Raw genomic sequence first — 72,089 nt, 5'->3', positions numbered from 1 at the left:
TCTCTGAGCTGGAGTGGCCGGATAAAGTCCTTATTCCGGTGTTCTGGAAAGGACTGGCAGACCATGTGAAGGACGCCTTGGCCACCAGGGAGATTCCGGCCACACTGGAGGAGCTCATTACTATATCTACCCGCATCGACCTCCGTTTTAACGAGCGGTTAGAGCGGACCCAGTGTAGGCAGAGGTTTCGGCTGGCTCCCACCTTCGCCAGACCTCTAGAATCTTCCGTTCAGGCGTCCGACTCCCATGAGGCCATGGAGGTTTCTCGAGCGGGACCTAAATCTCGGACCGCTCGAGTACCCGTGGTTTGTAGAAATTGCCAACAACAAGGACATTATGCAAATAAATGTCCACGGCGGTCAGGTAAACGATCGCGTCTAGTAACCATTGGAGGAGGTCCACTAGACACAGCGGCGTTTTCCTCCAAGCTGTCCTTCAAAGGGACAATCATGTTAGGCTCATCCTCTCTAACAGTCGAGCTTTGTGTGGACTCTGGAGCAGAGGGGAATTTCATGTCCTCTGCGCCATGCAATACCTCTGGTGATGCTCGCCAAACCGGTGACTGTTAGGCCATGTGCACACGTTCAGTATTTTTCACGTTTTTTCGCTATTAAAATGTGATAAAAACGCGAAAAAAACGCTTACATATGCCTCCCATTATTTTCAGTGTATTCCGCATATCTTGTGCAAATGTTGCATTTTTTTCCGCGAAAAAATCGCATCGCGGAAAAAAAAGCAACATGTTCATTAAATTTGCCGAATTGCGGGGATTCCGCACACCTAGGAATGCATTGATCTGCTCACTTCCCGCACGGGGCTATGCCCACCATGCGGAAAGTAAGCGGATCATGTGCGGAGACTCTCCTCCACAGACTGGGCACCGTATAATTGGTAAAAAAAAAAAGAATTAAAATAAAAAATAGTCATATACTCACCTTCAATGGCCCCCGGAGTCTTCCCGCCTCTCAGCGGTGCACGCTGCCGCTTCCGTTCCTATAGATGGTGTGTGTGAAGGACCTGCGATGACGTCGCGGTCACGTGACCGCGACGTCATCGAAGGTCCTGCACACACCATCTATAGGAACGGACACCGCTGAGGAGATCGGCTGTCTGCAGAAGGTGAGTATAACCATTTTTTTTATTTTTTTATTATTTTTAACATTCTATCTTTTACTATTGATGCTGCATAGGCTGCATCTATAGTAAAAAGTTGGTCACACTTGTCAAACACTATGTTTGACAAGTGTGACCAACCTGTCAATCAGTTTTCCAAGCGATGCTACAGATCGCTTGGAAAACTTTAGCATTCTGCAAGCTAATTACGCTTGCAAAATGCTAAAATAAACGGGAAAAAAAAGCAAAAAGAAACATAAAGATTTCTTGCAGAAAATTTCCGTTTTTCTTCAGGAAATTTCTGCAAGAAATCCTGACGTGTGCACATACCGTTAAGGTACCTTCACACTAAGCGACGCTGCAGCGATATAGACAACGATGCCGATCGCTGCAGCGTCGCTGTTTGGTTGCTGGAAAGCTGTTACACAGACAGCTCTCCAGCGACCAACGATGCCGAGGTCCCCGGGTAACCAGGGTAAACATCGGGTTGCTAAGAGCAGGGCCGCGCTTAGTAACCCGATGTTTACCCTGGTTACCAGTGTAAAATGTAAAAAAACAAACAGTACATACTCACCTTCGCGTCCCCCGGCGTCCGCTTCCTGCACTGACTGCGCTCAGTCAGTGCAGGAAGTGGACGCCGGGGGACGTGAAGGTGAGTATGTACTGTTTGTTTTTTTACATTTTACACTGGTAACCAGGGTAAACATCGGGTTACTAAGCGCGGCCCTGCGCTTAGTAACCCGATATTTACCCTGGTTACCATTGTAAAACATGGCTGGTATCGTTGCTTTTGCTGTCAAACACAACGATACACGGCGATCTGACGACCAAATAAAGTTCTGAACTTTAACCAACGACCAGCGATATCACAGCAGGATCCTGATCGCTGCTGCCTGTCAAACTCAACGATATCGCTAGCCAGGACGCTGCAACGTCATGGATCGCTAGCGATATCGTTTAGTGTGAAGGTACCTTTAGAGTAGTGAATGGGTCGACACTTCTCTCACAAATCACACACCAGACTGTCCCTTTCATGTTATCTATGTCCCCTTCCCACCAGGAGATTATTTCCCTTCTTGTTCTTCCCGAGGGAATGGACGAGATTCTGCTGGGAATACCCTGGCTCCGTTTCCACTCCCCACATACTGAGTGGACCTCTGGGAGGATAATGGGTTGGAGTGATTCATTTAAGGGCAGATGTGTGAGGGAGTGTGTTCAGGTTTCCTCTACTGAGATACCCGCAGATCTCTCTTCCCTTCCCAAGTGCTATTGGTCCTATGCAGACGTCTTCTCCAAAATGGCTGCGGAGACCCTTCCGCCTCACCGTCCCTATGACTGTCCTATTGATCTCTTGCCTGGAGCAGAACCTCCTCGGGGACGGGTCTATCCCCTCTCTCTCCCGGAAATGGAGGCTATGTCCCAATACATCCAGGAGAATTTGGCAAGAGGGTTCATTAGGAAGTCAGTGTCACCTGCAGGGGCGGGGTTCTTCTTCGTGCAGAAGAAGAACGGAGAATTACGTCCTTGCATAGATTACAGGGGTCTTAACGCCATCACCATTAAGAATAAATACCCGTTGCCCCCTGATTTCTGAGCTCTTTGATAGGCTACGGGGAGCAAGGGTATTTACCAAATTAGATCTGCGGGGTGCTTATAACCTGATTCGCATCCGTGAGGGGGACGAATGGAAGACGGCGTTTAATACCAGGGATGAGCACTATGAGTATCTGGTGATGCCCTTCGGGCTTTGTAATGCCCCAGCCGTTTTCCAAGACTTTGTCAACGATATCTTCCAGGATATGCTCTCCACCTCGGTCGTAGTCTATCTGGATGATATTCTCATCTTCTCTCCAGATATTGACTCCCACCGGAGAGATGTTGACAGAGTCTTCGACCTCTTACGGGCAAACTCCCTCTATGCAAAGTTGGAGAAGTGTATGTTTGAGCAGGAGTCTTTACCTTTCCTGGGCTATATCATCTCCGCCCAGGGATTGGCTATGGATCCTGCCAAACTACAGGCTGTGATGGACTGGCAAGAACCCCATTCTCTTAAAGCGGTGCAGCGCTTTATGGGGTTCATAAATTACTATCGTCAGTTCATTCCCCACTTCTCAACTTTGGAAGCTCCCTTGGTAGCCCTCACCAAAAAGGGAGCAAATCCCAAATTGTGGTCTGAAGAGGTCTCCAAGGCTTTTTCTTCTATTAAGTCTCATTTTGCTAGCGCTCCCATCCTACATCGTCCCGATGTTGATAAGCCGTTTATAATGGAGGTGGATGCCTCATCCGTTGGTGCAGGAGCAGTCCTCTTCCAAAAGGATGCTCAAGGTTGGAAGCATCCTTGCTTCTTCTTCTCCAAGACCTTCACACCAGCGGAGAGGAATTATTCCATCGGGGACAGGGAGTTGCTAGCAATGAAGTTAGCCTTCTCGGAGTGGAGACATCTTTTGGAGGGGGCTCCCTTTCCCTTCCAGGTCTTCACGGACCACAAAAATTTGGTTTATTTACAAACAGCCCAGCGGCTAAATTCTCGTCAGGCCAGATGGTCCTTGTTCTTCTCCCGATTCCACTTCACCCTCCATTATCTCGCTGGGGAGAAGAACATTCGTGCTGACGCCCTCTCTCGCTCCGTTGTGTCATCTGAGTAGGAAGGGGAGCCTCGGCTTATTGTCCCTTCTGAGAGCTTGAGAACCGTAGCTCCGGTTTCGCTAGAGTCTGTGCCTCCGGGCAAGACTTTTGTACCCATTAATTTGCGACCGGAGGTTCTCTCTTGGGCTCATTCGTCCAGGGTGGGTGGACACTTTGGGACAAAGAGGACATCTGAGCTGCTGGCGAGGACGTACTGGTGGCCACATATGGTCCGTGACGTCGGAGATTATATTCGGGCTTGTGTCTCCTGTGCCAAAAATAAGTCTCCTCAACAACGGCCAGCTGGGTTACTCTATCCCTTGCCAGTGGCAGACAGGCCCTGGGAGATGGTTGGGATGGACTTTGTGGTGGGTTTGCCCAAGTCTCGTGGCTGTACCATCATTTGGGTTATCACCGATCCTTTTTCTAAAATGGTGCATTTGGTGCCGCTTCCACGGCTACCTTCTGCACGGACCCTTGGCAGCGTTGTTCATAAAACACATCTTCCGCCTACACGGTATGCCGGACAAAATTGTCAGTGACCGGTGTCCCCAGTTTGCGTCTCGGTTCTGGAGAGAGCTTTGTCGTCTTCTCAGCATTGAGTTGAATCTCTCTTCCGCATATCATCCTGAGACGAATGGGTTGGTAGAGAGGGCCAACCAGACCTTGGTCACATATCTGCGACATTTTGTCTCAGCCAGGCAGGATGACTGGGCTTCCCTGCTACCATGGGCGGAGTTTGCGCTGAACAACGCCATAGCCGACTCCACTGGACAAACCCCATTCCTCCTTAACTATGGTCAGCATCCGCGGGTACCTGTGCCTATGCCCGTGTCTTCCGCTGACTCCAGGGTGGCAGATTGGGCTGTGGAGGCACGGGATATTTGGGACCGCACTCAGGATGCCATTCGGGCATCCAAGGAGAGAATGAGGTCCTCCGCCGATGCACATCGGCTCCCCGCTCCGACCTTCGCTCCTGGCGACTTGGTGTGGCTCTCCGCCCGTAACATCAGGCTGCAAGTTGAGTCCACTAAGTTTGCACCTCGCTACTTGGGCCCTTTCAAGGTCCTCGAACAGGTTAACCCTGTGGTCTACCGTTTAGCCCTTCCACCACGCCTGGGTATCACCGACACCTTTCATGTGTCCCTCTTGAAACCTGTATACATGTCTCGGTTTTCCGAGTCATCTGCCGGGACATCGGGTTCGTCTACGGACGATTACGAGGTGAACGCTATTTTGGGGTGCAAGGTGGTACATGGCAAAAAATTTTATTTGGTGGACTGGAGGGGTTATGGTCCTGAGGACAGGTCCTGGGAGCCTGCTGAGCACATTCAGGCTCCGCAGCTCATTGCTGCCTTCGAGCGTGGTGGGGCCCAGGGGGGGGGGCCCTGGGGGGGGTGATGTTAGGGGTCGAGTTCCCGCCTCTGCACAGGGGGAATCTTGGGCCATCTCCACTGCGGTCTCCCATTCTTCTCCTGCCGCAGTGGAGCCTGCTCAGCGGAGATGTCGGTCCCAGCGTCTCGCTCAGTCTGACTCTGTGCAAAGGGTTACTGCTGCTTTTCCAGCTTCTGCCATTGAAGCCAGTGCTGGGCAGCGGCGAGCAGACGCTTTTGGGACTAAGTCCTGCTTTTCTCCTTCTGAGCATTCCCAGGGTAAGATCTCTCATTGGAGATCGAGGGTCACATGCTTGGATACTGCAGCAAAGCCCATTGGTTCTCCAGGAAGGTCCTGAAGGTGCTCAGGCTCCGTGGCAGCCTCTCATTGGTCCTTCTAGGAAGGTCTTGTACTTGCTGCAGCTATATAAGGTTCGCATGGCCGCACGCTAGTATCAATGCATGTTATGAGTTTTGAGCCAATGTGGTCACGCTTGTGTGGATTCAGGGACCCGGCTGAAATAAGCCACCTAGAATACCAGCTCCTCCGGTGAGGAGATTGTATGTTTGCCTCCTTGACTTCGTGACCACAAGCTGCTATCTCCTCAGCAGTTACTGTGTATTCCTGTGGAGTTTAACAGGACACAGTCCTTTCTTTATAGCGACTCTGTGAAGTAACAGAGATAGCTTCTACCGCCATATAGTGCCGCCGTTTGCCAGCAGCAGGTTCTTCTCCTGCACGGTGGACCCTGGGCTGCGAACGCACCAAATAACATCTCTATATTTACGCGGTGCGTTCTGCCAGCCCTAACATGGTGTGCCTTTGAATGTGGTTTCTGATAGAGGGGTACAATTTGTGTCCAAATTTTGGAGGGCCTTTTGTAAAAAATTGGGTGTTTGACGTTCTCCTCTGCTTACCATCCTGAGACTAACGGTCAGACAGAGAGGACCAATCAATCTCTTGAACAGATTTTGAGGTGTCTTGCTACATCTCGGCAGGATGATTGGTGTTCTTCGTTGCCCCTGGCTGAGTTTGCATTTAACAATCGGATTAACCAGTCCACGAGCACCTCCCCATTCTTCTGTAACTACGGTTTTCACCCTCATTTAGGTGAATTTTCTAGGGTGGATTCAGGATGTCCAGGGGCTGATACGGCAGTGCAACGATTGGGGGAGGTTTGGAAAGAGGTCCAGAAGAACATCAGAGAGGCTCAGGGCAAACATAAACTTTTTGCGGATAAGCGACGGTCGGTGGGACCTATATTCCTGTAGGAGATAAAGTGTGGTTGTCTACCAGGAACATTCGTCTCAAGGTTCCTTCGGCTAAGCTAGGTCCCAGGTACATTGGTCCTTACGAGATCATTGAGGTGATCAATCCAATTGCCTTTCGCTTACGACTTCCTCCATCGCTTCGGATTCCCAATGTGTTCCATAAGTCCCTTCTTAAGTCATTTTTACCATCCTCTGCTGGGCCTCCATCCCCTCCGCCTCCTGTCTCTGTGGATGGTCAGACCGAGTATGAAGTGGAACAGATTGTAGATTCTCGCATGGTCCGTAGTTCTATTCAGTACTTGGTCTGCAGCGCCCCAGAGTCCTGGTCATTGCAGTAATGTCGCTCTGCCACTAAGGGGGGCGATGTTACGTCTGATTGCACTAAAGGAGTTCACCTGACCAGGTATCACGGTAACATATTACACTTCATACTCCGGCCACCAGGGGGAGCAAAGGGTTCTATGTATTAGGCCACTCCTCACACTCTGGTAAAACTGGGGGTTGGATAGGAAGTTAGACAGAAGCTGACTGGGTTTTGCCCAGGTAACATCTAGTGAGAGGAGAGCGTTACTTGGGAAGATTCAGGGGGGTCCCTGTCAGGGGTGGGATCCTGACAGAGGCCTAGCGAAAGGACAGATTTTTACGGAGCCGTGCCTGCACCTCATTGCGGCGGCATCTTAAGAAAGGACACGAAGCGAAGGATATTGTGGAGAAGTGAGAAACGAGATCACAGCACAAAGGTGATAGAACCAGTAGGAGTCGTGCCCTGAGATCGGCAACATCCTACTGAGGCGCGTATCCGGTAGCCGGAACGCCGAGAAAGTAACAGACTCTACGCATTACTTTGAACCAACGGCAGGGCAGTTAACTTTAGGTTGGCTGTCTCACCTTATTCATCTAATGAAGACAACGGAGGCAATTGTGGGATAGGGGCGTCTCTAGGGTCCCTATAAAATAACTCCAGGCCTACCCCGTCATACGGGTGCGTCCTATCCATATCATCTGGGGGACGGAGAGAGAAAGAACAGAAACATACATGACAGTTGTGAGGACTATCCCGTGGTGCTCAGCAGGGAAGTACTACAACACCCAGGCGCTAGTAGGTAGGCTACTGATTTCCACCTGCAAAGGGAACTCTGGATGTGCCTTCGGACCGGCCGGTCTCAGCCAGCCCAGTTAACAGTGCTCTGGATTGCGGATGCTGAAGCCTTCAGTAAAGCGGTAAAGAGACTGCAACCCTGTGTCCTCGTTATTTACTGCGACCTACACCGTCACCTACACCTTTAATTGGATGCCCCTTAGCAGGGCCACGGACCGGGTCAGGCCACCGTGACATCCCCAGAACCGAGAGAGAGAGACCCGGTACCGAGTACCCCGCTGCCCTGCGTTTGGGGGCACTCCAGGTCCATTGGAGGGGTTATGGTCCTGAGGATCGATCTTGGGTCCCGGCACGATCTGTCCATGCTAATCGACTGGTCCGGGCATTTCATGCACGTTATCCTGGAAAACCTGGGGGTCCGGTGGCCCCCTTGAGAGGAGGGTACTGTCATGATCTGTTCCGGAATTTAGTCCCCAATAGGCAGCATAGTTCCCAATAGGCAGGTAAATGTCCCCAATAGGCAGTGTAGGTCCCCAATAGGCAGGTAAATGTCCCCAATAGGCAGCATAGGTCCCCATTTAGCATGATAGACCGGACCCGGCGTTAAAAAAAAAAATACCAGTACTCACTATGTCCCCCACTGCTCTGAAGAGGCGCCTGCTCGACTCTGTCTTCTTCTAGCACAGGCAGTGTGACGTCGCAGGCGGCGTGATGACAATCACGTGGTCTCTACTGTATACGGAGGGCCGCGCATCACCTTTCGTCCCTGCCTCGTCATTCTGCCCGCGATTACAGGGCCCGCCGGCATTGAACTGTAATGACGTTCAATGTCGGCCGGTCCCAGGGGCCGGACAAATGTTCTCGGTGGGCCGCATGTGTCCCGTGGGCCGTAGATTGAGGACCCCTGGTCTAGGCCATTTGGCATTTACCCTATGATTTATACATATGCTGTGATTATCCTCACATGTATATTTCTGTCAATATACATATACTTACCTATTACATTTGTCTTATCTATGAGGTTGGTTGCTTAGGACTCCCTCTGCCTTGTTTTATACCCTTACCATTCAATTTTTGTATCTCTTATAGAAATATCTTTTTAATTTGATTTATCAATAAACTTTTTCATTTTACTTGGGTTTTTGCACTTCCTCTGTTTTTGGGTACTATAAGATCTGAGGTTAGAAGATCACTATGTATTGTGAATCGCAGATCTTCTATTTAGGGCTCATTTCCACATGCGAAGAAAACGGACGAGTGCAATCCGATAAAAAATCGGATTGCACTCGGACCAATGTTATTCAATAGGTGTCTTTTCATTTGCGTTTTTTTCTCAGCCAAAATCGGACTGAGAAAAAAATCGCAGCATGCTGCGATTTGCTGCGAGTCTCGGACGAGACTCGCCAATGCAAGTCAATGGGTGCGAGGAAAAAAAACGTACAGAATACGGACCATCCGTTTTCCATCCGTTTTTTACAGATACATTACCATTCTGTGGCATAGAACACTGTAAATGGTCCTGTAAATGACTGTATAAAAAAAGTTGCAGAGAAAAAAAACGGATTGCATACGGATGTCATACGGATGGTGCGATTAAAAATCGCATTGCACTCGCATAACACTCGCATGACAATCGCATGACAATCACATACGCTACATCCGTTTTTTCGGTCCAGATTACGGACCGTTTTTTCTCTTGCAAGTGAAAATGAGCCCTTAGCCTGTGTTTTTGTGTCCCATATTAAATGGATTTGGTTTCCTTTGGTGCTGAATAGGTTAGCAACCCTTTCTATGCTGGTCAGAAACATGCAGCTCCATTTCAGCTGCTTCTGTTCTGGTCATTCCCTCTCTAAAACCTGACAAGACCTTCTGTTCCTTGCCAGCGAAAGCTTTGCTTCCTAGCTCCTTGGAGATGCGGTGCTGAATTGGGGATCATTGTTGCTACTGGATATTGTTGTATGCTGTTTTTGGGTTTATGCTTTTCTCATTCTCGGAAATAGGGTAAACGATGATTCGTCTGAGAATATCACATGTTTCCACTGCTCGCGGGACCAATTCTGGAGATTTCTACACCACTCTAAACGCTTGGAAACATTTGTCATTGAGAGCATCGGTTTTCTAATTGCAGCTCTTCCGTGGAATCCAGATTTGTGCGGCTCCTGATTAACAGTATTCGTGGAAACTGGGTTCTGTAGGTCCGACGGTCTCTCTCAGTCAACTTTGACTTTCGGCCGGACCTGTGCTTTGCTGCGGACGTTTTTCCTTCTCTTTCAAACTCAGTCATTACTTTGGAGACAGTACCTCTTGACACTCCAAGCATTCGGGCACTTTCTGTTACACTAGTGCCTGCCATACGAGCACCAACAATTTGTCCTCTTTGAAAATCCGAGAGGTCTGCCATTGGTATCAGGTTTCATCAATGTTCTTACATTTCTGCAAAACAAACAGTTAATTTACATACACAAATAATCATCTACAAAACATTACCATATGTCATGGTTTGCATGTTTATCACATGTTCGAAGATTATGATGCCAAAACGTTAGGTGTTTCCATTATTTGGTCCAACCCCTGTATATATACAGCCCAGCAGAAGCCCCTCATATATATACAGTGCAGCAGGAGCCCCTCATGTATATACAGCCCAGCAGAAGCCTCTCATACATATACAGCCCAGCAGAAGCCTCTGACATATAGAGCCCAGCAGAAGCCTCTGACATATACAGCCCAGCAGAAGCCTCTCATATATATACAGTCAAGCAGAAGTCTCTCATACATATAGAGCCCAGCAGAAGCCTCTGACATATAGAGCCCAGCAGTAGCCTCTCATACATATACAGCCCAGTAAAAGCCTCTGACATATAGAGCCCAGCAGAAGCCTCTGACATATACAGCCCAGCAGAAGCCTCTCATACATATACAGCCCAGCAGAAGCCTCTCATACATATACAGCCCAGCAGAAGCCTCTCATACATATACAGCCCAGCAGAAGCCTCTCATACATATACAGCCCAGCAGAAGCCTCTCATACATATACAGCCCAGCAGAAGCCTCTCATACATATACAGCCCAGCAGAAGCCTTTGATATAGACAGCCCAAATTTCTACAATATACATAGATACATATGTACATATTTTAATCTTTAACGCCCTTTCAGGAATTCAAGGGCTGACAAAGTCAGATATACTGCGTGAATTGGATTTTAGTGACATCATTAGTGATTTTGCAGAACGAAAATCAAGGAAAGTGGCCGGATTGTAAAAAATGAATGATTTCACCTGAATTACTCTGCGTAAATGATTTTTGTAAATAAACTTGTGTTCGTTTCATTTCGTGTTTTTGCATTACATATTGCAGCACCTTGAAAAATGGGCCTCCCTCCAAAATGGGCCCCGGGCCACCCACCTCTTAAATCCGGCCCTGGTTGGTGGATGGATTTTTTTGTGTCTCTTGGCCTCATTTATGATGACCCTTACCGGATCTCCCTTGTAGAGTCTAAACTTCATAAGATCTAGCAGGGAGACCGACCGGCAGAGGAATTCAGAATTCCATAATTTGGCCACTGACACCCAATTGGAGGCCGCCATGGTTATTGCCATACATATTCATAGACACCTCAGGGATAGACCTGTAGTGACCCCACCCCCTGTGGTTCTTCCTAAAGTTGTTCTTGTGTCCTCTGAAGAACCTATGCAGTTAAGGGGGTTTCACCCCATTATGGGTCTCTGGCTGTTTCTATCAAAACGGAGGTTGCTTTCACTCTGGCAGAAAGGGTAAATTCATAGGCGTTTGTCTGTCTATACCAAAGCACCAAGAACTGTCAGAAAACTTCTGACCCAAGTTGTGTGGGGGATTACAACCTCAGTGTATATATCTCCTCCACAGGTGCGTCTCAGTTTATCCTACCTGCAGAAGTGGTTATAGGTACGGAAACTGAGTCAATTTCTCATCTTGATAGGGAAAAAAAAATTGTTTCCACTAAGATGGTGCCGGCTGCACAATAGCATCTACCGGTGATCCGATATATGCTACTGCACAGGCGCGACAGGCGCCATTTTCAGACTGATTTTTATTTTTTTTAAATTTATGTATACCATAAAAAAAATATAATTAAATACACATTTCGCACTGCATAAATAATATTCATTATGTAAACTAGTGGGCAGGTAGTTAGCACCACATGAAGACCCCCCCTACCCACACACAGGCCGCCCCGAAGCACGAACATATCATTAACGCAAAACTGAAAATAAAGATTAAACAACAACCACAAGATGGGTTTCATCAACCAAGGTATCATTTTAATCAGTATAATGTCGCCAAGCTGACACTGATCCTGCTGACAACTTCCCTTTAAATCCTACCTCTCAATGTGCCAAGTCAGGCCTTGTCTGAATCGGGAGTGAAAAGAAACCATTCATAGCTCACAATTAAAACTTTGTGGTCTGGGAAGGTTATGTAGATAAGGGGCTGTGCACTTGAGGGGCCACAACCTCCAATGTATAATACAAAAAATAGGGTCTATACATCTTTAGTATTAAAGGGAACCTGTCACCAGTTTTGGCCGATAAGTGATACGGCCATGAGAGAGAGAGAGAGAGAAAGAGAGAGGGAAAATATGCATGATTTCAATGGAAAATGCTTGGAAAACCGGATCTGCACGCCGGATTGATTGTTTCACATCTCCGTTTCACGTGTTTTTGGCCGGTTCCGTCACTGTGCGCTTTTTTCGCTGGACAAAAAAAGTTCCTCTGGACATATTCTCCGTCCGCCGGAAACGACTGTTTGGACGGATCCAGAAAAAAACGGATGAAACGTCTGCCCATCAGGCGCAATCTGGCGCTAATGCAAGCCTATGAGAAAAAAACGGATCCGGCGTAAAAAAACGGATCCGTTTTTTTCAAAACTTGCCGGATTGTGCCTGAAACAAAAAACCTCATGTGTGAAAGTAGCCTAAGCCATATTCATACGTCCCTGTATTACAGAGGTCTGAATGTGGCTTTACACTGACATAGCAGATCCATGTATCTAATCCTACCATGTGTGATACAGCCTGCAGAGCCTAATATCTAATCCCATCATGTGGGATAACTTGGCTTCCTTCTCTATTCCACACCAGACTACATTGACTAGTCTCTCATATTTTCTTAAAAAATACAGCACATATAAAACAGAGATTCAACTGTATATTTTGGATGCGTTTTTTTTCTTGCTAACGCATAATTATTTTTCGTTCAACCAACAATTTTTCCTTCCAAAAGTAGAAGTGAGAATGGTGGGCAAATGACAGTTTGGGAGGAGATTATATTTTCAGCGACTCCAACCCCTTTAAAAATTCAATAGAGTTTTATGGTTGATACTTTGAGGATTTAACCCCTTAACCCCTGGAGCTTTTTTCGGTTTTGCATTTTCGTTTTTCGCTCCTCTTTTTCTTAAAGCCATAACTTTTTTATTTTTCCATCAACATGGCCACGTGAGGGCTTGTTTTTTGCGCGCCGAGCTGGCGTTTTTAATGATACCATTTTGGTGCAGATGCGATCTTTTGATCGCCCATTATTGCACCCCAGGAGTCCGGGTACCACAGTGGTATGGGTGATGCCATGCCTGGAAGGGAGGAGGATCCCATTAACAGGTAACACATACATTCAACACTTTCTGACTCCAGGCCAGAAGGGGGAGCTCTAGACCCGGTTTCAGGGGAGCTTCCTATATATTCTGGCTGGGGGAGGAATTAGTTAGTCTGTAGTCAGTCTGTTAGTCTGTGGAGAGTGTGAGGGGAGAATGAGCAAAGGAGAAGTGAGGAGCTGGAGGGGAGCTGTGACTGGGCTTCCTCCACGCTGAAGTGCAGGAACCGGACACCAGGAGTCTGAGGCTGTGTGGGACTGTATGCCCCACAGCAGAAACCGGAGGGCAGGAGATTTCAAATCGCATGTTCTCAACTATACCCGAAGGCACAGCAGCATATAGAGCCTGGAGTCGCCACAAGTAGGGTAGGGACACCTGTAAAAAGGCTTGCGTTGCCTGCCATGCGGGTACTGTCCTACATATAGGACAGAGAGAGAGGACCTTGTGTGAAGTCTCAGGCAGCAAGGGATGCACACTACAGCGCAGTAAGGAAGGCTCCCAACCCCACCTGGTTATGGGAATTACAAATCGCTTCCAGGCTGCCCGGATTCCAAAAACCGCCTGTAATCGGGGTACCTGAACTACATCAGCAAAAGGTAATGAGACTGCAAACTTGTATCCTCCAATTCTTTCCGGCATTACACCATTTGTCATCTTTATCCACTACAACGGGAGCCCTGGGGACTAATCTTCACTTGTGGGATGCCATACCATCCCTGCTGCAGTACCATCATCAAAAGTGGACCCCTTTAGCAGCGTCGGTCATCCCTGACCGAATACCACAGGTGGCATCACGAACATTCTTTATTTTCTTAGAAACCATTCCCTTTAAAGACCTTCCCTTTAACTTGGACATCCAGGGTCATGGACCGGGTCCCTGCAACCGTGACCACCCCTTTTAAGGACCATCGGATCCAGCCCGAGTACCCCACGGCCCTAGCGGGCGTTCCACTGACATGTGCTGGGAAAGATGTGGACTCACCGCCGGAGCCCACATCAAAGGGTGGGTGTCCGACATCGGCGTAAATATATGCCTGATGTCAGAAAGGGGTTAATTATCATATGGAGAGGTACGATTAAAGAGGCAGATGCATTTGTCAGCTATTTGAATAATAATAATTTCAATTTAACTTTTACTCACCTGTTGTCCAATCATGAAATTATCTGTTTGGGTGTAATGTTAGTAGGACATTTACCAACACAATCTATCTCTATTTACCCATACAGAAAACCCACAGATACCAACTCTATTCTAGAAGCCCATTCATGCCATGCTAAACATGTTATCGATAATATTCCCCTCGGTGAATTAATACAAATAAAAAGAAATTGTTCTTCTCTGGCCATTTTTGATAAAGAATCAGACCTGGTAATGCACAAGGCTAAAGCTAGAGGCTATCCACATTGGTCTCTTCTCGAAGCCAAATCTTCGGTTGATAAAATTGGTAGAAATAAATTGATGGATCACAATGAGAAAATTAAAACTACCCCCCAAAAAGTAAAAAATAGAAAACCAATGCTCCTAATACATTTTCAACAAATTACAGTCCCCAATATAGTAAAATCGTCAATATAATCAGAAAATATGTGGACAATCTAAATCAAGATAAAAAACATGCCGATATCTTACAAAACTCAGAAATACGTTTTGTTGCAAAAAAAAAAGCCCCTACATTAGGGGGACCCTTTCACCTAGACTATTTAAAAATGAAAGTAAATGCAATCGCAAGACGTGGCTAACTTATAAAGGGTTCTTGAAATGTGGACACAACCCCTGTAAAACTTAGGCTGGGTTCACATTGCGTTAATAGCAGCCCGTTCAGCACATACGCTAACGGGCTGCTGTTAACGCAAGTGCCGACGTTCCATCGCGCTAGCGCAGATGGAGCATCTGCTAGCTCCATCTGCGCTAGCAGTGACTGACCCGGAAACGCTGCAGCCCGTGTCTCAGGTCCGTCACTCAATGACGGCACATCGCTAGCGCACGCCCATTGTGGGCGTGCGCTAGCGATGCGTCCAACATTGCATTCAATGGCGGCGTTAACGGACTACGTTACACCTCGTTATGCCGCTGTTATGTCACTGAACGCAATGTGAACCCAGCCTTACACTCACCTTAATAAAACAACCAGTTTCACCTCAAACACTACAGGTCAGGATTTCCTGATGAAAACTAACATCAACTGCAACACAGAATATGATAGAACTAGCTGTTTCCAGCCAGCTAACGCTCGGCGGTAATGTGGGGGGACTGAGCCTCGTGTGATAATGTGGGGGAACAGAGCCTCGTGTGGCAATGTGTGGGGACAGAGCCTCATGTGGTAATGTGTGAGGGTGGAGCCTCATGTGGTAATGTGTGAGGACGGAGCCTCATATGGTAATGTGTGGGGACAGAGCCTCGTGTGGTAATGTGTGAGGACGGAGCCTCGTGTGGTAATGTGTGGGGACAGAGCCTTGTGTGGTAATGTGGAGGGACGGAGCCTCGTGTGGTAATGTGTGGGGACGGAGCCTCGTGTGGTAATGTGGAGGGACGGAGCCTCGTGTGGTAATGTGTGGGGACGAAGCCTCGTATGGCAATGTGTGGGGACAGAGCCTTGTGTGGTAATGTGGAGGGACGGAGCCTCGTGTGGTAATGTGTGGGGACGGAGCCTCGTGTGGTAATGTGTGGGGACACAGCCTCGTGTGGTAATGTGTGAGGACAAAGCCTCGTGTGGTAATGTGAGGGGACGTAGCCTCGTGTGGTAATGTGGGGGGACGGAACCTCGTGTGGTAATGTGTGAGGACAAAGCCTCATGTAGTAATGTGTGAGGACAAAGCCTTGTGTGGTAATGTGTGGGGACAGAGCCTCGTGTGGTAATGTGGGGGGACGGAACCTCGTGTGGTAATGTGTGGGGACGGAGCCTCGTGTGGTAATGTGTGGGGACGGAGCCTCGTGTGGTAATGTGGGGGGCGGGATTATGTGTGGTAATGTGGTGGGGGGGATTATGTGTGGTGATGTGGTGGGGGGGCGGGATTATGTGTGCTGATGTGGTGGGGAGCGGGATTATGTGTGGTAATGTGGTGGGGGCGGGATTGTGTGTGGTGATGTGGTGGGGGGGCGGGATTGTGTGTGGTGATGTGGTGCGGATTGTGTGTGGTAATGTGGTGGGGGGCGGGATTGTGTGTGGTGATGTGGTGGGGAGCGGGATTATGTGTGGTGATGTGGTGGGGGCGGGATTGTGTGTGGTAATGGGGTGGGGGCGGGATTGTGTGTGGTAATGGGGTGGGGTCGGCGGGATTATGTGTGGTGATGTGGGGGGCAGAGCTACTGTGCAGGGAGCGGGATTAGCGAGTAATCACGATGCCTCTTATATATATAGATGCACCCTGTGCAAGCTGCAATATATAGGTTGTACTATAGGGCAAATGAAAAAACGCATCAGAAGGCAACGACTCTGCAATACAACGGCTCATAATATTTATGCGGTTCCAAACACTGTAAATATTTGCATGGAGGTAACACTAGTTCAATTGTAGTCACAGGGATTGAAAGAGTATTAAAGGGAACCTGTCAGCAGTTTTGGCCAATATAAGATATGACCACCGCCTTTCGGGACAGATATACAGCATTCTATAATGCTGTTGTTAAGCCCCAGGTCCGACCTGAAAGATAAGAAAAATAAGTTTTATTATACTCACCCAGGGGCGGTCCGATGGGTGTCGCAGGTCCGGGTCCCTGGTTCGGGGCCTCCCATCTTCTTGCGATGTTGCCCTCCTGCTTGCTTCACAGGCTCCTCGGCATCGGCGCTCCTGCGCAGGCGTACCTATATGCCCTATTGAGGGCAGAGCAAAGTACTGCAGTGCGCAGGTGCTGGGCTTCTCTGACCTTTCCCGGCGCCTGCGCACTGCAGTATTTTGCTCTGCCCTCAACAGGGCAAATAAGTAGATCTGCGCCGGAGCGTGATGCTGGAGAGCAATAAAGCAATAGGAGGGCGGCATTGGAAGAAGATGGAAGGCTCCGGACAAGGACCTGCGACACCCATCGGACCGGACCCCCCCTCCGGGTGAGTATAATAAAACATATTTTTCTTATCTTTCTGGTCAGAACGGGGGTTTATGTACAGCATTATAGAATGCTGTATATGTATCCCGAAAGGCGGTGGTCATATCTTATATTGGCCAAAACTGCTGACAGGTTCCCTTTAAGCCAACTACAAGAGGTGACTTGAGAAGAAAAATTCTAAATTGAAAGTCGTATTGGATATTTAAATTACAAATGAGAATACTGCAAAGACTCAACATACGACAAGATTTGATACTTCAATATAATTAATGTCCGTATTGTTTGTTCCATAATTTCTCCATGTTCATATTCTTTTTTATATGTTGATTTTTTTCTATGTGCAGACGGGACTGGGTCGCCCCCAGGCGCAGGGCAGCGGTACCGGGTCCCTCTGTCTCGGTTCTGGGGATGTCACGGTGGCCCGACCCGATCCGTGGCCCTGCTAAGGGGTGCCCAATTAAAGGTGATAGTTTGTCAAATGTTTGTGACGCCACCTGTGGTGTTCGGTCAGGATGACCGACGCTGCTAGGGGTCCGCTGGGGTGATGGAATGGCAGCTAGATGGTATACCTTCCCACAGGTGAAGTATGTCCCCAGGGCTTCCCAGATATGTAGGTAGTGATGGTGGACGTTGTAAGGCGCGATAAATAACAAGGACACAAAGGTTGCAGTCTCTTTACCTTTTACTGAAGACTTCAACGTCCACAGTCCAGAGTACCGTTCACAGGGCAGGCTGAGTCCGGCTGGTCCGAAGGCACATCCAGAGTTCCCTTTGCAGGTGGAAATCAGTAGCCTTCCTACTTGCGCCTGTGTGTTGTAGTACCTCCCTGCTGAGCACCACGGGATAGTCCTCACAACTGTCGTGTATATTTCTGGTGTTCTTTCTCTCCGTCTCCCAGATGGTATGGAATGGACGACCAGTATGACGGGGTAGATCTGGAGCTATTTTATAGGGACCCTAGAGACGCCCCTCTCCCACAATTTGCCTCCGTTGTCTTCATTAGGTTAAAGGTTGGGCAGCCAACTTGGAATTAACTGCCCTGCCGTTGTTTGAAGTAATGCATAGAGCCAATTACTCCCTCGGTGTTCCGGCCACCGGCTACGCACCTCAGAAGGATGTTGCCGATCTTAAGGCAGGACTCCTCCTGGTATTATCTCCTTGTGCTGTGATCTCGTTTCTCACTTCTCCACAATATACTTCGCTTCTTGTCCTTCCTCGGGATGCTGCCGCAATGAGGTGCAGGCCCAGCTCCGTAACGTTCTATCTCTTGCTATGTCTCTGTCAGGATCCCACCCCTGACAGGGACCTCTGTCTGCAGCTCAGATGTTCTTCCTTCTCCCCCTGTCTGCCTGACAGGTCTTCTCTGGGTCGAACCCAGGTAGCTTTCTGACTAACTTCCTATCCAACCCCCAGTTTTACCCGAGTGTGAGGAGTGGCCTAATAGATAGAACCTTTTGCTCCCCCTGGTGGCCGGAGTGTGAAGTGTAGTGTGTGACTGTGATACCTGGTCAGGTGAACTCCTTTAGTACCATCAGACGTACCATCACTCCCCCTGGTGGAAGAGCGACAATACTGCAACGACCAGGACTCTGGGGCGCTGCAGGACTATAGGTATTGGTTACTTTTCCCCTCCCATCTGCCTGTAACTATCTGAATCAGGTTACACCTGTCGGATTGAATTTGACGTAGACCATGCTTAAGACCTCACAGTCGAAATGCGTCGGTCTGTAATCCCCCGAGATTCCTTTGTGTGTTCCCAACATGCCTTTTTAATACGTTACTAATAACATATAATAAATGTGATGCTTTATTACACCACGCTGGAGATTCTCCTTTCCATCATGTGGCATAAAGCCCGCTGTGCCACATATCTAATCCTATCATGTGTAATACAGCCTGCAGAGCTGCGTATCTAACCCCAGCATGTTACACTCTGCGTATCTAACCCCAGCATGTTACACTCTGCGTATCTAACCCCAGCATGTTACACTCTGCGTATCTAATCCCACCATGTTACACTCTGCGTATCTAATCCCAGCATGTTACACTCTGCGTATCTAACCCCAGCATGTTACACTCTGCGGATTGTGCACAGTAACCTACAGTGTCAGGTTGGTGCTGTTATACTAAATGAAATGATACCTTGGTTGATGAAATCTGTCTTAGGCCGGGGTCACACTGGTGTGGGCAATGCGAGTCGCTCGCCTCAATACCAGCACTGCCGCCGGCGGCGCCATCTTTCTAGAGAAGAAAAAAAAATTCCTCCTCTGAGATGGCGCCGCCTGCGCATGCGGATCACAACTACACCGACAGCAACTACTGTGCAGGTGCAGTGGGAGCCATTTTCTAATTGATTTTTTTTCCCTTTCCCCTAGCTGAATAATGTGTGTATTATTGGCACATAAAACATGCAATTTTACTGCAGAGCAGGTGTCACGGCTGGTACCTGCCTGCAGAAGGTTTTTCTTCTTACATATGTACAGATAGATATTGATTATGTAAACTAGGGGGCAAGTCAGAGAGGGATCAGTGACCTGTCAGCAGTCTGCATTATGAATCTAATCAGAGCACCACATACACCGACCCCACCTTAGGCCTCTTTCACACTTCCGTCGTTTGCCATCCGTCGCAATCCGTCGTTTTGGGAAAAAAACGGATCCTGCAAATGTGCCCGCAGGATGCGTTTTCTTCCCATAAACTTGTATTAGCAACGGATCGCGACGGATGGCCACACGTCACGTCCGTCGCCCGACGGATCTGTCGTGTTTTGGCGGACCGTCGTCACAAAAAAATTGAATATAACTTTTTTTGTCTGTCGCGTCCGCCATTTTCGACCGCGCCCCCCTCCTCCCCGGACTGCAGAATGTAAGCCCCCCCGCTCAAGCCCTAAAGCAATACAGCGGGGGTCTCATGTCCTTACAATCCCTGCTTAATTAGTTCTATTAGGGTTTTATTTGGAGCCATTTTTATGTCAATACAAAGTCAAAATCTGTGGTGATTTGTGACATTCTATTTTTAGCCAATTTTGAGCGGCAAGCCTGCTGCATTTTGATTGGCTGTAAGAGCTTTTGGCGGTTTTTTCAAGTTATATAGCCTGGCTGGCAGCTTGATTTACCTCAGTTGCTGGCGCAGAGCAAAGAAGAGACACCGCGCTATTATGGAGAAACTTATGCAGGAATTCTTAGCCAGGGCCGGAGGTGAGGACGGCTTGGACTGGCTGAAAAGCTGTCTGGCCATGAAAGAGCTACCGGCAGCCCCAGAAGCCATTCCTTCCCCTCATGAACCGGAGTCCCTACCTCCGCAGCCAAGCTCAGTTCCTGCCGCCCAGACTGAGGCAAGCTCCGGATCTCGCCTCAGGAAGCCGAGGTCCGCCCCACCTGCAGCTGCGAGTTCCCCAGCTCCTAGGCGCACAGTGAGTGAAGCAACGAAGAAGCGGCAGCGCCGTACCTCAGCGAAGTCCCGCAGCCCTGTGCGGGATGTCGGCCGTCGCCCTCAGGATGAAATGCCGACGTCACAGGAGACGGCCGGAAGATCGAGAGAGGGGCAGGGCCGTAAAAGCGCCGCGGTCCCCTCCTCTTCTCGTTCCAGAGCGGCCATCTTTGCATCGGAACAGCAAAGAAGGCCGGCTCTATTAATACCTGAGCAATCATCCGAGGAAGAAGAGGACCTTCAATCAAGCACTATCAGAGAGCTGTGCTCGCCTATTCCCGTGGGCTCGAGCGCAGACGGCTCTGGAGAGCGTCGTCAGGAAACACATCAATCCAGGGGTGAGAGCTCTAACACTTCTTTTTCCCATGGTAATTTGAGGGATATCATTAAATCTGTCATTTGCGAAACATTGGGGGACGTAGTATCCCTTCCCACAGGGGTGTCTGTTACTAATGCTGCGCGTTCTGAAGTGCCTTCTGTTAGCTCCACTCCTATGAATCCGTTTAAGGAGGCACTAACGTGTGAGCTGTCCCCTTTAGGTTTCCACTTAAGCCCCTCTGTGAAGGAGCTTATCTGGAACAATAACTATATCGACCTGTTTTCTCTGCTCCCTCGCAGGGATCACCCCCCAAAACCTGAAAAAAAAGAGGACAAGGCGGATTTTGATGATACTAAGCGCAATATTAGATCTTTTAATAATTGGCTTCAGGCCTTCGTTATATACGCTGCAGTTTTGGGGGAGAAATCCCCTAATCTCTGCAGCAGCTTGTTTCAACACGTCGATATTATTCTAGAAGCGTACAGGAACTTTGGCGGGGCTGCATGGCTTCACTACGATGAGGCATTTAGACACAAGTTATCAGTTCACCCAGAGGTCAAATGGGGTATGAAAGATATTGGCCTGTGGATTAATCTAATGCTCCCATCGAGGCATGTTGGCACCAGACAGGCACCCAATTCCTTTCCTAAAAAAGGCGTCTGCTTTGCCTTTAACGAGTCCTTTTGCAAGTGGAGTAATAACTGCAGGTTCAGACACGAGTGTTCGTTTTGCGGCAATCCCCACCCCATGTCCAAATGCTTCAAGAAGCAAGCGGCCCAGCAATCTTCAGGTAAAGACCCTAATGTTAAAGGCCCAGACACCAGTGAGTCTGGCAAATATGGTCAATTGGCTAAACAGATTCCCAAACAAGGAGAGTAGCCGACTCTTGTTTGAAGGGTTTTATTTTGTTTTTTTTGTTCCTCACTTTGAGGGGAAAGGTTGCGTTGTAGTCAAAAACTTATCTTCCATTTCTGCTTTTCCGGAAGTTGCTAGGGAAAAAATCTTCAACGAATTAGAATTAGGAAGGGTGGCTGGCCCCTTTTTGTCTCCTCCATTCGAAAATTTTCGCATCTCACCCTTAGGGGTGGTTCCTAAAAAAGATTCCGGTTCATTTCGCTTAATCCACCATTTATCTTATCCTCCGGGTCAGTCGCTTAATGACGAAGTCGACAAAGATTCGTGTTCAGTGTCCTACTCCTCTTTCGACGGTGCTCTAGACTTGCTAAGAAAATTTGGCCATTTATCCTTAATGGCCAAATCCGATATAAAGTCGGCTTTTAGACTCTTACCTGTGCACCCTAGGGGTTTCAATTCATTGGGCTTTCATTTCGATAACTGTTTCTTCTTCGACAAATGCCTTCCAATGGGCTTTTCATTGTCCTGCTTTTACTTTGAAAATTTTGCAAGCTTTCTTCATTGGGTTTTAGAAACCAGTGGTGTTCAAGCCGGAATTCTCCACTACCTTGACGATTTCCTCTTTGTTGGCCCTCCTCACTCCCTCACATGTAAAGCCACTTTGGACAAATTTTTACAGTTGTGCGCACACTTTGGCGTACCGATTGCCCAGGAAAAAACAGTCGGTCCATGTAATTTAATCGAATTCTTAGGGATCACAATCGATTCCAAAAAAATGGTATCTATTCTTCCTGAGCTTAAGGTTAGGAAGTTACGCCTTGCCCTCTCCGAATTTTTGGCTAGTGAAAAAATTACACTGAAGGATCTACAGGCGCTACTTGGCCTCCTTAATTTTGCTCTTAGGGTAATCCCAATGGGTCGTGTATTTTCAAGAAGCCTCTATGAAGCCACAAAAGGCGTTTCTTCGCCGAAACTGCACATCAGAGTTCGCTCGGAACTCAAGGAGGATGCAAAAATTTGGTTATCATTTTTGTCCGACTTTAATGGCAGATCAATTTTACAATCTCCATTTGTCAATGCGGATTCCATCCCGCTGGTCTTTTCCGTGGATGCTTCTTTAGTCGTCAGTCTTTTATTTTCATCCCATTGGGTTCGCCTGAACTTCCCGGAGGAACCTAACCCGTATAGGTTTACTAATAATTCCATGGTCATTGAGCTCTTCGCTATCTTTTCTCTCATTTTTCTTTGGGGCAATAAGATACAAAATTCAAGAATTATTCTAAACTCTTCCAATCAAGCGGTCGTTTTTGCCATCAACACATTATCCTCCAAGAACCTTCGAGCCGCCAAAATTTTGAGACAATTAGTTTTATTGTGCTTAAAGAACAACTTATGGCTGAAGGCAATAGCAGGAGTTAGCAAATTTAATAACTTAACTGAGCTGTTATTGAATAGTCAGTGGATTAATTTTTTCCAACAGGTGCCCCTAGCGGACAAAGAAGCGACTTATTGTCCTCCATCAGTTTGGGACGTGATCTCAACTTAGTCCAGCATTTTATAGAAAATTCCCTGTCCAAAAGATCATGGGCTGACTACTCAGCCGCATGGAAGAGGTGGACTGAATTTTGTGATCTTCAAGGATTTGAAGTCTTGGCATCTGATCCTTTGTCGGCCTTGCAATTTGCCGAATCCCTTCTCAAAAAGAACTTGTCTTACTCGGCGATAGCTAAATGCTTCGCAGGAATCTCCTTTTTCATGAAAGCGCATGGTAGAGTAGCCCTAACTGAGCTCTTTCTTGTGAAACAATTTTTGAAGGGCTTAAAACGTGAAAAATTCTTACCTGATTCTAGGCGCCCCATTTCTTTATCATTATTAAAAAGCATTTGTTCATCATTGATTAGTGTTTGTTCTAATCCGGAAGAAGCCCTGCTTTTTAACGCCATTTTTCCCATCTGTTTTTTCGGAGCCCTCAGAGTGGGCGAATTAGTTTCCCTAAAAAAAGCTGAACCATCTGGGCTCAGGCTGGAAGATATTAAAATTTTTGATTCATTCCTTTTAGTGTTCATAAGAAAATCTAAAACGGATCAGTTAGGGAGAGGTAGCGAACTTCGTTTGAACGCCTTTCATGACCCAGTTATTTGTCCGGTTTTGAATTTATGTAAATGGATTGTTTCAAGGCCTGCTGTGCAGGGCCCTTTGTTTTTGCACAGGGATAAATCCCCTGTCACAGTATTCCAGTTCAATTTTATCTTGAAAAAATGCCTATCGTTCCTGGGCAAGAGTCACCTTAGAATATCTTCCCACTCGTTTAGGATAGGTGCAGCGACAGAGGCCTCTAGAGCTGGTTTGTCTGATGCCAAAATTAAAAAAATGGGACGGTGGGAATCTAATCGTTTCAAGCTCTATGTTCGCCATAATCTATATGCTAACTAATTATTTAATTTTTTCCAGGACCAAACATCGTTTGGATAGTTGGCCACTCGTTTGTTTTTTGGGCCCAGAAGAGGGCTGGTCAACGCTGTTATACGGAGAATCTTTCATTTAACCCTTCTATCACTCAGGTTTTTTGGCATAGTGTTCGAGGATTGAAGTGGGCTTCGTTGGTTTTTGAGTTAAAGAACTGTATGTTGAAATTTCCTCTTCCAGACTTAATTATTATCCATTTATCGGGTAATGATCTCGGGAAAATCAATACGCTAGTTCTTTTAGCAACCATGAGGTCGGATCTCATATTTTTGAGGCAAAATTTCCCGTTTTCATGCTTGGTTTTCTCCGAGATCATCCCCAGGCTTTTTTGGCAACAACAACAATTTTCATTTTTGGATAAAATCCGTAAGAGGGTGAACCGTTCAATGATGAAATTTTTTCCTTTGCTTGGTGGTTTTTCCTTTAGGCACGAAGACCTGGAGGGGTTTTTACCCGGGATGTTCAGGCAGGACTCGATCCATTTATCCAATATTGGTCTTGACGTTTTTAATTTAAATTTGGGGAACATAATTGAAAAATGGCTGTGTGGTTTGGGGGGGCCTCGACTTGGTTAGTCTTGGCCTTGTGGGGAAAAATCACCCATGTATGGGTGGATTTGGACATTTGGAATTTTGGAAAAGTGGAAATATATTATATGGAAGTTTATTTATTGGAAATATTTTAAGGAATTTTATGTAACCCTGAATAAAACCGCACGGCCATTTTATGCCAATCTTAAAAGAAACTTGTCTCCGGTGTATTATTTGGGCAGGGGTTTTGTGAGGACATGTGCAGCGGATGCATCGAAAAACTGCATCCGCTGCCCACGTCGTGCACAAAATTAACAACGTCCGTCGGTATGTCGGCCCGACGCATAGCGACGGACCCGTACCGACGGAAGTGTGAAAGAGGCCTTATTAGGGCACGAGAATCTCAATAACACAAACTGAAAATAAAGATTAAACAAGAACCACAAGACAGATTTCATCAACCAAGGTATCATTTTAATCAGTATAACGGCGCCGACCTGACACTGTGTGTAGGTTACTGTGCACAATCCTGCCGACAGGTTCACTTTAATTCTGGCACATGATGCAGAGACCATTACCTAATCCCAGTGCGTGATTCAGCGAGCGGCACCAACTAACCAGTCAGCCATCCTTGGTGACGCTGTCCACATCTCATGGTCACTTTTCAGAGGGCGACTTCCGTTTCTGAACCCTGAAGCAGTTAAAAGAAGCGACATAAGACGCAGCATGTGCACAGTACCGCAGTTTTTTAGGCTCATTTTAGTGGACACTTTTGCAGCGCTTTTTAGGGTATGTGCACACGTTGCGGAATGGTGTGTGGATTTTTCCGCACTGATTTTGGTAAATCCGCACTGCAGAATTACCGCAGATTTTGTGCGGATTCCTATTATGGAGCGGGTGTAAACCGCTGCAGATTCCACACAAAGAATTGACATGCTGCGGAATAAACAACGCTACGTTTCCGCTCGTTTTTTCCCGCAGCATGTGCGCTGTGGATTTGGTTTTCCATAGGTTTACATGGTACTGTAAGCTCATGGAAAACTGCAGCAAAATCCGCAGCGTGTGCACATAACCTTAGGCAGATTCCGCCGCTGTGTGCACATACACAATGTTTTTTTCATGCATTTTCTTTTCATGTTCTCTTAAAAAGTGCGTGAGAAAAGAAGCTCTTTATTGATAATTTGGAAAAAAGTCACACAAAAAAAGTCATAGCACAACGCGTGATTTCTGCCGGTGCGACTGCTACTATACGATCGGTACGGCAGCTGGGCAATCATCTGCACTGCAGGCTGTGGTGCGCGTTCACCTTCCCGCCTGGTGCGTCCCCACACTCCCCCAGCCCCACTCCGGGCGATGACCCCGGGATCTCGGGGTGGGCACAGGAGAGGCCGCCCTGCCTGCAGCACCGCCCCGGCCCCTACCTCTCCGGCCTCTGTCAGGGTCGCGGCAGACTGTGACCACCATGTCCGGAGAGCTGCTGTGTGTGGAGCAAGTGCTGGAGAAATACATTCCTGCCGAGGAGCTGCGGGAAGTATGGAGGCTGCTGTACGGGAGGGAGCTGAGGTCAGAGACAAGCGGGGCTGCATTATCTAGTAACCCGCCTGTCTAACTGTGTAGCCATCTGTCTGTCTGCCTGTATGTATATATGTCTATCTATCTATCTATCTATCTATCTATCTATCTATCTATCTATCTATCTATCTATCTATCTATCTATTTATCTTCTATCTATTATCTATATATCTATCTATTAACTATCTATCTTTCTATCATCTAAATTATCTAATATTGATCAGTTATTGATCTGACCATCTCCCTATCTCGCATTAACCCATTGATCACATACTGACCTATTATCTACACTAGCTGGCATTTCGCCTGTATCTGTATGGGTGATGTGCAGGATTACGGGACTCTAGTTGGGGATTGTACAGGCTCGGTGACGTGACGTCCTGTTATTTTGCAGATGTTTGGAGCTCCCCGGCCGCGCTCTGGATTCTGCATCACAACAAGGATTTGAGTTAAAGGGATATATGTTTGATGCTGCAGGTGAACAACTCCGGAGGCCTCGAGTGACCCGCGTGGGATTAATTCAGAATAAAATCCAGTTGCCAACTTCAAGTCCGGTGGCAGAGCAGGTGTGGTAGTCCTGTACTAGTATGTGATTTTAGTAGCATGTGTTAGGCCGGGGTCACACATGTGAGAAACTCGTCCGTGTCTCGCATGTGAAACCCAAGCTGTGGCGCCGGCACTGTGGAGCGGAGCGTGCGGCCGCATAGGAACACATGGATCTGCACGCTCCGCTCCCAAGTGCCGGCGCCAGAGCTTGGGTTTCACATGCGAGACACGGACGTGTTTCTCGCATGTGTGACCCCGGCCTTACTTGTACCATTTGGTGAACCATCAAGCAAGCGAGTTCGGCTATATCTGTAAGGTGACAATCATGATCCCCCTTTCTGGACATTAAAGGGAACCTTTCAGCAGGATTTCACCCCCAAAACTATTTATATGCACAAGTAAGTTTTTCAAAGACAAGTCCAGCAATACCATTACAGGACCAGTCCGTTCCTCTGTTACTAAGAAATCAGCGTTTGACTTTATTTTCAAATGAGGGTGAAGATCTGAAGCCTCTGTCACTCCAGCTCTATTCCCTGCTCAGCACCACCTCTTCCTGCATGACAGGCTGATCGAGGCAAGGAGGAAGCGGTGCTGGGCAGGGAATAGAGCTGGAGTGACAGAGGCTGAGGTCTACAAATAGTTCTGCAACCTCATTTGCATATCAGTTAAAACGCTAATTTCTCAGTAATGGAGGAACTCACTGGCAGTGTCAAGGTGTTGCTGGATTTGTCTTTCAAAGAGCTAGATGTGCATGTAATGAGTTTAAAGGGGTGAAATCCTGCTGACAGATTCCCTTTAAGTCACAGAAGGATTTGTTCACCTCTTTTCATTTTACAAACTAACGCCCGATTTCCCTCCGCACCCATGTAGCGTTGCTCCCCTTTTGGCGTGATTGGAATAGTAACGTATAGGTCCCCGTTGCTGCTGTCGCTGAATGAATGGAGACCCCTTTAGCCCCCACATATTTTTAGAAGAGACTCCTCAGCTAACAGGCTGCACTCTGCAGTATCTATTAGAACCGTCACCATTTGCTGCAAATTTGTAAGGCCAGGTTCACACTGCGTTAAGAGGCGTCCGTTAGACGGACTACGTTACACCGCGGCATAACGCGGTGTTACGCAGTCCGTTAACGCCGCCATTAAGTCCTATGTCGGACGCATCGCTAGGGCACACCCACAATGGGCGTGCGCTAGCGATGTGCCGTCATTGAGTGACGGACCCTGGGACGCGGCCTGCAGCGTTTCCAGGTCCGTCACCGCTAGCGCAGATAGAGCATCTGCTAGCTCTATCTGCGCTAGCGATGTGACACATCGGCACTTGCGTTAACAGCAGCCCGTTAACGTATGTGTTGAACGGGCTGCTGTTAACGCAGTGTGAACCCAGCTTAAAAGAAATGTTAAAACCACAGCAAATTCTCTTGTTTCTGATCCAATTCAACCTTCACAAAGAAGGTATTCTTCCTCATTACTGGTAATGTCATGTGCCTCTTCTGCCTTGCCCCCGGGTAAGGTTTTGTCAAAGCCAAATTCCAGCCAGTATCAAAAACAAAGCAGCTTTATTTAAAACATGACAAATCCAAAAAGAGACAACTGCAGCATCAAAAATGCAAAAATGAACACCACATTCAAAAATGCATAAAAACAAAGTACAAGTCCCCTAATTTACCTAATAGGTGCAGAAAATCTACAACATAAAAAAATCACTCATTGTGGGAACATAGTCTAAGGGTATGTGCACACGTAGAATGGTCTTCTGCGGATTTGATAAATCCGCAGGGCAAAAACACCGCGTTTTTCCTTCGGATTTATAGCGGATTTACCGCGTTTTTTGTGCGGATTCCACTGCGGTTTTACACCTGCAGTTTTCTATTATGGAGCAGGTGTAAAACCGCTGCGGATTCCGCACAAAGAAGTGACATGCTGCGGAATGTAAACCGCTGCATTTCCGCGCGTTTTTTTTTTTGCAGCATGGGCACAGAGTTTTCGGTTTCCCATAGGTTTGCATTGTACTGTAAACTCATGGGAAACTGCTGCGGACCCGCATCGTGTGCACATAGCCTAATAGTATGTGCAACCGATTAGTATTTGTAGAGGATTTTTCTGCTGCAAAAACCAGAGTAATGGCAGGGCAAATACACTCTTTTTTTTTTATGCGTTTTTTATTTCCCAAATGAATGGGTGTGAGGTTTTAGAAATGTGCCTTCATTAACGTCCCCGGCGCCTGCGCTGTAAGTTCCCATCATGTGATGTGAGTCGAAGGGCAGCGCAAACTGCGCATGCCCGAAAAGGAACTTACAGCGCAGGCGCCGGGGACGTTAATGAAGGCACAGGAGGCGGCGCCCGGAGAAGCTGAGTGATGGCTGGGAGGCGTTTGTGTCAGGGGGGAAAAGACATGCCCCCCGGACAAACTACAGGTATGGCAGTCAAATTTAAAAAACGAATAGTGCAGCGTTGGAAGGGACCCCAAATAAAAGAGCCACCATGACAGAATGCAGCATTAGTACTGCACAAGAAGGCTCTTTTAGTTACAAACGCCGGAGGGGGGGGGGGGGGGTGACAGGTTCCCTTTAATAGAGCAGGAGATGACACTGCAGATCTGGTTACACTGACCACCAATGCCTATATTTGTGTTGGTCAAGGTCCTGCTGAGTGCCATAGGTGAATCACTTCTGAAGCGCACATAGACTTCCTTCTTTCCAGAAAACCCCCTTGGGAATGATAATTAAGATCACTTCATGGGAATGTGCAGTCAGAAAAGGATCTAATTTTGGTACATGCATTTTTTTTAATCTTAGCAGTATTATATTTCCATAGCACGATCTTTAACAAAGAAATAGAATTGCAAGCTGGTAGTTTTCGCGCTGGTCTCTGGGATTTTTTTTAGACTGTTACTTCTGATATTTCAGGAAGATTTCATAGCAGAATCAGGATTACAATGATCTCTGTACATGGATTTCCTGTAATAAGGCTACGTTCACATTTGCGTTGTGCGCCGCAGCGTCGGCGCCGCAGCGCACAACGCAAACAAAAACGCAGCAAAACGCATGCACAACGCTGCGTTTTGCGCCGCATGCGTCGTTTTTTTCATTGAATTTGGACGCAGCAAAAATGCAACTTGCTGCGTCCTCTGCGCCCCGACGCGGGCGCCGCAGCGACGCATGCGGCGCAAAACGCAAGTGCGCCGCATGTCCATGCGCCCCCATGTTAAATATAGGGGCGCATGACGCATGCGGCGCCGCTGCGGCGCCCGACGCTGCGGCGCTGGCCGCAAATGTGAACGTAGCCTAACAGAGATTCTAAAATAGCCCCAGTGGCCAGTGTGAAAATTGAATTGCACGGCTTCCATTTTTTTTCTTTAATAATCTTTCATAAATATTGTGATTTGAAAAAAATAATTGTCAAAGTGTCTTAAACATACGTTCAATGCAGTAGGTTGTTTTCTGATGATTCCCTCTAAGTTCACTTACTTGCGACCATATGCTCACTCTTTACATGATACAGGCATATGGGGATAGTGGCAATTATCTTATACAAACCTTATTAAAGGGTTTCCACTACTCATACAACTCCTTCTTAAATACTATGTCCCTCAGGGTTAAATTAAAACAAAGTATACTCACATCCCAGACCCATACTGTTGTAGCAATATAAGCGGCGGATCTCCCAGGGCTTGCATGACATTGTTATGTAGCCACTGCAGCCAATCACCGGTCTTTGGATTTCCTTTACATGAACCTAGGAAGTCCAAAGGAAGACCTATTATCGGCCATTTATAGGCGCAGCATAAGAATGTTTTACGAACCTGGGCATATCCGGTGCTGACATCACAGGAACTTTGCCGGTACGGAATTTTTATTTTCCACTGGGGAATATAGTATTTAAAAAGGGGTTGTGTGAATTGTGGACAATCTCTTTAAGTAGCTTTTTTGATACATTACATTACTTATCATGTACTAATCCTTAGGGCTCATGCTCACCTGCGAGAAACTCGGATGAGTCTCGCACGTCAATACCCGGCACTCAGGAGCGGAGCGTGTGGCTGTATGTATTTCTATGCGGCCGCACGCTCCGATCTGAGTGCCAGGTGCACTCATCCGAGTTTCTTGCATGTGAGTATGAGCCCTAATACGGTATATAATGTGCTATAGCCAATTCTCATGCGTAGCTGCTTTCACAATTCTGCAGGTTTCTGAGCTCACATCTTCCAGCATGTCCTGCTTGTTCTGCACAGGCCTTGCACTGGTGCGGTGATCTGATTTAGTAAATAGTAAGGCTGTATTCACACACAGCAGATTTGTTGCAGAATGTATGAATGGAAAATCTGACACTTTTCAATATACCAGCTGATTTTACAGGCATGGGTCTGTTGACAAGTTGTTGGCATCATCCAGCAATAACAAGAATGATAAAAGTAACGCTAGAGCTATAATACTGGATATAAAGATCAGGCTACTTTCACACTAGCGTCGGGCTCGGCCCGTCGCAGTGCGTCGGGCCGAGGTCACCGACGCTAGTGTTGTCTCCGCCGCACAACGGGGGCAGCGGATGCATTTTTCCAGCGCATCCGCTGCCCCATTGTGAGGTGCGGGGAGGTGGGGGCGGAGTTCCGGCTGCGCATGTGCGGTCAGAAAAAGCGGACCGTCGGGAGCAAAAAACGTTACATGTAACGTTTTTTGCTCCCGGCGGACCGCCACAACACGGCGCAACCGTCTCACGACGGTTGCGACGTGTGGCAATCCGTTGCACTGCGTCGCTAATGTTAGTCAATGGAGAAAAAACGCATCCTGCAAGCACTTTTGCAGGATGCGTTTTTTCTGCAAAACGACGCATTGTGACGGATTGCAGTTAACGCTAGTGTGAAAGTAGCCTAAGCTGAACTTTATGAAGCCATACTTTAAATGATGGACGTGAGCCTCAATATGATGCGGTGGTGAAAAAAGAGTAGCTAGACAACTACTGACTGAATCAAGCAAGAATGCAACCTGTTTTCCTTTTTGCCATAGACTTCATATATTATGCAACCTCCCATAGACATTAGACTCGCACTAGTGCTATCTGATGTAGCACTCGTCACAATGTTATCCTATGGGGCAGTGCAGATCTGTCAAATCAAGTGCCGTCCGAATTTAGTCAGACACAGACAATGGAGAAGATGGAGAAATTAAGTTCTCCTTCTCACCTGTGCTGCGGTTCCCTCATGTAAGAGAATCGGATCACACTAAGATGACACTCCGATCATCCGGAGTTTGATCCGAGTGACATTAGCATAATCGGCCCAATTCTCTGCAAGCCCTTATACTGTTGTCTTTACTTGGCTGTGACATAAAAGAGTACTGGTATATTATACTTGTTTCTACAGGTAAATGCCCTGCACAGGCGCATTGCGGAGATTGTGGAAGTTGCGGCTATGTGCGATGTGAATATTGTGTGTTTTCAGGAGGCATGGAGTAAGTATCAAACATTGGCAGCTTGTATAATAAACCCAGTGGCATGATATATCCTGTGTACCTGTGTTGTGCTTATCATGAGGGATGTGAACCAGTGAACTAATAAAAAAAATCAGGATTCTGAATTCAGAATTTATTAATTAACCACCGTAAAGCTTAGTTTTTGCATTCTGAGAAAAAAAACAGTGAAAGATAACTTCTAGTGAGCGATCTGTGCTCTGCGGGTTACAGGTATTCGTATGTCAAGTGAATGTGTAACGTGACATTATTATGTAACAAGGTAAACTTACTGTCCGCTGTGCAAAGGGTCAAGGACAGGCATAACTAAAGGTACCGTCACACTAAGCGACGCTGCAGCGATACAGACAACGATGCCGATCGCTGCAGCGTCGCTGTTTGGTCGCTGGAGAGCTGTCACACAGACCGCTCTCCAGCGACCAACGATGCCGAGGTCCCTGGGTAACCAGGGTAAACATCGGGTTGCTAAACGCAGGGCTGCGCTTAGTAACCCGATGTTTACCCTGGTTACCAGTGTAAAATGTAAAAAAACAAACACTACATACTCACCTTCGCGTCCCCCGCCGTCCGCTTCCCTGCACTGACTGAGTGCCGGCCCTAACAGCAGAGCGGTGACGTCACCGCTGTGCTGTGCTTTCATTTTACGGCCGGCGCTCAGTCAGTGCAGGAAGCGGACGGCGGGGGACGCGAAGGTGAGTATGTACTGTTTGTTTTTTTACATTTTACACTGGTAACCAGGGTAAACATCAGGTTACTAAGCGCGGCCCTGCGCTTAGTAACCCGATATTTACCCTGGTTACCATTGTAAAACATCGCTGGTATCGTTGCTTTTGCTGTCAAACACAACGAAAGACGCCGATCTGACGACCAAATAAAGTTCTGAACTTTAATCAACGACCAGCGATATCACAGCAGGATCCTGATCGCTGCTGCGTGTCAAACTAAACGATATCGCTATCCAGGACGCTGCAACGTCACGGATCGCTAGCGATATTGTTTAGTGTGACGGTACCTTTAGGTGTGTGCATGAAACAGATTGGAAGCTACTGGATATAAAGAGAACCTGCCAGCAGGCTTTTGTAATCTAAGGTAAAGACATGACTAATGGCGCTGTAATGCTGACTATATTTATACCTTTTGCTGAAGAAATCCATTTTATGGTTCTTCTTTAATCATCTGAAGTTTTCTGCTAAGGCTACTTTCACACTAGCGTCGTGCACTGCACGTCACTATGCGTCGTTTTGCAGAAAAAACGCATCCTGCAAAAGTGCTTGCAGGATGTGTTTTTTCTCCATAGACTTTTATTAGCGACGCAGTGCGACGCATTGCCACACGTCGCAACCGTCGTGCGACTGTTGCGTCGGACCGTCGCCACCAAAAAACGTTGCTTGTAACGTTTTTTGGTGTGTCTGCAGCATTTCCGACCGCGCATGTGCGTCCGGAACTCCGCCTCCCCGCACCTCACAATGGGGCAGCGGATGCGTTGGAAAACTGCATCCGCTGCCCCCGTTGTGCGGCGCTTTCAGCGCTAGCGTCGGTGCGCCGCAATGTCGCATAGCGACGTGCAGTGCACGACACTAGTGTGAAAGTAGCCTAATTCGAATTGGGTGCACAGGGCTGAACTGTGCACCAGGTCTTCTCCTCCCTGTCTGTGATTCCCCAACCCTATGCCTGCCTCCAGTCTAAGGCCGGCCTCACACTAGCGAGTTTTACGGACGTATGAGCGCATAAGCTATGTCCGTAAAACTCGCAAAATAAACGGCACAATTATTCTCAATGGGGCTGCTCCTATTAGCCGTATATTACGGTTCAGTATTATACGGCTTTCTACGGCCGTACAAAATCGCAGCATGCTGCGTTTGTCACCGTATTGCGCAAAAAAATCGCCAATGAAAGTCTATGGGGGCGAGAAAAATACGGATTCCACACTGACCAGCAGTGTGACTTGCGAGAAATACGCAGCGGTGTTAGTGAAAAGTCGGTAATTCAATTGCCGGCTTTTCATTTCTCCTACACAAACCCGACAGGATATGAGACGTGGTTTACATACAGTAAACCATCTCATATCCCCATTTTTTTTTGCATATTCCACACTACTAATGTTAGTAGTGTGTATGTGCAAAATTTCAGCGCTGTAGCTGCTGAAATAAAGGGTTAAATGGCGGAAAAAATTGACGTGGGCTCCCGCGCAATTTTCTCCGCCAGAGCGGTAAAGCCAGTGACTGATGGCAGATATTAATAGCCAGGAGAGGGTCCATGGTTATTGCCCCCCCCCCGTGGCTAAAAACATCTGCCCCCAGCCACCCCAGAAAAGGCACATCTGGAAGATGCGCCTATTCTGGCACTTGGCCACTCTCTTCCCACTCCCTGTAGCGGTGGGATATGGGGTAATGAAGGGTTAATGCCACCTTGCTATTGGAAGGTGACATTAAGCCAGATTAATGATGGAGAGGCGTCAATTATGACACCTATCCATTATTAATCCAATTGTAGGAAAGGGTTAAAAAACACACACACACATGATTGAAAAGTATTTTAATGAAATAAACACAGCGGTTGTTATAATAATTTATTGTTCTCTCAAATCCATTTGCAGTCCCTCGCTTGGCAACATAATAAACGCACAAGATACATACCTTCTGATGTACTGTCAGGTCCAACGATGTAATCCATCTGAAGGGGTTAACTAATATTACAGGCAGGAGCCCTGCTATAATGCAGCTGTGCTCCGTGCTTGTAATTCCCCTGCGAATGAATGAAATGTAGGTCATTGACCTACATTTCCTTCAGTCGCGGTGATGCGCCCCCTGGTGGATGTCCTCATATGACCTGGAGCGTGGGAAAAAGTTCCCAGGCTGCAGTTCATGAGAACATCCACCAGAGGGCGCCTCACCGCGAATGAATGAAATGTAGGTCAATGACCTACATTTCATTCATTCGCAGGGGAATTACAAGCACGGAGCACAGCTGCATTTAGCAGGGCTCCTGCCTGTAATATTAGTTAACCCCTTCAGATGGATTACATCGTTGGACCTGACAGTACATCAGAAGGTATGTATCTTGTGCGTTTATTATGTTGCCAAGCGAGGGACTGCAAATGGATTGGCTCCCGCGCCAATTTTTTCCGCCATTTAACCCTTTATTTCAGCAGCTACAGCGCTGAAATTTTGCACATACACACTACTAACATTAGTAGTGTGGAATATGCAAAAAAAAATGGGGATATGAGATGGTTTACTGTATGTAAACCATGTCTCATATCATGTCGGGTTTGTGCAGGAGAAATGAAAAGCCGGCAATTGAATTACCGGCTGTTCACAGATATCGCGCTGAATGAAATCTAAATACAGAATATATATATATGTGTCTCAATGACATATATATATATATATATATATACTGTATATATGTTTTAATGAACATTTGAGCACATAAATCCATTAGATGTCGGTTTTGCAAGCCTGCGCGAAAATCTCGCAGTACGGATGCCATACGATTACATACGGAGGATGCCATGCGCAAAATACGCTGACACACCCTGACTACGGATCAATATTTTGGGAACATTTCTCCGTATTACGGCCGTAGTACGGACGTATAATACGTGGCGTATTGTCTTACGCCCAGTGTGAGGCCGGCCTAAGGGTGAGTGTCCACTGTCAGGAAACGCTGCTTGTTTGACGCTGCAGCGTCAAACACGCAGCGTCCAGATGTTCCAGCATAGTGGAGGGGATTTGTTGAAATCCCGTGTCCACTATGCGTGGAAACCCGCACGCGGCGGCCCTGCGACTCCGGACATGCTGCGCGTCTTTTCAGATCGCAGCATGTCCGTACACCTTGCGGGGACGCAGCGTCCCCGCAAGGCATATCACAGGGCCCTATGGCGAGGGGTGCGATGATCCCGGATGTGTACTGTACACATCCGGCACCATCGCGTCCCAGAAAGGGGGCGGGGCTTAGCGCCGAGCGGCTTCGCCACTGCGGCGATACCGCCGGCCATCCTGAGCGTGGACACGCACCCTTAGGGCTCATTTCCACTTGCGAGAAACACGTCCGTGTCTCGCATGAGGAAACCAAGCTCTGGCACCGGCATTTTGGAGCGGAGCGTGCGGCTCCATGTGTTTCTATGCGGCTGCACGCTCCGCTCTGGAGTGCTGGCGCCACAGCTTGGTTTCCACATGTGAGACACGGACGTGTTTCTCGCAAGTGGAAATGAGCCCTAAGGGTGCGTGTCCACGCTCAGGATGGCCGGCGGCATCGCCGCAGCGGCGAAGCCGCTCGGCGCTAAGCCCCGCCCCCTTTCTGGGACGCGATCATGCCGGATGTGTACAGTACACATCCGGGATCATCGCACCCCTCGCCATAGGGCCCTGTGATATTACCTGCGGCGACGCAGCGTCGCCGCAGGTAGCACGGACATGCTGCGATCTGAAAAGACGCGCAGCATGTCCGGAGTCGCAGGGCCGCCGCGTGCGGGTTTCCAGGCATAGTGGACACGGGATTTCAAAAAATCCCCTCCACTATGCTGGAACATCTGGACGCTGCGTGTTTGATGCTGCAGCGTCAATCACACAGCGTTTACTTACCGTGGACACACGGCCTCAGAATGACAGTTCACTGCTGAGATTTCAGACAGAAGAGGCAGCTCATTCACAGGCTGGAGGCAGGTGGAGGGGCTGGGGAATCACAGACAGGAGACAGGCGGAGGTGTGGGGGAATCGCAAATTAAAGAACAACAAAGCGGATTTCTTCACCAAAGGTATCAATCTAATCAATATTGCAGCGCCATTACAGTCATGTCTGTACATTATTAAATCAAAAAACACAAAAATTGAGCTTGTGTTTTTGGGAGAGCTTTTTTCCCGAAGTCTGTTTTGCAGTCTTCTGATTGGACAGTGACAGTACTGCTAAGGTTCCGTATAATTACATATGATTTTCTATGCTAGTATTATAACTGGACATGAGCCTCTTGATTGTTAGAGGAAATATATAAAGAAGTGTACAAAAAGAAAGAATTTGGAACTCAATAAATAAATACTTGCTAAACCCTAATTCTGCAGTATTTGCCCCTTTATAGTAAGGTTTTTCACTTTTTGCACACTTGTCTTGAACAATCCTCCGTGAACTAAAGCAATTGTTACCATCCACCTCTCGTGTCCCCCCTTTTCCTCATAGTTTGTAAGCTTGCGAGCAGGGCCCTCACTCCTCCTGGTATCTATTTTGAACTGTGATTTCTATTATGCTGTAATGTCTATTGTCTGCACAAGTCCCATCTATAATTTGTAAAGCGCTGCGGAATATGTTGGCGCTATATAAATAAAAATTATTATTATTATTATTATCTGTTTCCAGCTATGCCTTTTGCTTTCTGCACAAGGGAGCGACTGCCGTGGACAGAGTTTGCAGAGTTGGCTGAAAATGGAGTCACCACTAAGTTCTGCCAGGAGGTAAAACTAATGCTAAGTATTTTCTCCCAGATTGGGGGTGTTTTTCTACATAAGGTAATATTAAGAATCATGTGCATTTCACTTCAGTGAGATCTAGCATGTAGTTGTGTCACTTCTCAGTGAGCTCTGGCCGAATTGTCTCTGGGAAGTGTCGTTTGACCTCTGAGGAAAGTAATTCAATCCCATATTTAGCAATTGTATATATACAGTAATTTCCTAGCGCACTTGTAACCACTTCATGTATGAGCTGCAGCTGTCCAACCATAGATCTGGTCTGCGCTATGGAGCCCGGCCCTCCTCTGACCGCTGTGTGATGGATCACCTCTGTCCATAAAGGGCCTGTTAATGAAAGTCACCTACAGCTTCTAACTCCCCAATATATGAATATTGCTTGTGTCCCTTCACCTTACACTTCGTTTCCTACAATTGTGTTTTGGTAAAACATTTTTTATTAAACCATCAATATTTCAATTCCTGAAAAAAAAACAACAGTTTGACATATTCCTTTTGCTAAATGGTGACTTTCAAAATGGATATTTTACGGTTTTGTACAAACTTCCTAAATTCTTTTTTAAAATGTCCCAAAACTTTGCTCAGTGGTTGACGATGCTACAAGTTTCATTGTGCTAAGTTCGGCCATGTGATTTTCTTAATCCCCAATTTAAAAAATAATACAGTACTGTCAAAAGGGGTTTAGCGATTGCACTTGTATAACACTTGCATACGTCTCCATTGCCTTACAATATAAGGCCGGCGTCACACTAGCGAGTTTTACGGACGTATGAGCGCAGAAAATACGCATTGCACACGGCCCAATGATTCTCTATGGGGCTGCTCCTATCTGCCGTATATTACGCATCCGTAATATACAGTATGTTACGGGCGTAGAAAATAGCAGCTTGCTGCGTTTGTCAGCGTATTGCGCAAAAAATCCGCCAATGAAAGTCTATGGGGCGAGAAAATTACGGATTACACACGGACCAGCAGTGTGACTTGCGAGAAATACGCAGCGTGTTCTATAGAAAAGCCGGCAATTCAGTGCGGTGTACAGTAAAATCACACTGACAGAATAGAATAGGTAGAATAAATGTGTACACATAGAATAGATATATATATATATATATATATATATATATATATATATATATATATATATATATATATATATATATATATATATATATATATATATAATATATATATATAAATATGTCAGTGAGACACATATATATAATTCAGCGCTGGATAGAAGAAAAGCCGGTAATTCAATTGCCGGCTTTTGCTCTCTCCTTCACAAACCCGACAGGATATGAGACATGGATTACATACAGTAAACCATCTCATATCCCTTCTTTTATTACATATTCCTCTTTACTAATGTAACAAGTGTCTCTGTGTAAAATTTGGGGTCTCTAGCTATTAAATGAAAGGGATAAATCCCGGAAAAAATTGGCGTGGCAATTTTCTCCGCCAGAGTGGGAAAGCAAGTGACTGAGGGCAGATATTAATAGCCTAGAGAGGGTCCATGGTCATAGGACCCCCCCCCCCCCCTGGCTAAAAACATCTTCCCCCAGCCACCCCAGAAAAGGCACATCTGTAAGATGCGCCTATTCTGGCACTTAGCCTCTCTCTTCCCACTCCCGTGTAGCGGTGGGATATGGGGTAATGAAGGGTTAATGTCAGCTTGCTATTGTAAGGTGACATTAAGCCAGGTTAATAATGGAGAGGCGTCAATTATGACAGCTATCCATTATTAATCCAATAGTACGAAATGGTTAATAAAACACACACACATTATTAAAAAGTATTTTAATGAAATAAAGACACATGGTGTTTTAATATTTTATTATACTCTTAATCCACCTGAAGACCCTTGTCACCTGAAATAAAGTTAAAAAAAAACAAACAACAATATTCCATACCTTCCATCGTTCAGTCTTGTCCCATGCTGTAAATCCATCTGAAGGGGTTAAATCGTTTTACACCCAGGAGCTCTGCTAATGCAGCTGTGCTCCTGACTGTAAAACTTGGTGAATGAATGGAATGCAGGGGAATGTACTGTAGTTACCTCGAGTCGCGGTGATGCGCCCCCTGCTGGATGAACTCATATGAACTCGAGCGTGGGAACTTTTCAGAATATTTTCTCAAGCTCGAGTTCATATGAGTTCATCCAGCAGAGGGCGCATCATCGCGACTCAAGGTAACTACAGTACATTCCCCTGCATTCCATTCGTTCACCAGATTTTACAGTCAGGAGCACAGCTGCATTAGCAGAGCTCCTGGGTGTAAAATTATTTAACCCCTTCAGATGGATTTACAGCGTGGGACAAGACTGAACGACGGAAGGTATGGAATATTGTTGTTTGTTTTTTTTAACTTTATTTCAGGTGACAAGGGTCTTCAGGTGGATTAAGAGTATGATAAAATATTAAAACACCATGTGTCTTTATTTCATTAAAATACTTTTTAATAATGTGTGTGTGTTTTATTAACCTTTTCGTACTATTGGATTAATAATGGATAGGTGTCATAATTGACGCCTCTCCATTATTAACCTGGCTTAATATCACCTTACAATAGCAAGGTAATAATAATAATAATCTTTATTTTTATATAGCGCTAACATATTCCGCAGCACTTTACAGTTTGCACACATTATCATCGCTGTCCCCGTTGGGGCTCACAATCTAAATTCCCTATCAGTATGTCTTTGGAATGTGGGAGGAAACCGGAGTACCCGGAGGAAACCCACGCAAACAAGGAGAGAACATACAAACTCTTTGCAGATGTTGTCCTTGGTGTGGTTTGAACTCAGGACTCCAGCGCTGCAAGGCTGCTGTGCGCATCTGCCAGATGCGCCTTTTCTGGGGTGGCTGGGGGCAGATGTTTTTTGCCAGGGGGGGTCCTATAACCATGGACCCTCTCTAGGCTATTAATATCTGCCCTCAGTCACTGGCTTTCCCACTCTGGCGGAGAAAATTGCGCGGGAGCCCACGCCAATGTTTTCTGGGATTTAACCCTTTAATTTTATAGCTAGAGACTCCAAATTTTACAAAGAGACACTTGTTACATTAGTAGTGTGGAATATGTTAAAAAAGAAGGGATATGAGATGGTTTACTGTATGTAAACCATGTCTTATATCCGGTCGGGTTTGTGAAGGAGAAATGAAAAGCCGGCAATTGAATTAACAGCTTTTCTGCTATCCAGCGCTGTATTAAATATATATGTGTCTCACTGACATACATATGTGTCTCACAGACAAAAATACGGAAGCCATACGGATGACACATGGAGAAATTTGTGCGTAAAAATCGCATCCTCGCTTTGAATACGGAACTGTGTTTTGGGACAATTACTGCGTATTACGGCCGTAAAAAACGGACCGTATTTTCATACGCCTAGTGTGACGCCGGCCCAAAAAGAAACATATTGATACTAGGAGCATGGTGCATCTGATAAGTGGGCAGCAACCATAATTGAGGGTAATTTACAAATGAAAGTCAGTGAATGGGCAATTTACTGCCATGTGAAAGACCAGCTTTCCTGTGTGGTGACATCAGACAAGTTGGAACGAACGCCCAGCAGAGAAGCTGGCAACCTTGGCTGTGTTTGGTATTTCAGCTGATCCCTATTCAAGTCACGAAAAGTGATGAGGGAGTGTGCTAGGATAAGGTGTTATGTGAGCATGCTTGGGTGCTAACTGAGTATCTTAGGTGTGCTCAGATAATATGTTCAAGTCCCTGCGGCTGCATGTCTCGCAACTGTTTGACAGCTGCATCACATGCGGGGATTGTCTGTTTGTTAGGCCGGTTTCACACGTCAGTGGCTCCGGTACGTGAGGTGACAGTTTCCTCACATACCGGAGACACTGACACACGTAGACCCATAAAAATCAATGCATCTGTTCAGATGTCATTGATTTTTTGCGGACCGTGTCTCCGTGTGCCAAACACGGAGACATGTCAGTGTTCGTGGGAGCGCACGTTTTACACGGACCCAATAGAGTCAATGGGTCCGCGTAAAACACGCACCTCACACGGACATTCTCCGTCTGGGGTCCGTGTGCGTGCCGGAGACAGCGCTACAGTAAGCGCTGTCCCCCCCACATGGTGCTGAAGCCGGTATTCATATCTTCCCTGTAGCAGCGTTTGCTATAGAGAAAATATGAAGAATAGTGTTAAAAATAAAGATTTAGGTGTCCGCCGCCCTCCCACCCCCTGTGCGCCCCCCCGCTGGTCAGAAAATACTTATCCGGGTCCCCCGTCGGCTGTCGCTCCTTCCTGGTCTGGCCGCGCCTCCTACTGTATGCGGTCACGTGGGGCCGATCATTTACAATCATGAATAGTCAGCTCCGCCCCTATGGGAGGTGGAGCCACATATTCATGACTGTAAATGATCGGCCCCACGTGACCGCATGCAGGAGAAGCCGCGGCCAGACCAGGAAGGAGCGACAGCCGACGGGGGACCCGGGTAAGTATTTTCTGACCAGCGGGGGGGCGCACAGGGGGTGGGGGGGCGGCGGACACCTAAATCTTTATTTTTAACACTATTCTTCATATTTTCTCTGCAGCAAACGTTACTGCAGAGAGGATATGAATCGCAGCTTCAGCACCATGCAGAGTGGGTACCACACGCTCCGTGTGGTACCCACTCGCCATACGGGCGGCACACGTGTGCCGCAGGTATGGCCTCCGTGAGTTCCCAGGCACACGGACACGGATAACTCCGGTACCGATTTATTCCGGTACCGGAATTATCTGGACGTGTGGGACAGCCCTTAGGAAATACATGCATGGGTGGCGGCTGTTGAACAGCCTCGTGACATGCAGCCCCGTGGACTCGAACATATTATTCGAGCATGCCGAACACACTCGCTCAGTACCAGAGTATGCTCGTATATCACCTTATCCGAGCATGGTCGCTCATCAGCAGCCATGATGAATGGACACTAGTGGTGCATATGGTTCTTATCTTAAACAAACCCTCTTTTTGCTTGGGAGAAGGAAATGTAATGGTAGGGCTCACGCACGGGGTCAGTGCCACAATCTGCACTGCTGTACAGGCTACGACAGACTGCATAGCCCCAATTCATCATTGTTGTTTCTCCACTTTTCTGGAGTAATTTGCGGCTTTTATTTTATATGTTGTGCACCACTTAAGTTGTCTTTCTTTTGGGATTCTTACTCTACAACTTTGCTTATACAGCTGTGTTAGATAGTTCATAAATGAGACTTTTACCAAGTGTTGCATTTTTTTTGCCGCATCTCACTCCAGTGACTGTCTGGAGTAAGGTTTCGGGTGGAGTTTCCAATTTGGTGCATCTTTCTGACTTTTTTTTTTTTTTTAAAGATTTGAGAATTTTGATTACGTCAAATTGGTCGAATACAAAAATAAAGAACATTTATTTGATTTTGCGCCAAATTCACGGCATTCTCCATTTTGAAGAATTTGGTGCAAAAATGTCAACAAATGGCACAAGACAAAAAGAAAAAAGAAAAGTCAATTCAATAAGTCACAAATGATAATTCGGGCCCCATGTAGATGGTGATAGTCACCCTTAGAACATGACATCATTTTTTTTCTGTCGGATTTCATACAAAGCGAGCCATAATACTGCAATGTGTCTGTACTCATTCTGGCGCATTTCAGATATTGTCATAATCCATAGAGTTCCCGAGAGATTTTATTCTAAGTGCACAACAGGCCCCCATCCCCCTTTATCTTAAAGGGGTTGTCTACTACTTTCAATTAACCCCCCAATGTATCCCCCCCCCCGGGGCCCCTGATGAATTGTGTAAATACCTTCCGTTGCCGTTTTCGTGTGTGAGCGGCGCTATTCCGGCGGCTGAGTCCGGGTCACATGACCCCCAGGCTGCAGCCGCCGCTTATTTCCGCCGACGTCACGTCAATTTCCAGACTCTAGAAATTGACGTGACGTCAGCAGCAGGCGTGACCCAGCCTCCACAGCCAGCAGTCACTCATCAAGAGTGACTGGGCTGTGGGCTGCGGGGCTGTGCTGGTGGCGGGCGGGGCTAGGCAGGGATGATTGCGCAGGTATGTGTGAGCGCCGGGGGTCTGCGTGTCGGCGCCGGTATGTGCGGGCCGGCGATGGGGCTCTGCGTGCCGGCGCCGGTATGTGTTGGCCGGGGCTCTGCGTGCCTGCGCCGGTATGTGCGGGCCGGGGCTCTGCGTGCCGGCGCCGGTATGTGCGAGCGGTGCTGGGGTCTGCGGTGGGTGTGTGTGTGTCTGTGTGTAGGCATCGTCCGATGGGACTACAAGTCCCATCGGGCTCTGCCTGCTACAGTGAGTGACACATTAGCCAATGATGGGACAGTAGTAGTCCCATCATCCGGATAATGTGTTGAATGTAAAAAAACAAACAAACAAACACATATACAGTACATACATACAACACGCACCATGTGACATCATGCAACATGTGACATCATGCAACATGCACAATGCGATGACATGTGACGACATGCACCATGCGACGACATGCACCATGCGACATGCACTATGCGTCATGCACCATGTGACGACATTAACTATGCACCATGCAACATGCGATGACATGCAACATGCGACAACATGCACCATGCGGCAGCATGCGACATGCGATGACATGCAACATGTGACAACATGCGACAACATGCACCATGCGACGACATGTGACAACATGCGATGACATGCACCATGCGACATGCACAATGCAACATGTGACAACATGTGACGACAGACATCATTCGACACCATGCGACATGCACCATGCCACATGCACCATGCGACGACATGCAACATATGACATGCAACATGCGATGACATGCGGCGACATGCAACATGTGACGACATGCGACATGCACAATGTGGTGACATGTGACACCATGCGACGACATGCACCATGCGACGACATGCAGCATGCGACGACATGCAGCATGCGACGACATGCAGCATGCGACGACATGCAGCATGCGACGACATGCAGCATGCGATGACATGCAGCAACATGCGACGACATGCAGCATGCGATGACATGCGATGACATGCAACATGTGACGACATGCGACAACATGCGACATGCACCATGCCACATACAGTACATACATACAGTACATACATGCAACATACATACAGACATACAGTACATAAAACAGAGTACATACCATCACTTGTCACTTTGTTCCCCGAAGCCATTGTCATCTGTAAAAAATATTAAAATAATAAACAAACACTATACTCCCTGATCTGCAGAAATCCAATTAAAACGAGTGTCCCTCGACGATCTCCCGTGGAGAGCAGGAGCATCAGCTGATGCGACCGCTCTCCAGGGGCTCCAGGAATACAATGATGGAAGGTATCCTTCCACAATGTATTCCTCACAATGTATTCCTACGCCCCTGTGAGAAAATAGTCCCTAGTCTGACTTATGGCATTGCTGTATGAGAAATTTTCCCAGGCAGCAATTGCCATAAAGTGAGACATTGTCCTAAGGTAACCTTCTCAGTGATGCACTGCAGGAGCCATTGTCTCCTGTCAGTGTGTCACTGAGGGTCCTATAGAGCAGTGACATCACCCGATGTCACTGTTCTATAGGGGAGATCGTCGTGGGACACTCGTTATTAATTGGACTACGGCGGACAGGTAGTATATGGTTTATTTTACGTTTTTTGCAGGCGCTGAAGTATGGTTAAATGAAGAATATTAAAATACTTTTTTCCTAATGTGTGTGTGTTTTATTAACCCTTTATTAGTATTGGATTAATAATGGATAGGCGTCTTATTGACGCCTCTCCGTTATTAACCCGGCCTAATGTCACCTTACAATAGCAAGGTGACATTAACCCCTTATTACCCCATATCCCACCGCTACACGGGAGTGGGAAGAGAGGGGCTAAGTGCCGGAATTGGCGCATCTAACAGATGCGCCATTTCCGGGGCGGCTGCGGACTGGTATTTGTAGCCGGGGGGGACCAATATCCATGGCCCCTCTCTAGGCTATGAATATCAGCCCGCAGCTGTCTGTGTAGCCTTTCTGGCTATAAAATATAGGGTGACCCCACGTCATTTTTTGGGGGGTCCCCCTATTTTAATAGCCAGTAAAGGCTACGCAGACAGCTGCAGGCTGATATTCATAGCAGGCTACAAATATTGGCCCCCGGCCGTCGGCTTTCCCCCTCTGGTGCAGAAAATTGCGCGGGAGCCCACGCTGTTTTTTCCCGTTTTTTTAATTAAATTAAATGCTCATTAAGGCCTTTTTCACACTTGCGTCGGTACGGGTCCGTCGCTATGCGTCGGGCCTACATACTGACGCACGTTGTGAAATTTGTGCACGACGTGGGCAGCGGATGCAGTGTTTCAACGCATCTGCTGCCCATTCTGAAGTCCGGGGAGGAGGGGGCGGAGTTTTGGCCGCGCATGCGCAGTAGAAAATGGCGGACGAGACGGACAAAAAAACATTCACTTGAACGTTTTTTTCATGCTGACGGTCCGCCAAAACACGACGGATCCGTTGCACGACGGACGCGACGTGTGGCCATCCGTCACTAATACAAGTCTATGGGTAAAAAAACGCATCCTGCGAGCACATTTGCAGGATCTGTTTTTTTCCCAAAACAACGGATTGCTAAAAACGCAAGCGTGAAAGTAGCCTTAGAAACATCGGCCTTTCTATTATATATCTATGGATATATCTATCTATAGATATATTTATAGATAGATATATCTATAGATACATAGATGTATCTATCCATATATCTGGCTGCTTTCACACATCAGGTTTTTGCCGTCAGGCACAATCCGGCGAGTTTTGAAAAAAACGGATCCTTTTTTTCCGCCGGATCCGTCTTCTTCTCATAGAGTTGTATTAGCGCCGGATTGCGCCTGATGGCCACACGTTTCATCCATTTTTTGCCGGGTCCGTCAAAAAAGCTGTTTCCGCCAGACAGAAAACACATACAGAGGAACGGTTTTTCTGTCCGGCGCAAAAACACACAGCGATTGATCCGGCGAAAAACGTATGAAACTGAGATGTGAAATGATGAATCCGGCCTCCGAATCTGTTTTTTCATGCATGTTTCCATTCAAATCATGCACATTTTCCATTTATTTATTTATTTCCAAAAACTGCATCAAAACCGCGCAAAAAAACGCACCAAAATCAGCATCAAAACTGCACCAAAAACTGCATCAAAACCTGGTGCAGTTTTGGTGCGGTTTTGATGCAGTTTTTGGTGCGTTTTTAGCGCGGTTTTGATGCATTTTTTTAATTCGCTTTTGGTGCGGTTTTTGCACAGTTTTTATGCGTTTTGGTGCGTTTTTGAAAGCTAAATAAAGATGTATTATTGAACAAAAAAAAAAAAGATTTGTGATGTCATTATTGTCCAACCTCCTCTTTTACATTTGTCCAACCCACACTCCATTACACACACAGATAGATGATAGATGAAATGGATAGACAGATCTACATATAGATAGATCTATAGATGGATACATCTATCTATTCCTATATCTATCTATAGATATACCTGGATAGATATATCTATTGATAGATGTATGGATAGTGTAGGGTGCGTGTCCACTGTCCGGATTACATCCGAATTAGCTGCAGATTGGATGCTGCGTACTTGTAGTCCCATCGGATGATGCCTGCACACACACCCCAAAAGACCCCCCGCACAGCCCCGCACACACCCGAACAGCCCCGCACACACCCGAACAGCCCCGCACACACCCGAACAGCCCCCAGACCCAGCACACACATACACGCACACAGTCACCGCCCACACACTTCCCTCCTCCCAAACAGCAGTGTTTCTCGGACCCACATCCGCAGCAAAACTGCAGATCTTTTTTACATCTGCGGTTTTGCTGCGGATGTGCCCGACTCAATGAAAGTCTATGGGTGCAGAAACGCTGCAGTTACGCACAAAAGAAGTGACATGCTGCGGGGAAAAAAAGCTGCGTTTCGGTGCGGCTTTATCCGCAGCATGTGCACAACAAGTCTGCGGCTCCCATAGACTTACATTGGTTGTGCACTACACTGCGGATTTGATGCAATGCTGCGGATCTGCAATCAAATCCGCAACGTGTGCACACAGCCTTAGCATTTAGGGAACGTAGCAAAAAAGCCAAGCAAAAAACAAGTGTCGGTTTTTTTGCAATTTCATCGCACTTTGAATTTTTTTCAAATTTTCTGTTACACGACATGGTAAAACCAATGGTGTTGTTCAAAAGTTGAACTTGTCCCGCAAAAAATAAGCCCCCACATGGCCATATTGATGGAAAAATTATGGCCCTGGAAAGAAGGGGAGCGATAAACGACAACAAAAAAGCTCCAGGGGTGAAGGGGTTTAGAAACATGGATATGGACATATCTATGGAAATAGACATAGATATATAGATATATCTGTATGTATCTATCTATCTATCTATCTATCTATCTATCTATCTATCTATCTATCTATCTATCTATCTATCTTTCCCTCTATCTGTGTGTAATGGAGTGTGGGTTGGACAAATGTAAAAGAGGAGGTTGAACAGAAATGACATCACAAATCTTTTTGAAGTTAGAGGGGGGAGAGGAGGGAGGGGTTGGGGTGTGTTTTGGAGTGGGTGTACCAGGTGCAGAGTTACAGGCGAGTGCAATGCATCATGGAACTTCTAGTATTAGAGCACAATAACTCAGGAGAAAGGAAGTTGTCGATTAACCCCATGAGAGCTGGATCCAGCACTAAAGATGTGCTGCTACAGCATGATAAAAGGTAATATTGCTAAAATAGACAGTGGATGTTTTCAGTGGCACATAATAGCAAGATTTATGTAAAAAAAAAAAAAAAAATTATAGTAGTGGACAACTTCTTTAAGCTAATTTTTACATTGCAAGGCCTTCTTTTTTTTATTAAAGTGTCGTCAATAGATTTCTTCCACTTGGAATATAGGGAGACGTCATACCTTTACTAAAATCTTAAAATAAGTGATAATTTTGAACGATAAATGGTCACAAATGGAATCATTGTAGCTGCAATCCTTTTGTATTACTTTTTACAGTGCTTTTTTAGTGCTTTTTTTTTTTTTTTACACTTTCAGCTTGCAAAGAAGTACAACATGGTAATTGTGTCTCCAATCCTGGAGAGGGATGAGTTACATGGAGACGTATTATGGAACACTGCCGTGGTCATATCAAATACTGGAGCCGTCCTGGGCAAGAGCCGCAAAAATCATATCCCAAGGATAGGAGACTTCAACGAGGTAACATTACAGCAGTGTTTAATAACAGCTACATATTCAGCATGTAATATATAATGGAAGGAATGGGCCATATGCAGTCAGCTGATATCACACGCATCCATGGTTTAATTGTGGTTGGCCACCACTTTTTTTATCCTTAGGATAGGCCATCAATATCAGATCGGTGGGGATACAACACCCAGAAACCCCACCTATCAGCTGGAACTTCTCGGAAGCTGCCAGAACACAGCAGGTCTATCAAATCTATAGTGTCCGCGGCCTGGTACTACGGATCCACCTCCTATTCAGTTGACTAAGAGATGGTCCTACATTACCTGGCAGTGACCACTATAGAACTGTTGGAGCTGATCGGATATTGATTGCCTATATTAAGGATTGGCCATCAATAAAATAGTAATGCCACCACCGATCTTTCCCTGACTTAGACCAGGTTCAGATGGAATGGTCTGTATAAATGCCTGGACTCACTGCGGGTTTCACGGACTCAGCTTAGTACCTAAGGCCCCAATTCATCATTTTTGTTTTTTTTGTCCTTTTTTTTTTTTTAAAGTCACTTTTCTATTTTGTCTTGTGTTTTTTTATAGCATTTTTTGTTCAACATATTCTTCAAAACGGCACTTCATAAATTATCCTCAAAATAAAAAATGCTCTTTTTTTTGTCTTTGACCCATTTTGCTACTTTTTAGCGCAAACCATAAGGCTATGTTCACACTTTGCGGTTTTTGCTGCGGATCCGCAGCGGTTTTGACCCTGCGGATCCGCAGCAGTTTTCCATGCAGGGTACAGTACAATGTTACCCTATGGAAAACAAAAACCGCTGTGCCCACATTGTGGAAAATCGCGGAAAAAACCGCGCGGAATTGCTGCGGAAAAAAAGAAGGAGCATGTCACTTCTTTCTGCGGATTCCGCAGCGGTTTTCAACATGCACCAATAGGAAAGTGCTGTTGAAAACCCACAGAGGAATCCGCAGAAGAAACCGCAGGAAAATCCGCAGTGAAAACCGCAAAATCTGCAAAGTGTGAACAAGCCCTTATACGTTTTGCAAAATAGCGGTAAAATTGTCATACAGAAAATCACTCCTTGCACCACATTTTTCAATACTTTTTTTTATTAAGCCCACGTCCACACGTTCAGTATTTGGTCAGTATTGTATATGCGTATTTGTAAGCCAAAACCAGGAGTGGGTGATAAATCCAGAAGTGTTTCTGTTCTACTTTTCCTCTGATTGTTCCTGACCCGGTTTTGTCTTACAAATACTGATCAAATACTGATCAAATACTGAACGGGTAAATGTGGCCAAAAAGTTACAATTGGTGAATTGGCCTAAAACATCTTGAAAAGCCACCTTGATATAAAAATCAGAACCCTGACTAAACAACAAATGAACTTTTTTAAAAAGGGAAATTGTTGAAGAGTTTGTCTCAAATTGAAAAAATCACTAATTTAGAGATGCAAAAAACTGCCAAAACTCCAATGATGAATAAGGCCAGCGGTCAGTCCGGACATTGCTGTCCGTATACAGACACATACAGTAGCTGATGATCCACCATTCATTCACCCACAGCTCGGATTAGTGGTCATGGTTATTTCTGTTCTGACCGTGACTTCTGGCAGAAGAAATAATCCAGCGTAATTAAGATTCCCCCGACATCTGCCAAGGGAATAGTCAGTCATACTCATTAGATGACTAAGAAGATTTGCCAATATTAATCGAATGTGTACGAGCAGATGGAATTATTAATAATTAATCTTTCACATAGGAAAGTTCTCTCATAGCTCAACATTTTCCCTTACAAATGAATGACGAGAGACGCACATGATGTGATGATGCCATGAATGTATAAGCTTGGCCAACCCCGCTATTGTTATACATATAGAATTAATTGTAGACTAATATGGATCAAGATGCTGAAAGGCAAATTCTTATTTCAGCAAGTAAATCTCTTTTGTAAAATGACATTTTGTAATCAATTCCTGATGGTTTTCAAGCTCTCTTCTTGCTATCATTGAATAGGAAAATAAACGCTTTTTTCCAGAGTTTTCAGAATGTCATGGTCCTGTGGTGGACACACAGATATTGTACTTGTGAAAAGAGGCAGATATTATAATTGTAATTAGTTCTCTACCTGTCTACCCATGTATCCAACAGATCTTCATTCACTCAAAGAAAACAGAGTTTTTCTCTTTAATGACAGTAAGCAGAGATTTTGGAAACTAAGATGTATTCAGATATAACTGATAATTTTACAATAAATAACATTTATAAAGAATATTTTGAATACTCCTTAAATAGAATCCATCAGCAGGTTTTTGCTGCATAATCTGAGAGCAGCATAATATACGACAAGCGAGCCTGATTCCAGCGATGTCACTTACTGAACTGCTTGGTGTAGTTTTGATAGAATCCCTGTCTTTTCTGTTGTAGATGTAGCAGTGCTATGAATGCTGAGCTGTGTATAACCCCACCCACACCACTGATCTGCAGCCTCCTGTGTACACTGCACATTGTCAGCAAGCTGCTAATCAGTGGTGGGGCAGGGTCACACAGACTAACTGGACTCCAGTGCATATGAGACCTGGTCAGGCAGTGATAATCTACTGCTGATATAATACTGATTGTATTAAAACTACAGCACACAGCCTTATAAGTGACACATTGCTGTAATCAGGCTCTCTTGCTCTATATTATGCTGCTGTCAGATTAAATAGAAAAAAGCAGCAGAAGATTCTGTCTTATACAGACAGTTGCTTCTCACAAAATTTAGAATATTATCAAAAAGTTAATTTATTTCAGTTCTTCAATACTAAAAGTAAAACTCATATACTATATAGAGTCTTTACAAACATAGTGATCTATTTCAAGTGTTTATTTCTGTTAATGTTGATGATTATGGCTTACAGTCAATGAAAACCCAAAAGTCATTATCTCGGGAAATTAGAATACTTTATAACATCAGCTTGAAAAAATGATTTTAAAATCCGAAATGTTGTCCTACTGAAATGTATGATCAGTAAATGCACTCAATACTTGGTTGGGGCTCATTTTGTATCAATTACTGCATCAATGCTGCGTGGCATGGAGGCGATCAGCCTGTGGCACTGCTGAGGTGTTATGGAAGCCCAGGTTGCTTTGATAGCAGCCTTCAGCTCATCTGCATTGTTGGGTCTGGTGTCTCATCTTCCTCTTGATAATACCCCGTAGATTCTCTATGGGGTTAAAGTCAGGCGAGTTTTCTGGCCAATCAAGCACAGTGATACTGTTGTTTTTAAACCAGGTATTGGTACTTTTGGCAGTATGGACAAGTGCCAAGTCCTGCTGGAGAATGAAATTCTCCAAAAAGCTTGGGAAGCATGAAGTGCTCTAAAATTTCCTGGTAGATGGCTGCGCTGACTTTGGCCTTGATAAAACACAGTGGACCTACACCAGCAGATGACATGGCTCCCCAATCCATCACTGGTTGTGGAAACTTCACACTAGACCTGAAGCAGCTCAGATTGTGGCCTCTCCACTCTTCCTCCAGACTCTGGGACCTATATTTACAAATGAAATGCAAAATTTACTTTCATCTGAAAACAAGACCTTGGACCAGTTCTTTTTCTCCTTGGCCCAGGTAAGACACTTCTGGCGTTGGCTATTGGTCATGAGTGGCTTGACACCAGGAATGAGACACTTGTAGCCCATGTCCTGGATATGTCTCTGTGTGGTGACTCTTGAAGCAATGACTCCAGCAGCAGTCCACTCCTTGTGAATCTCCACCACATTTTTGGATGGCATTTTCTTAACAATCCTTGCGGTTATCCCGATTGCTTGTGCACCTTTTTCTACCGCACTTTTTCCTTCCACTCAACTTTCCATTAATATGCTTGGATACAGCACTCTGTGAACAGCCAGCTTCTTTAGCAATGACCTTTTGTGGCTTACCCTCCTTGTGGAGTGTATCAATGACTGCCTTCTGGACATCTGTCAAGTCAGCAGTCTTCCCCAGGATTGTGAAGCTACTGAAACAGACTAAGGCTGGGTTCACATTACGTTTACAGCAGTCCGTTCAACACATACGGTAACGGACTGCTGTAAACGCAAGTGCCGGTATGGCAGCACGCTAGCGCAGATAGAGCATCTGCTAGCTCTATCTGCGCTAGCAGTGACGGACCCGGAAACGCTGCAGCCCGCGTCTCAGGGTCCGTCACTCAATGACGGCACATCCCTAACGCCCATTGTGGGCGGGCGCTAGTGATGCGTCCGACATTGGAGTCAATGGCGGCATTAAACAGACTACGTTACACCGCGTTATGCCGCGGTGTAACGTAGTCCGTCTAACGGACGCCACTAACGTAATGTGAACCCAGCTTAAGGGACCTTGTTAAACGCTTAAGAAGCCTTTGCAGGTGTTTTTTTGTTAATTATTATAATTTACTGAGATAATGACTTTTGGGTTTTCATTGGCTGTAAGCCATAATCATCAACATTAACAGAAATAAACACTTGAAATAGATCACTCTGTTTGTAATGACTCTATATGAGTTTCACTTTTTGTATTGAAAAACTGAAGTAAATTAACTTTTTGATGATATTCTAACTTTGTGAGAAGCACCTGTATGTTAGCTGTTCATGTTAAAATCACATACTGTACTACCCATGCAGAACAAGCACCAATGTGATTGAATATGGCTGTTTTAGATTTCATTTTTTCACAAGGAAAAATAAATTGCAGCATGCACTATTCTTTTGTGTATATTTTATGAGACTCACCCTATCAAATCTATCGGTGCGCATAAGAAAAATGATCCCATACAGATCATCCATATTGCATCCAATTTTTTAGGGATACCTTGCCATTATATTATTAACATAGTAAACTGTATTTTGCCTTGTACATTTTTTAAATGGAATCTGTCAGCATGTTTTTGCTATGTTATCTGAGAGCAGCATGATGTAGGGTCAGAGACCCTGATACCAAAGATGTGTCACTTGCTGGGATGCTTGGTGTAGTCATGATATAATACTTATTTTCTCTGCTGCATATTCTGACACCCATACAACACTGATTAGCAGCTTTGAGTTTATAAGCAGCTGCCAATCAGTGGTGGAGGCAGTTTTAGGGTCTGTGCACACGTTGTGGATTTGACGCTGCGGATTCGCAGCAGTTTTCCATGCGGTTTACACCTGCTCCTCAATAGGTGAAATCCGCACAAAAAATGCAGGAAATCCGCGGATTTTCCAAAAACGGTGCGGAAAAATCTGCACACGAATCCGCAACGTGGGCACATAGCCTCACACAGATCAGGAGGACTGTTGATACAACACTGATTTTACTGAAACTATACCAAGCAGCCCAGTAAGTGATACAACGCAGGAATCAGGGTCCCAGCCCCTACATCATGCTGCCTCTCAGATAACATAGCAAAAACCTGATGATAGATTCCCTTAAAATGTTGATGTATAAAAACAGATGCCATATGGATGTAGAAACCAGACATATGGATGACACACAGATGTCATATAGATGACAATATAGATGAAAATCGTCGATTTTTGGGGGATTAAAATCGGATAATTTTTCATCCGCTCATGTGAACCCGGCCTAAGGCAACATTCACACGGTCATGTGTTCCGGTTTGAGACCGACTTCAGGTCTCCTGACCCAAACTCTGTAGCCTCCATAAAGCTGTTAAGTTCGGGTCCAAAGATCCAATGCTGATTTGTGCATCACATTCCAACAATGTAACTAGCGGTAATTGTATTTCACCCTGCCAAATCTTTGTATTTTAGTCCACTTATTACATGGAGGGCGACACAGGACACAGAGTATTTCAGACTGCATATGGGAGGATTGCTGTGAACATCTGTTATGGACGACACCATCCGCTTAACTGGTTAATGTACAGCATTAATGGAGCAGAAATCATTTTTAACCCTTCAGCCACTGTTGGAGAGCTTAGGTAATAAATCAATGTAGACAAAGTATACTAAAATAAAACCATGAGATATGTAAATGTTTTTTTTTTTTTTTTAGAGCGTCAGTGGAATTGGGTGGTGCAGCTTATGGATTACTTTTTTATTTTATGGAAACAAGTCCTCTATGTTTAGATATTCTAATTTGATACAAATAGATAAATCATTACATAGTATCACTTAAAGAAAAAGACAATATATTCTAAGAACCGCCCAGGACACAGGGGTCAAACTTATTTTTTCTCCACATTATAAAGGAGTTATCCCTCTCTTCCAGCTGCATTCGGTTTAAAAACAAATTGTGCTTTATTCACCAACCCCGGGTCCAGTGCAGAGTCTCCGCTGTTGCTCCTTGTGTCTGTTATTGTCTGCAGTGCTGACGTCATGTCGACAGCACTGCAGCCCATCAGTGAACTGAATGACACTGACCGCCTAGTATCGTCAACTCAAGCTGAGCTCAGTTACGGACTGCGGCTCTGGCAATGTGATGTCAGCGCCGCTGACAGTAAAACGGTCTCTGGGTGCAGCAGCAGTGATTCAACACTGGACCCGGTTTGAGTGTGTAAATATTTAGTTATTTTTTTATTAAAATACTTACTGATCACCTTCTTCCCCGGTTTCCATCGCCGCTGCAGTCCTCTTCTGGCCTATGTGACCTGAAATGAGTCTAGCTGGCTCACATGGGTTTACAGGTAGAGCGGAAGTCACTTTCTCATTATAGGTCTAGGGAGCCCAGTTTTGAGTCTTATAAGTTTAAATTGGAAAAGAAACATCTCGGCACAATATGTGAGCTGGCAGTGTCGAAGAGCGGTCATGTGGGCCAGAAGAGGACCGGAGCTGGAAATTGGGGAATATGGCAATTGTTGATGATTTTAACATAATTGCACTACAATACATCACATAATTAGGAGAAACTAAGACATCTTAACAACGGATCAATGAAAAAAAAGGATGGTACACAGAAGTAAAAAGAATAAACTTTGGTGGCAGAGTTTGGCTCGCAAAATAGATGAGAATAGGACCTGCGGAGTCTCGCGAAACAGAAAAGTAGGTCCTTTTTTAATAATCGTGTGTATGGATCAATGACACTCTGTGAGTCAGTGGGTTGTCTGAGAAAAAAAATGGCAGTACAAGGACGTGTAGAACGTATGTATGTATGGGAATGTAGCTCCATGTGGTCCGCCTTATACTAGTTTTATTTTATTACAGACATATAGCTTTTTTTTAATAAAAGCAGCTTTTTGGTAGTAAATTAAATGTTTACAGTCAAAAAGTTCCTTACACTTTACCTTGCCATATTAACCTTTTAACAGCGGTAGTTAAGGGTACTTAAACCATAGCGCCATTAGTTAATGGCACTGTGGAAAAAGTGCATAGCGCCCCCCAGAGTCGGATTTTCTCCGGGGTCTCGGCTGCCAGGGGTAGCCGAGACCACAGAGAACATGATTCGGGTCGTTTTTTACCGACCCCCAGGTTGCGATTGCCGTTATTAACGGTATAACGGCGACCGCAAAAAAAAGCTCAATTTGCCATTTAATTTCTCTTTCCTCTGATGTGATTGCACATCAGAGGACAGAGAAATAGGGTCTCCGATCGCCCCCCGATACTTACCAGTGTTTCCCGGCTTCCCTGGATACTACTGCTTCCCCCCATGGCCGCTGGCATCTTCTTCTTCCGGTAAGAAAATGGCGGGCGCATGCGCAGTGCACCCGCCGAGATCTGCCGGCTGGCACCCAGCAACAATAGGAAGATTTTTCCTATTGGTTGATTTTGGTCACTGTCAGGGCTGTATTTGCCACTAGGCACTTGAGGGCACGTGCCTAGGGCGGGGCCATGCGGGGGGGGCGGCACCTGAGCAGGTGTGTTTGCTCTTTTTTTTTTTTTTTTTTTTTAATGCAAAGTCTGGTCCGGCTGGGGTCACCTTAAGGCTTAAGCCCCTCCCCCCCCCCCTCGCCGCCACCGCCGCCCCCCCGCCGCTGCCTTCTTGCCCATACACACTATGATTGATGCATACTCACCTCACCTGCTCCAGCGACGCCTGGTCTGCTCTCAGTGACTGCACCCTCGCTGTGTGAGCGGTCACATGGTACCGCTGATTAAGGTCATGACCTTAATCAGCGGTACCACCTGACCGCTCATACAGGTCAGACGACGAGGGTGCTGCGCCGGGACACAGCACAGAGGTGGAGGATCCCGTTCTTCTGCGCGCCGTGCGCGGTGTGAGGTGACACAGCCAGGTGAGTATGATGACAGGCAGGGACGGGGGGAGCCGGGGAGGATGAAGGAGGAGGATCGGGGAGCCCGGCAGGCGGCAGCCACAAGATAGATGGGGAGCGGCGGGGCAGGCTGCCGATGAGCCACGCATGGGGGATGGGAGATGACGAGCCAGAGCCACCAATCAATGCCACCATGCATGCATACATACAGGGGGGGATGGGAGATGAGCCAGAGCCACCATGCACACAGGGGGGGTGAATATGAGCCATGCATACAGGGGGGGGGGGTGTGAATATGAGCCATGCATACAGGGGGGGGGGTGAATATGAGCCATGCATACAGAGGGGGGGGGGAATATGAGCCATGCATACAGAGGGGGGGGGGGGGTATATGAGCCATGCATACAGGGGGGGGGGTGTATATGAGCCATGCATACAGGGGGGGGTGTATATGAGCCATGCATACAGGGGGGGGTGTATATGAGCCATGCATACAGGGGGGGGGGTGTATATGAGCCATGCATACAGGGGGGGGGTGTATATGAGCCATGCATACAGGGGGGTGTATATGAGCCATGCATACAGGGGGGGGGTGTATATGAGCCATGCATACAGGGGGGGGTGTATATGAGCCATGCATACAGGGGGGGGTGTATATGAGCCATGCATACGGGGGGGGTGAATATGAGCCATGCATACGGGGGGGGGGTGAATATGAGCCATGCATACGGGGGGGGGGGATATGAGCCATGCATACAGGGGGGGAATATGAGCCATGCATACAGGAGGGGGGGTCATTATACAGTATGGAGCATCATGTGTGGCCATTATACACTATGGAGCATCATGTGCGGTCATTATACAGTATTGAGCATCATGTGTGGCCATTATACAGTATGGAGAACTGTGTGTGGCCATTATACAGTATGGAGCATCGTTTGTGGCCATTATACAGTATTGAGCATCATGTGGGGGCATTATACAGTATGGAGCATCATGTGTGGCCATTATACAGTATGGAGCATCATGTGTGGCCATTATACAGTATGGAGCACTGTGGCCATATTTTTTCGTTTATAATTATTGTATATAAAACAGTGTGATCAGCAGTGCTAAATGGCTGTGGTTGGGACATGGATATGGGTGTGACTAGTTGTGAAATGGGTGTGGTCAGAGGCGTGGCCTAAAATTTGCCGCAGCGCACTACGCGCGCCGCACACTTTGTCTCCTTCCCTTCTTCAAAAGTTGGGAGGTATGGTACCGCATTTGCCAGATCATAAGTGCCGCAAATCCCATAGCGAATGAATGAGGCCGAACGCAGTGTTGCCATAAGTGATCCGTTACGCGGCACATGCAGAAAAACTGCCGGATTTGCTGCAAAAGGCGACTTTCACATCAGCGATTCTTGCTAAAGTCACTGCCGATAGTGTCATACTCACCAAAGGGGGGGGGGGGGCAGCACTAAAAGTGCCTAGGGCAGCAGAAACTCTAAATAGGGCCCTGGTCACTGTCATAGATAAAATAGTAAATAAACCCCCCTTTATCACCCCCTTAGTTAGGGAAAAATAGTAAAATAAAGAAAATGTATTTATTTCCATTTTCCCATTAGGGTTAGAGTTGGCCTAAACTTAGGGTTGGGGCTAAAATTAGGGTTAGGGTAGGGATTAGGGTTAGGTTTGTGGTTAGGGTTATGGTTGGGATTAGTGGTGTGTTGGGGTTAGAGTTGTGATTAGGGTTATGGTTGGGATTAGGGATAGAGGTGGGTTGGAGTTAGAATTGGGGGGGTTCTACTGTTTAGGCACATCAAGGGCTCTGGAAATGCAACATGATGCCCGCAGACCATTCCATCAAAGTCTGCATTCCAAAACATAACTACTTCCCTTCCGAGCCCCGACGTGTGCCAAACAGTAGTTTTTTCCCACATATGGGGTATCCGCGTACTCAGGACAAATTGGATAGCAACTTTTGGGGTCCAATTTCTCCTGTTACCCTTGTGAAAATAAAAAATTGCAGGCTAAAAATCATTTTTGAGGAAAAAAGAAAGATTTTTTTATTTTCACGGCTCTGCGTTATAAACTTCTGTGAAGCACTAGGGAGTTCAAAGTGCTCACCACACATCTAGATATGTTCCTTAAGGGGTCTAGTTTCCAAAATGGTGTCACTTTTGGGGGGTTTCCATTGTTTAGGCACATCAGGGGCTCTCATGGCGTCCGATCTCAATCCTAGCCAATTCTGCATTGAAAAAAAGTCAAACGGTTCTCCTTCCCTTTTGAGCTCTGCCGTGCGCCCAAACAGTGGTTTACCCCCACATATGGGGTATCAGCGTACTCAGAACAAATTGCACAACAACTTTGGGGGTCTAATTTCTCCTGTTACCCTTGTGAAAATAAAAAATTGGGGAAGAAAACATCATTTTTGTGGAAAAAAAATAAAAAAAATTTATTTTGATGGCTCTGGTTATAAACTTCTGTGAAGCTCTCGGGGGTTCAAAGTGCTCACCACACATCTAGATAAGTTCCTTAAGGAGTTTAGTTTCCACAATGGGGTCACTTGTGGGGCGTTTCCATTGTTTAGGCACATCAGGGGCTCTCCAAACGCGACATGGCGTCTGATCTCAATTTTAGCCAATTCTGCATTGAAAAAGTCAAACGGCGCTCCTCTTCCAAGCCCTGCCGTGCGCCCAAACAGTGGTTTACCAGAACATGTGGGGTATCGGCGTATTCAGGAGAAATTGCACAACTTTTGTGGTTCTTTTTCTCGTTTTACACATTGGTTCTGAAGTAAAATGTTTGTTAAAAAAAAAAAAAAAAAGTGAAATTTTAATTTTTTCCTTCCACATTGCTTCAGTTCCTGTGAAGCACATAAAGCGTTAATACATTTCTTGAATGTGGTTTTGAGCACCTTGAGGGGTGCAGTTTTTAGAATTGTGTCACTTTTGGGTATTTTCTGTCATGTACACCCCTCAAAGTGACATTAAATGTGAGATGTCCCTAAAAAAATGGTTTTGTGAATGTTGCTGTTAAAATGAGAAATCGCTGGTCAACTTTTAACCCTTATAACTTCCTAACAAAAAAAAAAATTGTTTCCAAAATTGTTCTGATGTAAAGTAGACATGTGGGAAATGTTATTTATTAACTAATTTGTGTGACATATCTCTCTGATTTAAGGGCATAAAAATTGCAAAATGTTAAAAATTTTCGCCATATTTCCGTTTTTTTTCAGAAATAAACGCAAGTAATATCGAAGAAATTTTACCATTAACATGAAGTACAATATGTCACGAAAAAACAATCTCAGAATCAGCGGGATCCGTTTAAAGCGTTCCAGAGTTATAACCTCATAAAGTGACAGTGGTCAGAATTGTAAGGGGATGTGCACACGCTGCGGATTTTGCTGCGGATCCGCAGCGTTTTCGCAGCTGCGGATCCACAGCAGTTTCCAATGCATTTACAGTACCATGTAAAGCTATGGGAAATGAAATCCGCAGTGCACATGCTGCGGAAAAAAACGCGCGGAAACGCAGCGGTTTATTTTCCGCAGCATGTCAATTCTTTGTGCGGAATCCGCAGCGTTTTTTCACCTGCTCCAATAGAAAACTGTAGGTGTAAAACCGCAGCGGAAACCGCAATTGAAACCGCGATAAATCCGCAGGAAAAACCGCAGCGGTTATGCACTGCGGATTTATCAAATCCGCTGGGGAAAATTCCGCAATGGAATCCGCAGCGTGTGCACATGGCCTTAAACTTGGCCTGGTCATTAAGCTGCAAATTGGCTCCGTCACTAAGGGGTTAAGTTTTTTTTGTTTTTAGAACTACAATGGGGAAAATAAGTATTTGATACACTGCAGATTTTGCAAATTTTCCCACCTCCAAAGAATGGAGAGGTCTATAGTTTTTTATCATAGGTACACTTCAACTGGTGAGAGATAGAATATAATAAATAACAGAAAATCACATGGTATGATTTTTAATTAGTTAAATTGTATTTTATTGTATGAAATAAGTATTTGATCACCTACCAACCAGCAAAAATTCTGTCTCTCACAGACCTGTTAGTTTTTCCTTAAGAAAGCCCTCCTACTGTGAACTCATTACCTGTATTAATTTCACTTGTTTGAACTCGTTATCTGTATAAAAGACACCTGTCCACACACTCAATCATTCACGCTCCAACCTCTCCACCATGGCCAAGGCCAAAGAGTTGTCCAGGGACAAAATTGTAAACCTGCTCAACTCTGGGATGGGCTACAGGACAATAGGCGAGCAGCTTGGTGAGAAGGCAACAACTATTGGTACAATTATTTGAACATGTAAGAAACACAAGGTGACTGTCAAGCTTCCTCAATCTGGGGCTCCATGCAAGACCTTGCCTAGTGGGGTAAGGACTAAAGGACTATTCTGAGACAGGTCAGGAATTAGCCCAGAACTACTCAGAAGGACCTGGTCAATGACCTGCAGAGAGCTGGGACCACAGTCTCAAACATTATCATTAGTAACAAGCTACGCCATCTTGGATTAAATTCCTGCAGGGCATGCAACGTACCCCTGCTCACGTCAGCACATGTCCAGGCCCATTTAAAGTTCATCAGTGACCATCGGAATGATCCAGAGGCAGCATGGGAGAAGGTCATGTGGTCAGATGAGACCAAAATAGAACTTTTTGGTATCCACTGCACTCAGTGTTTGGAGGAAGAAGGATGAGTACAACCCGAAGAACACCATCCCAACCGTGAAGCATGGTGGGGAAAACATCAAACTTTGGGGATGCTTTTCTGCAAAGGGGACAGGACGACTGCACCGTATTGAAGGGAGGATGGATGGGGTCATGTATTGTGAGATTTTGGCCAAGAGCCTCCTTCCCTCAGTAAGAGCATTGAAGATGGGTTCTGGCTGGGTCTTTCAGCATGACAATGTCCCAAAACACACAGCCAGGGCATCTAAAGAGTAACTCCGTAAGAAGCATTTCAAGGTCCTGGAGTGGCCTAGTCAGTATCCATACCTGAATACAATAGAAAATCTTTGGTGGGAGCTGAAATAATGTTGCCCAGCGACAGCCCCAAAACCTGAAAAATGTGGAGAACATCTACATGGAGGAGTGGGCCAAAATTCCGGCTGCAGTTTGTGCAAACTTAGTCAAGTACAACAGGAAACCTCTGTAATTGCAAACGAAGGTTTCTGTACGAAATCTGAAGTTCTGTTTTTCTATTGTATTAAATACCGTATATACTCGAGTATAAGCCGAGATTTTCAGCCCACTTTTTTGGGCTGAAAGTCCCCCTCTCGGCTTATACTCGAGTCATACCCAGGGGTCGGCAGGGGAGGGGGAGCTGTCTAATTATACTCACCTGCTCCTGGCGCGGTCCCTGCACGTCCCTGGCTTCCCCGGCGCTGCAGCTTCTTACTGTAGTGAGCGGTCACCGTTACGGTGACCGCTCACTACAGGAAGAAAATGCGGCGCCGGGAAACAGACGGGCAGCGACGGCGCCAGGAGCAGGTAAGTATGACGGGGCAGTGCGCGATATTCACCTGCTCCTCGTTCCACCGTCGGCGCCGCTGTGTCTTCCGCAGTGACGCTCAGGTCAGAGGGCGCGGTGATGCGATTACTGCACTCCGCCCTCTTCCTGAACGTCGGTGCAGAGGATGGGAAGACACAGTGGCGGTCAGCGTTGGAACGGGGAGCAGGTGACTATAGCAAGTCCCGGGGGCCGGAGAGGTGAGTATGTAATTTTTTTATTTTTTTAATCGCAGCAACAGCATATGGAGCAAATATCTGTATGGAGCATCTTATGTGGCCATGTGCAGCATGATATGGGGGCAAATATCTGTATGGGGCAGCTGTATGGGGCCATGTGCAGCATGATTTGGGGGCAAATATCTGTATGGGGCATCTTATGTGGCCATGTGCAGCATGATATGGGGGCAAATATCTGTATGGGGCATCTTATGTGGCCATGTGCAGCATGATATGGGGGCAAATATCTGTATGGGGCATCTTATGGGGCCATGTGCAGCATTATATGGGGCAATTATCTGTATGGAGCATCTTATGGGGTCATAATCAACATTTGTGCAGCATTATATGGGGCATATTTTAATATGGAGCATCTTATGGAGCCCATCAAACTGTATGGAGCATTATATGGGGCTCCTGATTCAATATGGATATTCAAAAACACTTAACCTACTGATGTCTCAATTAATTTTACTTTTATTGGTATCTATTTTTATTTTTGACATTTACCAGTAGCTGCTGCATTTCCCACCCTAGGCTTATACTCGAGTCATTAAGTTTTCCCAGTTACTTGTGGCAAAATTAGGTGGGTCGGCTTATACTCGAGTATATATGGTACTTATTTCATGCAATAAAATGCAAATGAATTATGTAAAAATCATACAATGTGATTTTCTGGATTTTTTTGAACTGCGATAGCAAGCACACCAGTACAAAAAGCACTTAGCTGCGGCAGGTATACTGCACCTTTTCTAGCAAGCTGATCAACACTGGTGCTAAGAATTGGGATTCCCAACTCATCTGTTATCAATAGCCTATTCTACAGATAGGCAATCAATTTTGTAGGGCTGGAAAACCCCTTTAATGTAATATGGCCCTAATTTATTTGCAGCGAGTCTCTGTGGCCCATTGAGGCAAGAAATGCAGCCATTGCCAATCATTGCTTTACCTGTGCCATTAACCGTGTGGGAACTGTGAGTATAAACATGAGCTTGTCCTCCTGAACCTCCATATGTTCATTTTTGTTTTAAAGTGACAATAACGTACGATTATTTTTCTGGACGTTTCTTTAAAGGAACACTTTGAAAACGAATTCACATCGGGAGATGGCAAGAAAGGTGACAAAATAATAAGACTGCTTGTTATTAATAAATGTGGACTCAGAAGCATTCATAATCTCCATGTTTTAAATAAATCATGCTTCATACATACAAAACACCCACGTTAAGGATTTTAGGGGGGAGGAGGCCTGTATCAGATTGGATGACTAAATTTGTGAAAATAGAAAAAATTGGAGTCCAGCTCAACAAGACTGGATGAGTCATGAGTAAGACTGCCTAGTGCAGTCGAAACGCGTCGACTGGGTCATGTCGACCATGTAAATTTTTCTTTTGTATGCACTATACTTTCTTTTGAAAAAGAAAAGGAAAATCCAGTCCTGTTGAGCTGGACTCCAGTTTTTTCTATTTTCCTTGATTTGAGGCCAGGGCGAGGCCGGAGTCTGAGCCCCAGGTGGATGAGCATTGAGCTACTAGGTGAGCTTGAATCGTGTTTTTATAATTAAACTTGTGACACCTACTAAAAAAAAATTACTCTTCTTCAAATGCAAACATTTTGACTGCAGCTTATTTAATTACCTCGTCCACTGATTAGGTATGAGATGGGTAAGCTTAAACTGCCTATTTACCATTAGTGCATAGGTTAATGAACTGGGATATAGATATACTGTATATTGATGAAAGTAAATGTTCTCTCTGCGATTAAAATTAAAAAAAAATATTTTGATACTTTGTTTCTTTTTTTAATCAGTATGGCATTTATTATGACAGCCATGTTAACAGACATCTTTTCTTTCTTCAGCCCATCATGACTTTGGCCACTTTTATGGATCTAGTTATGTAGCAGCTCCTGATGGCAGTCGTACCCCTGGGCTAAGTAGGGTATCTGACGGTCTTTTGATTGCTGAACTGGATCTCAACTTTTGCAGGCAGACAAGCGATAAGTGGAACTTCAAGGTTAGTACCAGGGGCCAACAAAACATGCAATAACTATGAATATCAGCATTTGTGAACATGCAAATTCATTAAAATAATAATGTTCCCAATCCGTAGTATATGTATATACATACACAACAAAAACTATGCAAAACTTTAGGCAGGTTCAGAAAAAATATTGCAAAGTAAGAAAACTTTCAAAAATAGAAGTCTAAATGATTTGTTTTTATCAATTAACAAAACTCAATTTTTGGTGTGACCATCCTTAGCCTTCAAAACATCAGCAAAATATCAATTCTCCTAGGTACACTTGCACACATTTTTCAAAGGAACTCTGCAGCGAGGTTGTTCCAAACATCCTGGAGAACTATCCCTAGATCTTCTGTAGATGTAGGCTTGTGCAAATCCTTATATCTCTTCATGTAATTCCAGACAGATATGATGATGCGAGGTGGGGACCATATCTTCACTTCTAGGCCTCCTTGTTCCTTATGCCGAAGAAAAAATGTTCAGAACAAGCTCTTGAACACTTTCCCTCAAAATCTATATGCACGTGTACCTAGAATTGATGCTGTTTTGAAGGCAAAGGGCAGTCACACCGAATATTGACTTGAATTAGATTTCTCTATTGTTTTTTTCACTTAGTTACCTGATCTAGATAAACTATTTACACTTTATTTTTGAAAGCTGTCGACTCTGCAGCATTTTTTCCACACCTGCTTAAATCATTCGCACAGTAGTTAGTGTATACATACATACATAAAATGTACAATTTTTGTTTCTTAACACCAGGAATGTGAATTTATTTTTTTCAAAAGTTGTTTTCCTGGTTGATTGATGATCATTGAGCACGGTGAAACTGTTTTTCTTGCAAGTTAGTTTTGGATTGGTCCAGGTGTTGAATAAATGGAATTTCACTACAGATTAAAAGAAAATGATTAACCATGTATCTAAATAAATTCCTTGGGGTTCTAGTTCATAAAATGATGTCACTTGTGGTGGATTTTAACTGTTTAGGCACATTGGGGCTCTGCAAACGCGACATGGTGTCCGCTCTCGATTACAGTCAGTTTTGCGTTCAAATAGTCAAATGGCGCTCCTTCCCTTGTGAGCCCTGCCGTGCGCCCAAACAGTGGTTTACCAGAACATATAAGGTATCTGCTTACTCAGCAGAAATTGCACAATTTTTGTGGTCCCATTTCTCCTGTTGCACTTGTGAAAATAAAACAAAATGGGGTCTAAAGTAAAATTTTTGTGAAAAAAAAGTTAAAATGTTCATTTTTTTCCATCCACATTTTAGTAATTACTGTGAAGCACCTGAAGGGTTAACAAACTTCTTGAATGTGGTTTTGAAGACTTTTGAGGGGTGTAGTTTATAGAATGGTGTCACTTTTGTGTATTTTCTGCCATATAGGCCCCTCTAAGTCACTTCATATGTGATGTGGTCCCTAAAAAAAAAAAAAAAGTTTTGAAAATTTTGTTGGAAAAATGAGAAAATAGCTGGTCAACTTTTAACCCTTCGAACTTCCTAACAAAGAAAAGTGTTTCAAAATTTGTGCTGATGTACAGTAGACATGTGGGAAATGTTACTTAACTATTTTGTGTGACATAATGCTCTGATTTAAGGGCATAAAAATGAAAAGTTTGAAAATTGCTAAGTTTTCATCAAATTTCCATTGTTTTTTCCATAAATAAACACAAGTCATATCGAATAAATGTTACCACTATCATGAAGTACAATATGTCACGAGAAAACAATCTCAGAATCAGTAAAGTAATCACGTAAAGTATTACTGGTCAGAATTATAAAATTTGACCTGGTCATGAAGGTGAAAACAGGCTCTGGGGCTGAAGGGGTTAAAACTGGAAACTAATTAATAATTTATTTCCTCATGCAGATGACTGGACGCCATGAAATGTATGCTGCAGAGTTATCCCAAGCTGTGAGACCAGATTTCCAGCCCAATATAGTACAGGAGTAAACAAACTGATCTATATTCACACACAAAGGATGTTCTAATTGGATATTGCTGGTGTGTAAACAGCTTCAGATTTTCAGATTCAATCATTATTAAAAAAGTAACAATTTAATCACAAAACAAATTCCATTCATCTATAACGTTGCTGAAAATTACTTTCCTAGTGCACACTGTAGATACAAAGATTTTCCTGGTCAGGACAATTATTTTTTCTGGTACTCCATCATGCTGAATCCTAACTGTGTAATAGACACCTGCGGATTCCAATTATGGAGCAGGTGTAAAACGCTGCGGAATCCGCACAAAGAATTGACATGCTGCAGAAAATAAACCGCATCGTTTCCACGCGGAATTTTCCACATGTGCACTTCGGATTTGGTCTTCCATAGGTTTACATGGAACTGTACAACGCATGGAAAACTGCTGTGGATCCGCAGGGCCAAATCCGCTGCGGATTCGCAGCCAAATCGGCAACATGTGCATGTCATCACATGACCATTCATGCAATTTGCATAGTTGGTGAAGAGAATCAGGAAAAGCAAATATTCAGCACGTGACTGCAATTACGCAAATGACATATGGGCAACCTCAGGACGACTGCCCAAACCGGCAAGCAGAGACAAATCTTAATATGTATAGTATACACTGTTAGGATTTGGCATGCTACAGTGCCGTAACAAAACTTGCCGTGGCCTGTTAAAACCATTTAATAGCACAAGAGCCATTGCCAGTTTTCTGCAGCATCAAAAGAGGATTACGAAAAGAAAAAAAAAACACTTTTGCTCTTGAAGACCACCAAAGAAAAAGATATAAAAAAAGCTATGAAAAGAGACAGAATTCCAAGTCACGTCAGCCGCTGGACATTATACTCCTTGACATCAGTTAGTCTGTCACATTACATAGTCTACAGTTTCTGTTTTCCAGTGTGACAAGGACATAGCGGGATAACCACCTGACAGAATCCTTCATATAAAAGTTAGATATTAACTGCACGTTAACAAGGCGAAAACACTACCTTTCTTTGGTTTTAACCCCTTAATCCCATATGACATACTGTCTCGTCGAGGTGACCTGGGACTTAATTCCCAGTGACGGGATAGTACGTCATATGCAATCAGCCGCGCTCACGGGGGAAGCACGGCCGGGTGTCAGCTGACATCCGGCACAATGTGCCAGGAGTGGTCACAGACCGCAACATTAACCCCCTGCACACCGCGATAAAAAATGATCGCAGCGTTCTGGGGGCATAGGGAAGCATCGCGCAGGGAGGGGGCTCCCTGCGGGCTTCCCTGAGACCATCGCTACAACGCGGTACAATGTGATAATGTAAAAAAAAAAAATATTTAGATGTGTAAAAAAAAAAAAAAAATCCTAAATAAAGAAAAAAATATATTGTTCCCATAAATACATTCCTTTATCTAAATAAAAAAACAATAAAAGTACACATATTTAGTATCGCCGCATCCGTAACAACCCAACCTATAAAACTGTCCCACTAGTTAACCCCTTCAGTAAACACCGTAAAAAAAAAAGGCAAAAAACCAACGCTTTATTATCATACCGCCGAACAAAAAGTGAAATAACACACGATCAAAAAGACGGATATAAATAACCATGGTACCGCTGAAAACGTCATCTTGTCCCGCAAAAAACGAGCTGCCATACAGCATCATCAGCGAAAAAATAAAAAGGTTATAGTCCTCAGAATAAGGCGATGCAAAATAATTATTTTTTCTATAAAAGTTTTTATTATTTAAAAGCGCCAAAACATAAATGATATAAATGAGGCATCGCTGTAATCGTACTGACCCGAAGAATAAAACTGCTTTATCAATTTTACCAAACATGGAACGGTATAAACACCCCCCACAAAAGAAATTCATGAATAGCTGGTTTTTGGTCATTCTGCCTCACAAAAATCAGAATAAAAAGCGATCAGAAAATGTCACGTGCCCGAAAATGGTACCAATAAAAACGTCAACTCGTCCCGCAAAAGACAAGACCTCACATGACTCTGTGGACCAAAATATGGAAAAACTAGATGGTGGCCCGATTCTAACGCAACGGGTATTCTAGAATATGCATGTCCACGTAGTATATAGCACAGGCCACATAGTATATTGCCCAGCCACGTACTATATTGCCCAGCCATGTAGTATAGTATATTGCCCAGCTATGTAGTATATTGCCCAGCAATTATTATTATTATTTATTGTTATAGCACCATTTATTCCATGGCGCTTTACATGTAAGGAGGGGTATACATAATAAAAACAAGTACAATAATCTTAAACAATGCAAGTCATAACTGGTACAGGAGGAGAGAGCCATGTAGTATATTGCACAGGCCACGTAGTATATACTCACCTTCCGTCCGCAGCTGTCACCTCCGCATGTGCTGCGCTGTTTTTTGCTGTCGCGGCCGTCATCACTGACCGCGGCCGCTAATTTAGTCCCTGGCTTTTGGCCGAGGTAGGCCCAACAGCGCCCATGGTCCCGGCCGGCTCCGCCCTCCTCATGGCGACTCCGCCCCCTTAGATTGGTAGCGGCCAGCCAGTGGGCGGAGACAAAAGGGCAGGGAGGCCAGGAAGTATGCAGAGCGAGTTCCCGCCCACTCCGTACAGGCCCGGACAGAAGCGCTGCAAAGGGGGTGGAGTCTCCGTGAGGAGGGCGGAGCCGACCGGGACCATGGGCGCTGTTGGGCCTACCACGGCCAAAAGCCGGGGACTAAATTAGCGGCTGCTGTCAGTGATGACGGCCGCGACAGCAGGAAACAGCGCAGCACATGCGCCGGTGACAGCCGGGGACTAAATTAGCGGCCGTGGTCAGTGATGACGGCCGCGACAGCAGAAAACAGCGCAGCACATGCAGCGTTGACAGCTGCAGACGGAAGGCGAGTATATATCCATTGGTCGCGGCCCCTTTGCAGCGCTTCTGGCCAGGCCAGGCCCGTACGGAGTGGGCGGGGACTCGCTCTGCATACTTCCTAGCCTCCCCTGCCCTTTTGTCTACGCCCACTGGCTGGCCGCAACCAATGAATATCCGAGACAGACAGATGGAAGTGACCCTTAGACAAATAAATATATATATATATATATATTATAGCTCTCAAAATATGGAGATGCAAAAACTATTTTTTGCAATAAAAAGCATCTTTTAGTGTGTGACGGCTGCCAATCATAAAAATCCGCTAAAAAACCCGCTATAATAGTAAATCAAACCCCCCTTCATGACCCCCTTAGTTAGGGAAAAATAATAAAATAAAAATTATTTATTTCCATTTTCCCATTAGGGTTAGGGCTAGGGTTGGGGCTAGAGCTACAGTTAGGGTTAGGGCTGGGGCTAAAGTTAGGGTTAGGGCTACAGTTAGGGTTGGAGCTAAAGTTAGAGTTGGGGCTAAAGTTAGGGTTGGGGCTAAAGTTAGAATTTACGGTAGGGATTAGGGGTGTGGTTAGGGTTATGGTGGGGATTAGGGGTGTGTTGGAGTTAGAGGTGTGGTTAAGGTTGGGATTAGGGGTGTGGTTAGGGGTGTGTTTGGGTTAGGGTTTGTTACAATTGGGGGTTTCCACTGTTTAGACACATCAGGGCTCTCCAAACGCGACATGGCGTCCGATCTCAATTCCAGCCAATTCTGCGTTGAAAAAGTAAAACAGTCTACACCAAGAAGTTTAGGCAGGCACCACGATCAGGGATCACCTCTAGCATACTACAAAAAAAGCACTTTAGAAAAACCAGAGAAAAGAGTAGTATGCAAGCAGAAAGGGATCACCAGGAAAATTCACCAAAATATAACACTTTTATTAAACCACAATCATTTAGTACACTACAACACAGTTATTAAAAACACTTAAAAAATATATATAGCAAGACAAATCATGAAAACTAGACCTGTGATAAGGTCAAACCACAGTGCCACCCTGAAAAGCACCTGCAGAATCAAATTGAAAGTTCCCCCATGGCTAACAAACAGTCAGATCCTAGGGCATACTATACTACCTGACAAAAAATACCAGGCCTGGCAGGTGGCGTCCCCATAAGATATATCAAGGCAATAGAAAAGGGAAGGTGAGCGGGTGGCACCGGGCACAAAAGCCCAACGCGTATCGCCAGTGAACTGGCTTCCTCAGGGGCAATAGCAGTAGTGTCCCTAGACCGTGGTTAAATACCTGTCAGGTAATTGTCAGAGTAGGGTCAGCTGAGAACAAGAGGTGTACGGGCTTTAGGTTAGAAGATGTGAATGCGTCCAAGACCGGATGTGGCCCATAACGCCGGCGATTGCGCAGTAGAATAGAGTGCTGGCAATAGAACGTACGCCCAGGCGCAAGTGCGCATGCGCAGAAAAAGTAAAACAGTGCTCCTTGTTAAATATTAATTGAATTATTCTTATTCTCAATTCTGTACTGACCACACTGCTTCTCGCTGACATTACAAAAGCTATTTATGTATACATAGCTCAGAGTATAAGTTAAGAGGACATGTGGTCTGTGGGACATATATATATTACGTTAGGAGGGAGAGGGCTGTCACCTCCTGCCTTCACCATCATTCTCCATGGACGTCAGACAAGTCACAGAAGGAAGGAACAACTGGTAGCCATGATGACTTCAGACTTCACACAGACAGACAGCTTTTACCATTCAGTACTTTGGGAAAGATGTGGAACAAACGCTGATAGGAACAAATGGACAATCTGTTCGTAACTATTTCATCTATTTTATGCTGCAATGTGGTTTTTCTGTGGACAATTCAAAAAACCACTGCATTTTTTATGAAAATATCATGACATTTTTTTCTTTAAGAGTATGGCACCTGGTGAAGAGTCCGGATTAAATAAATGTGCAAAATAAGCATATTTAACACTCCTTCCCTTCCGAGCTCTCCCGTGCGCCTAAACAGGGATTTACCCCAACATATGGGGTATCAGCATACTCAGGACAAATTGGACAACAACTTTTGGGGTCTAATTTCTCTTGTTACCCTTGGGGAAAATACAAATTTTGGGGGCTAAAAAGCCATTTTTGTGGGAAAAAATGATTTTTTATTTTCATGGCTCTGCGTTATAAACTGTAGTGAAACACTTGGGGGTTCAAAGTTCTCACAACACATCTAGATAAGTTCCTTGGGGGTCTAGTTTCCAATATGGGGTCACTTGTGGGGGGTTTCTACTGTTTAGGTACATCAGGGTCTCTG

At 45.6% G+C, this 72,089-nt stretch overlaps 1 protein-coding gene across 1 annotated transcript; it reads left to right on the top strand.

Moving 5' to 3' along the window:
* The first annotated feature begins 26,033 nt into the window (after positions 1-26,033).
* On the top strand, positions 26,034-67,023 carry UPB1 (beta-ureidopropionase 1). The gene is made up of 10 exons (XM_077293699.1): positions 26,034-26,312; positions 26,716-26,887; positions 32,226-32,313; positions 37,684-37,778; positions 48,865-49,026; positions 54,798-54,967; positions 63,819-63,900; positions 64,002-64,044; positions 64,787-64,941; positions 66,819-67,023. The coding sequence occupies exons 1-10, from the start codon at positions 26,212-26,214 to the stop codon at positions 66,900-66,902; spliced, it is 1,152 nt and encodes a 383-aa protein (XP_077149814.1). The 5' UTR covers positions 26,034-26,211; the 3' UTR covers positions 66,903-67,023.
* The last annotated feature ends 5,066 nt before the right edge of the window (positions 67,024-72,089 follow it).

Source organism: Ranitomeya variabilis, chromosome 1 (genome assembly GCF_051348905.1).
Source record: "Ranitomeya variabilis isolate aRanVar5 chromosome 1, aRanVar5.hap1, whole genome shotgun sequence".
Taxonomy (NCBI): domain Eukaryota; kingdom Metazoa; phylum Chordata; class Amphibia; order Anura; family Dendrobatidae; genus Ranitomeya; species Ranitomeya variabilis.
The sequence above is the reverse complement of the archived record's forward strand: the minus strand, read 5'-3'. Positions and strand labels throughout refer to the sequence as shown.

Excerpts from the sequence above, each read along its gene's own strand:
- UPB1 (XM_077293699.1), top strand. The coding sequence starts at position 26,212 with ATGTCCGGAGAGCTGCTGTGTGTGGAGCAAGTGCTGGAGAAATACATT. Across the intron at positions 26,313-26,715 it reads CTGTACGGGAGGGAGCTGAG|ATGTTTGGAGCTCCCCGGCC; the intron begins GTCAGAGACAAG and ends GTTATTTTGCAG. Across the intron at positions 37,779-48,864 it reads CCACTAAGTTCTGCCAGGAG|CTTGCAAAGAAGTACAACAT; the intron begins GTAAAACTAATG and ends TTACACTTTCAG.